The sequence below is a fragment of the Podarcis muralis genome, chromosome 10 (assembly GCF_964188315.1).
Source record: "Podarcis muralis chromosome 10, rPodMur119.hap1.1, whole genome shotgun sequence".
NCBI lineage: Eukaryota > Metazoa > Chordata > Lepidosauria > Squamata > Lacertidae > Podarcis > Podarcis muralis.
In genome coordinates this window covers 26,256,261-26,328,349 of record NC_135664.1, presented here as the reverse complement: position 1 = coordinate 26,328,349, position 72,089 = coordinate 26,256,261, and positions in this window count along the sequence as shown.

Sequence of the window (72,089 nt, the reverse complement as noted above, 5' to 3'; positions counted from 1 at the left end):
AGAGATCTTGGGTTCATATTCTCACACACCATCAATGAAATAAGAATCGAACATAAGAATCTAACATTTCTTACTTTCTAAATCATTTGCATAATTACATTAAGCCAATAAATTTCATACATAACATAGATAGCTTTTTAGAAGAAAAGGAACTCAGTAAAAACAGCTTCAAAAGCAACCTCTTCAATTTACACCCCCCTTTCCCAGCCAGCTGCTTTTCCCATTAGCTCTTGCCCTTTAACCTTAGGAAAATATGGCTCGAGTCTGATGGGAGGCACATGGTATTATTTTCTGTTAAACAATAAATCTTACTATTTACCAACTCTTAATTAGTGTTTTTGCAGCTTGATTGTATTCTGTAATATGTTGGATCAATATAACCTTTGCTCCCAGCCTGTAATTCCCTTTTACAACTTTGAGGTACTGCTATAAATCGGGGGGGGGGGGGGGCTTTCCAGGAGAGCAGGAAGATAAACAACTGCCAAAGTACTTAGCCAGCTGCTTTATGCCTGGCATGAAACATACAAACATTTGCAAATATATCTTTAAGCTCATTTTAAAATACAGGCCTTGATCAGATGCCTCACTATGAGTTGAGTGACCATGAAAAGGAGCTTTTAACGCATATATCTCTTCTATATGTTTGTCCCTCCTCTCATGTAGAAGCTCTGTGCTGTACATCAGTACATTCTTAGGATTCCTTCACACAATTGTTGAATGTGCAGGTGTGTGTGGACTTTTCTTAAACGGGCCCTCTCCTTAGAAAGCATTATGGCAGTCTAGTATAGATGTACAGTGGTACATTGGTTTACAGACACTTCAGGTTACAGAATTTTCAGGTTACAGACTCTGCTAACCCAGAAATATTACCTCGGGTTAAGAACTTTGCTTCAGGATGAGAACAGAAATCGTGTTCCGGTGGCACAGCGGCAGCAGGAGCCCCCGTTAGCTAAAGGTTAAGGTTAAGAACAGTTTCAGGTTAAGAACGGACCTCCAGAACGAATTAAGTTCTTAACCCGAGGTACCACTGTAGCTAGTGTGTGTTACGAAAGACAGATCTGATTTCTCCGCATAGGTTGATTTACTAGCTGCAGGCCTAAAAGACACTCCTGGCCACCAATTCATACCCAACAAAGGAGGCTGAACCTAGGGGAAGCAGCTGGCATGAGCAGCACTCTGATGTTGTAGGAGAGTTAAGGCATCAGGATTTCATGACTGTGGAAGGAGCAATAAGTGTAGGAGAGATCAGAAGCTGTTGGAAGGAAGGTCAGTGAAGTCACAGTGGTAGGAGCTAAGGAAGCAGCTGGCAGAAAAGTGGGAATGTCATCAGGGGTGGCCAGTCCCATTTTGTTGGCGGAGGCCAAATGGGAAGGTGCTGTCCCTACTTACCAGGGGTGAGTGGTGGTGGCTTTCAGCAAGATCTTCCAAAAGTTCCATGAGATCTCACTGGAAACTGCTGTGCAACCCTGGCAGTAGTGGCAGGGGCAGGCAGGGTGTTGCCCTGTGGGTTTCTACCACCCAAGGTGGCTGCTTCAGTCCACCTCATAGGTAGGATAGCCCTGGATAGCCAGTGTGGTGTAGTGGTTAAGAGCGGTAGTCTCATAATCTGGGGAACCGGGTTCGTGTCTCCGCTCCTCCAAATGCAGCTGCTGGGTGACCTTGGCTAGTCACACTTCTCTGATGTCTCTCAGCCTCACTCACCTCACAGATGTTTGTTGTGGGGGAGGAAGGGAAAGGAGAATGTTAGCCGCTTTGAGACTCCCTAGGGTAGTGATAAAGTAGGATATCAAATCCAAACTCTTCTTAATTGAGACTATAGTTCCTCTGTGCCATAAGATAATATTTTACAATAAACTTTGAACATGTTTCCAACTTTTCCTTGCCTTTCAGATTTATTTTTTTGTAGCTTAAATATAGATAGGATGAAAGATAGGCGCCCCTCTTTGGCATTAAATAGTACTGAAAGTGAAATGGTTTTTCTGTTACTCACCAAAATCTGTACAGTAAATAATTAGAAGCCTGTCACAAATCACCATCACTTTCTCAACAACCTCTAAGAAAAAATAATTAACGGATTAACTTTAATTGGGTGCTTTCAAAGATTTCTTCACAACAGCGCCCGAGAAGGCATTTTCCACTTTTGCAAGAGGGAAAATTCCCTACTTTATCTAAAGATTTATTTGATATGGAGAGCTTTCTTGTCAATTGCCTAGAAACTAGAATCCATTGCTTAAGTTTAGAGCTCTATTGAACTGTGAGGCACACATCTTTAAAATGGGGCACGAGAGACCAGAGACAGATTCAGCTGTCTTTCACCCTCTATCCATTAACAGTATAAAGGGCTAAAGTTGCTCATACTTCACTCTACCTGTCTTCTTACATCTTGTGAGGGATGGAGAAGAAATGTGCTTGGTCTAAAGTGACCTAGTTTAATGGCCCTGGACTTAAATGCAGATGGCAATGCAACTATCAGTCAGATTACACGTCTTCAAATTGTGATGCAGTCTCAGTTCAAAAATGCACATGAACATGAACCTACTATGGGGAAAACTACAGAGACAAATATGTATGGAATGGAAATAAACTGAGTAATCCACAATAAAAGACAGAAGAACCCTTTCTGGGTGTACACTACTTCTCTGAGTGGAAGGGAACCTTTGGATCCAACTATGTAACAAGGAAAGCTGGGAGTGAAAAGAAGGGTATGCAACCAAGAAGAGAACTTGTATTCCCACTTGTATACATCTATCTGTTTCCCTTTCTTTAACCCTTTCAAGAAGAGGAAGCATGATGGTTTGGCAAGTGAGTCAGACACCATTGCCAGGGGACCCGAGTCAACCTAGGTGATGAAGGACTATTGCTAGCCATCATATTGTTGACCCTCAAGAACTTCATGGTGGACTTTCAACCTACTGGAAATAGTTGTTTGGTGGACAGAACAGTGCATCCTGTTCTGGTCAACGTATATGCCTGAATGTAAATTTGTCCAAGCCTGGAATACCTTTGCAAAATAAACCATGTGTGTTGTAACTGTGGGCAGAGGGTGATAATCAGACCCAGTGCCAGATTTGATGGGGTGCTTGGACAATGTGCCCTCTAGTACAGCATCTCCCTGGTGTGCCCCCATCGCTTACAAGGGATGGGCCATGATGGTAAACAATATGGGTGATGGTGGCACAGAAAATCTAGCCACCCGGTGATTCTTCAGCCTAACAAAAGAAATAGATGTGTACATTTAGGTGTGTTTGTAAAAATAGCATGGCTATGGAAAGTGTGCCACTATGAGAAGTGTGTGTATGCGCGCGCACCCCACATCAGTCCTGGTGGTGTTACAGTAATGTGTGCAACAGTTTCCACATTACTTTGATGGTCTAAGACAAGTTCCTGCATTTCTCTGACAGCTACAGAACAGCCTGAGATAATAACTTCAAAAGAATGATTATATCAAATATACCTGTGATGTTTGTACTTTGGTGCAGAATTCAGGTACACTGCTGTGTTTAAAAGCTGCCTAAGTTTCAAAGACCTCAAGAAGAAGTTTATCTTCATTTCAGCACCTGGAACCTCCAGGGCTTCACTGCTGAAAAGAATTGCCACCGGTTTATTAGAAACACAACAATATTGCATCTTGAAAAATAAATCAATGCGTAGAAACACTCTTTACTCGTAACTACAGAATATGCAAAAGTCCAGCTCCTGAAATCTTAATTGTTGCCCTTATACTAATGTCTCCCCATCGACATTATTGTTAGAAACTTGCAGATGGTTTGCAAATTCTAAACTCTGGAAAATCATTGCAATGTGAATCTTCCTGTATTCCATAGTTCAAGACTACCTTAAAGCCCCTCTTTTTTGGCCTTTCCATTTATCCTTGTTCAGGTCCTGCACCCCTCTTTTAGGGGTCATTTTGAAACCTATTTTAAATTAAGAACCACGACAATGCAACCTGCTGAAGAAAACCTTGCAGAGTTCAATGTGACTTATTCCCAGTATGGCCTCTGTATGTATATGATTGTAGCCTAAGATTCCTTTAACTTCATCTGCCCATGGGATCTGCTCCCTAAGAATAATAAAAAATATAAAACTCCCTTCATCTTATTTCCTCACTCTTCCCCATATTTCTTACCCTATTGTATATTCAAGTATACAGATATTAATTCTCCAAAGCTTCATTCTTATTCCCACACTCTTGGGAATAATCCCACAGAACTCATTGAGGCTTGCTTCTGAGTAAACATGCACAGGGTTGTGTCAGAAAGCCATGTATGGCAGTCTATAACAGGCAGAGATATTGTATTTATTTGGATGTTATTTGAAGAATGCTATGGAAGTTCTCCGCCATCCTTAGAATAGATAAATCAATATCTTCGTGGCTTAAGGGCATGTTGTACAAAGTCTGGATTTACTGACATTCTTGTTTTCAATAGTTTATTCTAAAAATGGGCAACGTCTCCTTGGCTCAAACTGGAGGAGGGTTGGCAATTATAAGATGCATCTGTGAACATTAAAGGAGGGGGAGAGAGATTTATATTGGCTCATAATTATTGCAAACATGCAAATCCTTTCCTGGAAGCATGCATGCTCACAGAATGTCTCCTGAGAATTGAGCCGTGTATGTTGAAAACTACTGCTCCTTGGCAGCCCCCCCCCTTTTTAATGTATTTTCTGTGTGATGGATTTGTTTGGTCCGTTTAATTCACGACCGAGTTGGCTGCCTTTAGTGTAATGAACTGATTGTATTGATTATTGACATTTGTCTGTTAACCAGGATTTGTTTTGGAAAAGCTTGCTTTCTGGTAGTTGTTGTTGTTATTATCTTCTGACTTGTTGCCTGGAATTTAGTGGGCCCATGAAGTTGTTGCACAAGTCATGGCACACACACTTTAATCAAATTATTATTATTATTATTATTATTATTATTATTATTATTATTTAATTAATTAAATTTGTATACCACCCTTCATCATAGATATCAGGATGGCTCACAATATAAAACACAAATACATAATAGAAAACAAAAATGTATCTATTTATTTATTTTAAAAAGAAATTGCCTCTGCTGCAATTGTTTTGAAGATTTATTCATACTCTTTATATACTGCTATATTGTACCTATATTTGTGGTGAACTCACTCTGAGCACAGAGTAACTGCAGAAAAGGGATTTATTCCTTTATTACAGCATAAAGTTGTCAGCGGATCAGAACAGGAGAAGGAGATCCACCGTAAGCTCAAAAAAAGGAAAAACAACTGCCAGGCTGTTCATGAGACAAGTACCGATATTTCTTTCCTAGGTGGTTTACTTCTGATGCCTGCAAATTTCCTAAGCTTCTGTCAAAAGGAAAGGAAGTTATGCTTTTCATTTTCCTTTAATGAATGGTGAGAAATAAATCTGAGATGAATGGAGCCTGAGATTAATCAAGCAGTTTATGAAAGACCTTGGGCCAAGGTGGGTTACTTCTGAAGCACCAAATCAGGGTCCACACTGAATCTTGTGATTGTTGCACACCCTTCTCTATTGCCCTTCTCAATAGCATGCTAATTTTTGTGTGTGGATGAATTTCGTGTATGGGAAAACATTCCAGCATGCTATTCTCTTACTTGTTATATGAAGTGATGCAGTCCAAGAGCTGTGTCCCACACAACTTGCCCATTCAGTCTTCACTATGCCCCATTCTGTATCATTTAGTTGTACTTCAGGAAGTGTTGGCTTCAGCCAGTGTGTTGTGCTGTGACCCCCTTCTTGGGTGGCAATGTGATGTCCTGACTTATGATGATGGTGTCCCACTTGAACTACCAAATGGCTTGGATGATCTTGGTGTCCCACTTGAAATGCCAAATGGCTTGGAGTCCTGTAAAAGCTACTGTTGGGGAGCTCATTTTAAAAAAACCCCTCATTTGGTCATTTTAAGAGATTGCTTGTGCCTGATGCACATTTTTTAAAGCATTTATACTAAGCATTTAAAAGCATGCTGCTCCAAATTATCATTCTGGAATGAGGCATACCTTGCAGTTCAATCTCCTAGAAATACTGTAGGTAGGCCAAACAATGCCTAATGCTGTTACTTCCAAATACTTGAAATGCTTCTGTCTCTCACTCTTTCTGTTCTGGAAAACCCCGAAAAGAATAAAGGCAAAAAACAAAAGTCACCTTACTGCACTACAGAACTATCTTTCAAGATTATTTTGCAGCACTCTATAAATATGTATAGAGTAATAATTGTGTAGAGGACTCATTCCTCTTTGAATCAGAATAAGCTACTTCCCAGAAGCATGTAATGAAAATGGATGTAACTTTCATGTACTCTCTGTGGAGCAACAGGTTACATCCCTCTAAGGTCCTTCCCCTAGTTTCTGACTATAGATTTTTCTTGTCCTCCCTATCAGGTGACCTGGTAGGAAACAGCAAACACCCCCTCACTTTTTTGGGGGGGGGGGTTACTTGATAACCAAAGCATGGTATGTTCATGGTTCAATTTACCACCATATTGCAAGGTTGTATGAGCATGTAAGCGAGAGGGAAGTGTGGACTTCAGGGTTGTGACAAAGCATGGAGTGGAAACAACCAATCTTATAGAGTGGATGAAAGAGAGCCATCCCACACTGTCTATGACTGGAATGCATAATTGAGCCTACTGTGCTTTTATTTTATTTTGCAAACCCCTGTGGAAATCCATGTGGTGTTGCTCATTAAGCCCACATTCTCATTCAGTGCCTCAGAATGTATAATTTCAAACTGTTTGTGGCAAGGGAGTCCCATGGGGGGGGGATATACACTCATTTCAGTTGTGTATCTGAATATTGTTACGAGGTTGTGGGTGCCAGACTCCCATAAGTTCCTGGGTCCAGTAGGTCTTAAGTGTTAAGCTGGGTGCCAGACATTGAACCCCTGGATTCAGCAAGTGTTAAAATGTAAGCCAGGCTAGTTTCCTGATGAGGTGATGAGCCATTAAGAAAATAAAGGCCCATTAAAAGAGCTAAGGAGAAGGGCCTCTGTGCCAGACGGCAAATGGATGGGCCCCTCCATCAGCTCTTACATAGTTAAGAAGACAAAACCAGAGTGGACAGTTGGTTGTGATGTGACCTAGAGGGGGGAAAAGGTTGCAGGCTGGAGAGACAACCCGAGCATGGTAGTTGATTTCTGTTTAAATCCAAGGCTGCGACTGTAGGAGAAACTAGGCCTTCTTGGGGTGTTAATGCTGTGAACACCTCTGTCATATGCTCAGGTTGTTATATGTGTGTAAATAAACCATATATCATAAAGACACCACAGTCTCTGCTCTGCCTCATTCCCAAAAGGGAACATGTACTCTGGATAAGTGCCTGGAACCCCTAGAATCTTGCACAAACTCGGAGATTGGGGTGGCATGCAACAATATATTTCAGCCAAGATTCATCAGGGACTCAAGAGTGTGAATCAGGAAATTTGCATTCTGAAGCTATTGTTGACCAGGATTGCTTAGAGCTCAGAAATGTGTCTCCGAATTCCAGAGGAGTGTGCAAAGCAGCCTTTGAGATCTCTGTGCAGTATGAAGCAACAGTATTGGCTAAGCATTATTTTAAATTCTAGGTATCTGGTCTTCTGCCTTTGTGCAATCAACAGAATTGTCAGGCTCCAATTGGCACACTTTCCCACTCAAGCCACCAGCCTCAAAGTTAGGAGAACACATGCTCCAGATCCAGATTTCAGGAAAGCTGTATGTGAGTTTGATCTCCCCTTGAAAAAGTTTCCTGTTCAGTAACTTTTATATACTGATGCCAAAGAAAGAAAACTGCATCCAACCATATGTTGGGCAATTTAAAATCAACTAGACTGCAAATCTTGAGTAATATCGTGCATTACTGATTAACTCTTTGTTTATTGCAAAATTTATACACCTATTTCACCTATATTAGGGAAGAAGCTGACACCTCGTCATTTTACTTCTATAATGAATTAAAACAAGATATGTGGAAATGCTATTAGCATCCTGTAAAAAATGTGGCCAGAATTTTGAAACTGATCTTGCTTCCATAGTAACTAGAAATGTTCTGGTGCCTGCCTGCTTAGGAGTAGACTCTTGCAGAACAAATGCAGCCTGATTTTTCAACCCTATACCTATCTGTCTATCTGTCCACCCACCAACCCATCAATCTTTTTGACTTGACTATAGGACTGATTGGGGTCAAATGCACTCCTCTGCATAATTTTTGACTATTGATAATAATGCATAATATATAAAGCAATATAGCCCTCATTTGCTAACAAGAACTCCCTTTATATAATGTTACTATTCCTGACAATGTTGTGTGTAGAATGATAAACTACTGCCTGCGATAGTGACATCCTGTAAATGGAGCAATACTACATGGCACACAAACATACACTGTTAATACTACACAATATACTACACAGTTCTGTTTTGTTTTTGTAAAAAAAGATATCCCACATTTCAACACATTGTCTTAAACTAATCATCTTTCTGTTTATAAGGAATTCAGTATCAGTATTAAAACTAGACAGGGAATTTGGTGATGTGAGCTATTGCCCTGAGGCCTATTTTCACTCTCAGCAGTATACCAACTTAGAAGCACAGTAATATTTTCTTCTTCCACTTCTGTGGCGCCTGAAGTAATTTCCTCTTAATTGATGCTATGGCTGTTCCATTTCTTCCCAGGAAAAGGGTACATACGTTTTAGGATCACCGATATATATTTTCTCCAGTTCCTGTTTTGTATCTGACACGAGGTTTATAGAATTGAAAGCCTGGCATTCCCTGCTCGTATTCCCTCAGTAGCAACACTACTCCTGATTTTATTGGAGATGCTGGTCGTAAGATGTTTGTGCTGGAAGGGATGCGGAGGCTTTTTGCCCCTCTGCCAGCTTCAGATTCAGTGGGATCTTAATCACCAGCATCAGACTCAGAGGCAGAACCTGGTCCATCTTCTCAAATTGAGGGTTCTAGTTTGGGATCTTACTTAGGCTTCTAGCTTGGGCTGGATATACACTGACCTGTTTAATGTTATTTCCCCCATTAGAATGATATTAGATATGTTGTTCTAAAGGTCACAGGGCATACTTGTTCATTAAAACTTTTTTACCCTTTTCCCTGTCAAATGAAATACCTGGCCACACCATTTCCCAGCACTCTGTTTCTGTACCTGCTGCTGGTCACTGGTTGCTCTGCCCTACCCCCTGGTGTCTCATTTTAATTCTTCCTTCCTCTGTCCCTTGGTTCCTCCGTGTCTTTTGTTATTTGCGCTTATAGCAGCTATAGCAGAGAGCCAGTGTGGTGTAGTGGTTAAGAGCGATAGACTCGTAATCTGGTGAACCGGGTTCACGTCTCCGCTCCTCCACATGCAGCTGCTGGGTGACCTTGGGCCAGTCACACTTCTCTGAAGTCTCTCAGCCCCACTCACCTCACAGAGTGTTTGTTGTGGGGGAGGAAGGGAAAGGAGAATGTGAGCCACTTTGAGACTCCTTAGGGATAAAGCGGGATATCAAATCCAAACTCTTCTTCTTCTATATCACCAATATAGCAGCATATAGCAGTTAAAAATGAAGCAATAAAAAGGCAAGGTAATTGAAGTGTAGGTGGGTTCCTATGAGGCAAGGCACAGTCACAACAGCAAGAACCTTTATTGAACTAACAGAACTGGACAACAGGTGCAAAGCAACTGCTTATATACATTTCTGAAGGCCTGGGCCACTCCTACTCCCAACGTGATTGGCTGCCTAAACTTCCAAGCTGCGAATCATGACTCAGAGTTTAAGGGCCAATGGCAGAGGCCCAAATCCTGAAATATTCTGTGATTGGATATCAAGTATCTAATCAGAACCCGGGGGCTCAGAATCCTTAGTCCAGACTCAAGCTCCGGCAAACACAGACCACTGAATACATAACAGTAATAACACATTATGAAAGTCAAAAATAGAATGTCATGCATCCATCTATCTCAACAAAGCCATTCCTTAACCCTTCCATAGCGTTAATAACCATGAGTGTGTAGAACCGCCCTTGGTTGAAACCCACCCTGGGACCTGCTGGTAATAAGTATAACCAACCTTACCCTTTCCACTGACAGATCTAAACAAATGACCTATTTGTGCATTAATCATATGAATGCATTGCATCAGGCCCTGCCCTTCTGACCCTAATCTGAAGGGGAAGCTGGCTGTGCTTTCCCAGGTTCCTTCAGTGCATAGGGAGCCTTGTTTGAATGGATCACCTGGAAGAGCTTCCATGTCTACAACTGATTCCCCCATCAGACCTTTTCCCAAGCGTTCAGAGGATGGAGAGACAGCCCTGGGCAGACGTGCCTCACTCCCCTTTCTTCGTGCGTTAGCCAACCATTTGGCTAGCACGCAGTCTGGTGTATCTAAAACGCTTGTTTTGTGCCATATAATTTAGATTTAATTTTACAAATGAACAAACATTATTAAAGATTGAAGAGGCTTCCTAAGCCTTTCTCGTGATAGAGGTCTTTATCTTGTATCTTCTCCTTTGTAGACAGCAATAGAATCCATTGTCCATTCCCCAGGGTAAATAGAAGCTATTGGAGCCTGCTGAATATTTATGATTTTCAATGTGCTAATTTTTGTATTGCTCTTGGAAGCCTTTCTTCTTCTTCTTCTTCCTTGAACACTCTTGTGTCAGTTGACATTTCATCTGATTTTCCATTTCCATTCCCCCCCCCCCTTCCCTTTGCAGTTTCTGAGGTGGCTAGTTCCTTCCTTTTGATGTAAGGAATAATAATAGGTTGTAAGTAGAATTTTATTTTGGGTTTATTAATATGGATGATGCTTTTAGTTACCTTCGTTCTTTCTCCTCTGTCCCTTGAAATTTACTTTTGTAGTTATCTTTAGGCAGGCAAAAGACAGGCATTGTGATTATCAGTTCTTTAAAGTGGATACAAAGAGTAAGTGAAAAGACTTAAGCTTCAAATCCGAAGGTAAGAATATATAAAGGAACAATGTAAAAATGATAAAGAAGTTTATTTAGCATTGTGGTTAGGGAAATTGGAATCCAAAGTTAAATCTGTAAATAAAAATGAGGTTAAAATATATGTGTTAGCAATGGGAGATTTCCAATGCTGGAGATGCTAAGTTGTCAAATATAGAATAAGGAGAAATAAGGAAAGATACCAGTGGGATGGTTTTATCTTCTGTCACGGTAAGGAATTATTCATTATTTATTTCCAGTATTCATTTGATGCATTCCCCTGTATGTTTCAGATGATGTAACAGCTAAGTATAACAATCAAATGAAACAACATTTATTTAAAACATTAAAATGTGTTTAAAATTGCCTAAATTCACTAAGAAAATAACAAAAAGGTGAATAATAAGCTTGCAATAAAATCAGCAAAAGTGCAGAACTGAAAAGTCTTTGTAAACAAAGGATAGAATATCAGTGCCTTGCAAGTTTCCTTATGGAGGCTCTTCAATAGGTCAGGGGTCTCAACAGCAAACAGGAGTAACTGAGAAGTCCTAGGCATGTATACGCAGGAGCAAGTAGCATCCACTTCAGTGAGACTTACTCCCTAGTAAGTGGGTTTAGGATAGCAGACCGAAGCTGCAATTCCACCTATCTGGGAGTCAAGCCCACTGAACGCATTTGCTTCTGAATAAGATATATAGGTCCTGAGGATCTCAGTCTTCATGAGAGCTATGTACTCTGCTTTGGATCTCAAAGATCCATATGTCCAGGAGGAAGAGAAGCAAGCACCAAATTTTATTTAGACATCTCTGGGGTCACCTTATCCTGTAATTTTCCATACATGTGCCAGTACTAATAGTAGCTACTAAAAAGTCTAGGAGAACAAGTAAAATTAGATATCACACATATCTGTATATGAAATGCAAGCCTATCATAGTTAGGCATATTTATGGCCCATGGATGTCAAATGAGAGCTTTAAGCATATGGTTAACAGTATCTTGCTGACATGAATGAGAGATAAAAGGGTTTAACTATGGCTATATCATACGTATGTCTTAGATATCACAAAAAGCGATAGTGGTTTCTTGAAAAAATAGTGATTTAAAAAACAACAACCCTAACTTTCAAACATATTGATGTATTACTTTTTTGATATTCAACAGTTTTGCAATTTAATTCATTTAATTTAATTCACATGTTAGAACCTTAACTTTAATATAAAATGCTATAATGTATAAGAAAAGGCTGCATAAATATTGTATAATCTTGTAATATTAGCTTATAATGCAATATAATACAACAGCAGTGAAAAAGCCTCCGGATTGTATTCTCATTTCATATACTTAATAAAAGGGGATCAAAGGTTCTCAAATTGTTCATTACTTTGTCTCCTTTATCTTAACCTTATCATGCCAGTAAATTTTGTCATTGTGGCAACAGACCATCTTTTATTAAGCCATTCTCCTTCAGATAAAACTATCTCTGTGTGCCATTTGACTACCATCAACATTTTTTGCTGCAGCTAATAAGATTCCAACTAAATTATGATGTTCTGCTCTTTAAGATGTCCTAAAAGAATGCGATACCAAATCATTTCCTCCATATGTATGATAATATCCCCAAACATTCTTGATCTTCTTGCACGTCCACCATAGGTGCGTATAAGCATATTTCCCCTCCTTTCTAGCACTTTTTACATTTAGGTGTATATATATATTTTTGCCAGCTGCTGTGGGGATGAATATCAGCTGTATAACATTTACTTTCTCATTAAGAACTAGTAACATGCATAAATGCTGCTTTCAGAAATATTTGCAATCTAGTGGGAAAGTCAAATGCCCAGTATGTTGAAGGCTATTAATAGGACTAAATATCTTAAAGTATATATGCCTTTTGTGCTTAACCCCCCACCTCTTTTTAAAAATGTTCACTTGTTCAATGTTCTTCCTGCATGTACTGTAGATATTTCATCTTCTTCTTTCTTTGGCAATCACTTGTAGCTGAGCAAGATTGTCTTCCATGAAAACAGTCTTAACATTGAGTCTGTAAGTGATTGTGGAGGCCAATTCTGGATCCACACGTCCTTCCACAGTGAAGACATACCGTAGGTTTCCGGGTGGGAGCGGGTCATGGTGAGGGTTTGCCAAACATGACTTCCTCTTAGCACGTTTCTCCTTTTCGCTCTGAGTTTCATAGAATCATAGAATCATAGAGTTGGAATACACCACAAGGGCCATCGAGTCCAACCCCCTGCCAAGCAGGAAACACCATCAGAGCACTCCTGACATATGGTTGTCAAGCCTCTGCTTAAAGACCTCCAAAGACGGAGACTCCACCACACTCCTTGGCAGCAAATTCCACTGTCAAACAGCTCTTACTGTCAGGAAGTTCTTCCTAATGTTTAGGTGGAATCTTTCTTCTTCAAAGTCCACAACACCTTTGGTGTGCTCCAATTGGAGTGCTCGCAAGCCAGTGTTTCCCAATTATCAGTGCTTATATTGCATTTTTAAAGGTTTGCCTTGAGAGCATCTTTTGTCGTCCACCGGTATTTCGCTTTCCATTCTTAAGTTAGGAATAGAGTAGTTGCTTTGGAAGGCAATAATTAGGCATCCAAATAACATGACCAGATGTTTCATAGGTAAAGGTAAAGGTACCCCTGACTGTTAGGTCCATAACTGTTAAAGTGGTATAAGAGTGCTTTAAATGTATTTAAATGTATTAAATATATTTAAATGTATTTTAAATGTATGGCATGGATGTGACTCAGTACCTCATTTCACTATTGCCTTGTATTGTTACTGAGTGCTTGTGTATAATGTGGTTATACAATTGTCACCGGTACCTATTGGATACTGCCGGCGGCATTGCTGGTGATGGGTGATGCAAAAATTTATTGTTGCATCCAGTGGTGTCTGTCACCGTGACGAAATGCCCTTTGATCCAATGGAGGCTTCCATCAAAACACCTCAGAGAACCTCTTCCTTTTCCTGTGATTTTTTTTCTCTAATAAAAAAATCTTGTTTTTCTTTGAATGAAGCATTTATTCTATTATTGGAAATCTCCCATTTCACTTTTGCTTTGTTTGTTTGTTTGCTGACTCACAACAGCTTTCTCTTGACATCAAGGTGATTTCCCACCCTACACCAACACATCTTTCCTCACCCCTACAATATGTTTAAAAAGTTGTTACATTGGAACTGGTGTACTGGCAAAACTGCGAATGATGGCGCTGCCATCTGATTTTCATAAACACACACACACACACACACACACACACACACACACTGTGCAAGCTTTACAGTCTCACTTAATTTCCTCCATCAGAGATATGATAAAAGTTTGCACTTAATGCTACCACGTTGAAGTGTCAGATCTAAACTTAACTTACATTAATATAAATGAGGAGACTTCTGTCCTTGCCTGAAGTGACAATGTCATCGCCTGCAGCTTACATCTATCATTACTATCAGTTAATTAGACCACAGGAAAGCTTAAAATGCCCTCACTCTAATCTGTCATTGTGGACCTCTTCCAACATCAACACAACTGTCAATCACTTCAACCCCACTAGCAATGTTTACTAAAAGAAAAAAATCCCCCACATCCCTACGATAAGTATATCCTCCATGGGGTCAATAGGGAGGGATAGCAAGCCATTCTTGTGTGTCAACATTTTAGACGCTGTTTCATAAACTGATCTCTCAAGTTCCTTTCTAATCCCTTCTTCAATGCTGAGATGATATAATCTTCCCGATAGAGAGGTCAAAAACACCATGGTAGCTTTGTGTTTTATGAAATCTGAGGAATTTCTGTAAAACAATAGAGAAAGTATATAATGTTTCCTCGGCTAGGATATGGAAGCGATTTATTGTTGCTGTGATATATTTGTATGTCAACAAAGCATTTTTATTATGGAACATGGCAGACCAAATCATAGTCAGTGACTTTTTGCAGGAGGAAATGGCAGCATTTTATTTATTTTAGGAATGTGTTTAAAACAAAGACTTCTATCAATCAGTTAATATTTAGGGTCAGGGGAAAACAGAGCACATTTTTTAAAAAAGCATAGGATAGCCAAACTGTCTGCCCCTATTTCTCTTTCACCCTGCATAGATGAAGCCAGAGGAAGGTGAATCACAGGATCCTAGCACTTCTCAATAAAGTTGCTTGTCCCCTTGCCGTCCCAAGTGATGGGGCTTCTGGGCTTCTATGGTTATCTGAAAAATAAACACTTTCCAGATATTAATCACAACAGAATCATAAAGTGGAAAGTAATGAAAGGCTTCAGTACCAGGTATGCTAGAAGGTTGCAATACTAGGCATGCTGAGAGTTCTCTCCATCAAAATCAATGGAATGTGAAATATAGGGAACTTCTGGGCCATGGGCCTAATTAGGGCTAGCATGGCCCTGTTTGACCCATGAGAACATTCTCCACAAACTCAGCTCATCCATCCGCATCTGACATTATATGTGATATCAGGTGTGGGGCATGTGTGGACCGTGCTACGAAGGAACAACCAGGAGCGAGCTCTCAGTGGTTTCTTTGCAAATCATGCTTGTGTCAACCCTAGTGGGCTGATCTGTGAAGACAGGGAGCCCCACTGGGTTTGGGAACTCCCACCAAGAGGGCTTGCTTTCTTCATTCAAACCTCTTATTCCAAAAGAAGCATTTCCTCCTCTGCAGATCTATGCAGAGCAAAACATGTTCCGTTTGTAGAACTGTTATGTATTAAGATTAGCTGCAGTTCTCACTCACGGCCACTAGTATGCAAATGAAGGACTGAGAACTGTCACTTTTTGATTGGTTAGCTAGTTGGGAGTTGTTACTGTTACAAGTTACTTAGTAAGCAGCCAGCTAGGCTGCACTGAGTCTGACTCCAGGAGCAGTTCTAACTGCTGTAATAAAGAGCTGTAAATCTAACAGAGCTGTGTCCTTCATCCATCTTCCCCACTATTTAACAAGAACAAAGCCCAACCTCCACTTTCCGCCTTCTGCCTCTCCCACCTGCTGTAAATACTGTTTTTTCATTGCTTCTGTTACTACATTAAGGACTTAAAAGGAACAGAATTGCTTCTCCGAGGAAATGCGGTCGAGGTATATCTGTCTATGGGTTGGCTGGCATTAGCGTATCAGGATGCAACCATATTAGGAGAGCCGTCAGCAGGAACAGAGTTGCACATGGGAAAAGGGAATCTTCATTTCCATGAATATTACCACCAAGGTGGGGTGGGGGACTTCAGTCAGTCATGGTCACAAAATGGCTGCCAGTTCCCAGCATGCTTTGTTTTGCATTAGCCCTTTTGTACATGGTTGGGGGACACCTGCCAACTGCAGGTGTGTCCTGCTCTCTTGGGGATTGCGATCCATGTAGCAATAAATAAACCTCTGTTTTCAAATGCTTACATTAGATACCCACTTATTAAAACAGAATTAAATAACTTTGAAAAATAAAATTAGTATAATAGGCATTACATTTGAAATGTCATCAGGAGACGCAAGAAACATGTCCTCTGGTTTTCATTGTGTAAATCCACTAATCCCTGCCCTGCCTTTTGTGTCTTCATTACCAAACATAAATTTCCACACACTGAATAAGCAGTAGATTAGTCAAATTCTGATCATCATAAATGTATTCATGCAGCCTTCTCTAAATATTTTACTAGGGCATAAAGGAGATAGAAGCACTTCTCATCCATAAATTGCAGATTTATTGCATAGAAAAGCTTCACAGTTTTATAACCTGGCTAATAGTACCTTAAATCTTAGCTGGGGTACAACATACAATAAATTTAGTTTTACCCATTAGATCATGTCAGTTGCAACACAGTTTTAAGGACCATTATGAAATGATCTTAGTTAGTTTCATTACACTCTTTAGTGAAAACTCTGTGTGTTGGACTTTTCTTACATGCAGGAAAATGCATTATAGTTTTCATATTAGAAATATAGTTTTGAAGAAATTGTTTATATTTGTTTCTTAAGGCTGCACATTCATTACTGACTATAGATTTGTGTACTGTATAGGGAAGATTTTAATGTTTACTATTTTTAATGCTTCATGCTGTATTGTGTTTTTAATATTTGATTGGGAGCTGCCCAGAGTGGCTGGGGAAACCCAGCCAGATGGGCGGGGTATAAATAATAAAAAAATATTATTATTATACTAGTGGTTTTGCTTCCATATTAATCCACTATTCACCTGTGGCGCATACATAGGCCTGACTTGTGAACCCTGATCCTGTGTAGCCCCTACTCAAAGCAGCAGCTTGTATATTGGACTTTTCTCAAAGTTTTACTACATATTATTGCTGTACTTTTATATGATAGCCATACTGATTTTTCCATGGTGTGTGTGTGTGTGTTTTATTTAATGTTTATGCACTTCATCTATTTTACACGAAATACTAAGAGCTCCTACCATATTCAGTGGTATATAGATTGTAGATATAGATAAGTTGGTTTGAGCACCCAGAAGCTGCTTTTTTATGATGAAAACAAACCAAAAAACCTGTTCTGAAACCTACCACTCATCCAGGACACTTTCCCACAAATGTGGACATGCTATATTCACACAGGAATGTGTACATTTTGTATATTTGCCGCTCCAAGAGGATTTGTGTTGAAGAGGGCTCATGGAATACTTAGGCTTTGGGAGCATATTTTTTTACCCCTTCAGCTTTTTAACTACATTGGTACCTCAGGTTACATACGCTTCAGGTTTCAGACTCCGCTAACCCAGAAATAGTACCTCAGGTTAAGAACTTTGCTTCAGGATGAGAACAGAAATTGCGCGGCGGTAGCAGGAGGCTCCGTTAGCTAAAGTGGTACCTCAGGTTAAGAACAGTTTCAGGTTAAGAACGGACCTCCGGAACGAATTAAATTCTTAACCTGAGGTACCACTGTATAGATTTGCTAGAACTACCTACATGGGCTAAGAAGGTAGATCACATTTCCCATTTATTTCATAGGTAGGTCAGCTACTAAATGCTCCTTTTAGCCTTTGCCCATGAAGCTGATACTTCCCACACGTTGTTGTTTAGTCGTTTAGTCGTGTCCGACTCTTCGTGACCCCATGGACCAGAGCACGCCAGGCACCTCTGTCCTCCACTACTTCCCGCAGTTTGGTCAGACTCATGCTGGTAACCTCAAAAACGCTATCCAACCATCTCGTCCTCTGTCGCCCCCTTCTCCTTGTGCCCTCCATCTTTCCCAGCATCAGTGTCTTCTCCAGGGAGTCTTCTCTTCTCATGAGGTGGCCAAAGTACTTGAGCCTCAGCTTCACGATCTGTCCTTCCAGTGAGCACTCAGGTCTGATTTCCTTAAGAATGGATGCATTTGATCTTCTTGCCGTCCATGGGACTCTCAAGAGTCTTCTCCAGCACCATAATTCAAAAGCATCAATTCTTCGGCGATCAGCCTTCTTTATGGTCCAGCTCTCACTTCCATACATCACTACTGGGAAGACCATGGCTTTAACTATACGGACCTTTGTTGGCAAGGTGACGTCTCTACTTCTCAAGATGCTGTCTAGGCCTGTCATTGCCCTTCTCCCAAGAAGGAGGCGTCTTTTAATTTCGTGGCTGCTGTCACCATCTGCAGTGATCATGGAGCCCAAGAAAGTAAAATCTCTCACTGCCTCCATTTCTTCCCCTTCTATTTGCCAGGAGGTGATGGGACCAGTGGCCATGATCTTCGTTTTTTTGATGTTGAGCTTCAGACCATATTTTGCGCTCTCCTCTTTCACCCTCAATAAAAGGTTCTTTAATTCCTCCTCACTTTCTGCCATCAAGGTTGTGTCATCTGCATATCTGAGGTTGTTGATATTTCTTCCGGCAATCTTAATTCCAGCTTGGGATTCATCCAGCCCAGCCTTTCGCATGATGTATTCTGCATATAAATTAAATAAGCAGGGAGACAAAATACAGCCTTGTCGTACTCCTTTCCCAATTTTGAACCAATCAGTTGTTCCATATCCAGTTCTAACTGTAGCTTCTTGTCCCACATAGAGATTTCTCAGGAGACAGATGAGGTGATCAGGCACTCCCATTTCTTTAAGAACTTGCCATAGTTTGCTGTGGTCGACACAGTCAAAGGCTTTTGCATAGTCAATGAAGCAGAAGTAGATGTCTTTCTGGAACTCTCTAGCTTTCTCCATAATCCAGCGCATGTTTGCAATTTGGTCTCTGGTTCCTCTGCCTCTTCGAAATCCAGCTTGCACTTCTGGGAGTTCTCGATCCACATACTGCTTGAGCCTTCCTTGTAGAATTTTAAGCATAACCTTGCTAGCGTGTGAGATGAGTGCAATTGTGCGGTAGTTGGAGCATTCTTTGGCACTACCCTTCTTTGGGACTGGGATGTAGACTGATCTTCTCCAATCTTCTGGCCACTGCTGAGTTTTCCAAATTTGCTGGCATATTGAGTGTAGCACCTTAACAGCATCATCTTTTAAAATTTTAAATAGTTCAGCTGGAATACCATCACTTCCACTGGCCTTGTTATTTGCAGTGCTTTCTAAGGCCCATTTGACTTCACTCTCCAGGATGTCTGGCTCAAGGTCAGCAACCATACTACCTGGGGTGTACGAGACATCCATATCTTTCTGGTATAATTCTTCTGTGTATTCTTGCCACCTCTTCTTGATGTCTTCTGCTTCTGTTAGGTCCTTACCACTTTTGTCCTTTATTATGGTAATCTTTGTACGAAATGTTCCTTTCATATCTCCAATTTTCTTGAACAGATCTCTGGTTCTTCCCATTCTGTTGTTTTCCTCTATTGGTTTGCATTGCTCGTTTAAGAAGGCCTTCTTGTCTCTCCTTGCTATTCTTTGGAAATCTGCATTCAATCTCCTGTATCTTTCACTATCTCCCTCGCATTTTGCTTGCCTTCTCTCCTCCGCTATTTGTAAGGCCTCGTTGGACAGCCACTTTGCTTTCTTGCATTTCCTTTTCATTGGGATGGTTTTCGTTGCTGCCTCCTGTACAATGTTACGAGCCTCCATCCATAGTTCTTCAGGCACTCTGTCCACCAAATCTAAATCCTTAAACCTGTTCCTCACTTCCACTGTGTATTCATAAGGGATTTGACTTAGATTGTATCTTACCGGCCCAGTGGTTTTTCCTACTTTCTTCAGTTTAAGCTTGAATTTTGCTATAAGAAGCTGATGATCTGAGCCACAGTCAGCTCCAGGTCTTGTTTTTGCTGACTGTATAGAGCTTCTCCATCTTTGGCTGCAGAGAATATAATCAATCTGATTTCGATGCTGCCCATCTGGTGATGTCCATGTGTAGAGTCGTCTCTTGTGTTGTTGGAAAAGCGTGTTTGTGATGACCAGCTTGTTCTCTTGACAGAACTCTATTAGCCTTTGCCCTGCTTCGTTTTGATCTCCAAGGCCAAACTTGCCAGTTGTTCCTTTTATCTCTTGCCTCCCTACTTTAGCATTCCAATCCCCTATAATGAGAAGAACATCCTTCTTTGGTGTCACTTCTATAAGGTGTTGTAAGTCTTCATAGAATTGGTCAATTTCAGTTTCTTCAGCACCAGTAGTTGGTGCATAAACTTGGATTACTGTGATGTTAAAAGGTCTGCCTTGGATTCGTATCGAGATCATTCTATCATTTTTGAGATTGCATCCCAGTACAGCTTTCGCCACTCTTTTGTTGACTATGAGGGCCACTCCATTTCTTTTACGGGTTTCTTGCCCACAGTAGTAGATGTGATGGTCATCCGAACTGAATTCGCCCATTCCCGTCCATTTTAGTTCACTGATGCCCAGGATGTCAATATTTATTCTTGCCATCTCATTTTTGACCACCTCCAACTTACCCAGGTTCATGGTTCTTACATTCCAGGTTCCTATGCAATATTTTTCTTTACAGCATTGGACTTTCCTTTCGCTTCCAGGCATATCCGCAACTGAGCGTCCTTTCGGCTTTGGCCCAGCCGCTTCATCAACTTCCCACACATCTCTAAGCAATTTTGTTCAGCAGTTAACAACGGCATATGCTGAGCAACATGGTGACGCATTCTATGCACCTGGACCACAGATTCTGGAAAGCAATTTAAGCAGCCATAGCAAAGCACCTTCCCTGGGACTAGTTAAAGACCTGTGTGCCTGAGGGAAGCCAGGAAGATCATGCTGTTTGCTCCGGATGAGACAACCACTAGCCTGAGGCAAGTCTGATATTTTATTATTTTGTGTTTCTAACCTGTGCTTGTTTTCATATTAAGCAGTAAACCACCTTGAATACCTTCGAGGACAAATAGTATGTAGATGAAGCAAGTGAATGACTCAAGTCAGCCAGCCATCCTGTTTGACAAATTCAAAGGCAATGGTAAAGCATCTAACTTCTCCATGCATTCAGATCAGAGGTGCCCCAAAGAATTCACCCTCCTTGTGTCCATGCAGAGGCAGCAGTTGCTTCCACTCACACAGACTGCCAATCTTTCTTCAAATGTGCCAAGCAAAACAAGTCCATCTCCAAAGGAAAATTCCGAAGCCACTGTCTGTGTGTCACAAGCTCACGTCCCTTCCCAAGAACCAACAACCTTGGATGAAGGGATGTGGATAACACCTAGGAATGGAATCGGCCTGTTTCCATCCCCCAGGCATTGAATCACGGGTCCATTCCATCCTGTTGTGTGCATCACATAAATGTCTTGTGCACGCTTTTGGGTGTCACTTTTAGCACAAAATACACACTTTTCCATGCACTCATCAGTCAAAATACATATTTTGTGTGCCTCTTAATCTGTATCTTTCTGTGCAGTGTTTGAGCACCAGAAATGCATTGCAGAATCTAAAGCAGTGTGTAATCTGACACACAGTTGCATTCTGATCTGCAAGCAATTCTGGGATTGTCAAATCTGGGATTGCCTTCTGTAGACCAAACAGATTCATTTCCCATGATTAGGAACACTCCAGGACTTCTTCAGCATTGGCCAAGCAGCTGACACAGCATTCTGTCAATGAAATCTACAGGAAACACTGAAACATTCCATATTTTGTTCCAGAGAAATAGCCCTTGCTTCTGTCACAGTTCTGCTCACTTTACCTTTCTCTGTTGAAGCGACTCCCACTGAGTTCTGTGCGGATTACACCTAGGCACGCAGGCATACGATTGGAGCCTTCGTCACCTAGGACTGTATGACAGACTATTGCACAAGCCTAGAAAGTAGAAAGGAGGATTTGGTATTCAGCAGCGAAGCCTCTTCTCTTTTCTATCGAAAATGGATAATCTGTATCTCCCTGTGTGAGCCCTTCTTGAAGTTCAGTTTTTCCTCTAGTTTCTGCACAGTTTGTATCGTGGTTTCCTGTAGTTTTGCAGAGATTTTTCAGTCATTCTTGTGTCTTAATTATTTGTTGAATTAGTATTCTGCCCTTCCTTGCAAAGGAGCCCAGGATGGCAAACACTGAAATGTTTAAGCACTACAATTTAAAGTAAAATAACAGCATACTTAAAACATTCAAAAACAATTCCAAACAAACTAACAACACTTGTAATCCCATGCCCTCAAAGTTATTTATTTCCTGGTTGCCATGGTCAGTATCTCTCAGCCCTCAAGTGCCAGAGTAAGCTGGAATGTTTTTAAATTTCTCCTGAAAATCATTGCAAATGGGAAACCACTACTGAAAAGGCCATGTCATGGATTAATGTCAGCTAGGCCTTGTGTGCCATTTTTACTATTTATGTCACTCTCCTAATCAAAAACTTCAGTCTGATCTTCTGCTGTTTCCTGAGCATACAGGATTCAGGAAAGCAATGGCAGCTTCTCTTGGCTTTCAAGTTCTGAAGGAATAAGATAAGACACACCAGTGAAGTCCAAGCCTTTCCTTTTATTATGATTTTTATATATGGAAAGACAGCCAAGAGAAACAGGGCAGGTTACTATCTACAAAGCACACAATTGCTAGATAAAACAAAAAGACTCATGGTCTTCACTTGATTAAAACCAAGTGCCTTCATATATTACATTTCAAATCAATGCAGAATTTTACAGTAGTGCTCTCTACCAATATTATATCATGGGGGGAAATGATATAGGTTTTGAGCATCAGGTCTGCTGGATTTTGTACAAAAGGGAGCCTAAATAGTCTGGGAGAGCTGCCAGCAACAAATTGCAAAAAAAATTCAACCTTGTTGTTATAAAGGCATGAATCAAAAAGCTCTGCATCTTGCTGACACTGCACTAGTCTTAACCTTGTTATACTCCTGAGATGGTCTTATGTATTCTTATCAATACGGTTGATATGGCTTTCTAAGGAAAGCCAGGGGTCAAAAATGACTGGAATTTATCACGAGGAACATTGCTTTTTTGGATGTCCAGCAGCAGCACTGCAAATGCCTATTAAATCCTTACAGAAATGAAAACTATATGCCTTGCTGCCTGTGGAAGTAGAGTCAATTGAGGGGGGTGGCAATAAATGATATGAAATCTGTTCGGCTGAAATGAAAGCCTGATATCTTAATTTTCAGCTACAGTTGTATCTCAGGATTGCCCTCTAGACCTCTAGAGATTGAGTGGGCATACTAGTGTGTGTTCATGCTTTGCAAGATTAAAGACTTCAAGGGTAGCTATATATTTTTCCTTTAGAAATACATTTTCTGTCTATCGCTTTTTTTTTAAAAAAAAGGAATATGTCGGTGATGTGTTTCAATGGAAGCGTCTATTGCTGGAAACTACTTCCATTCAATGGGAGAATTTCCCAAGGAAGTTAGGACATTTATAAATGGTTCCATGGAAGTAGCTCCTGGGAAGGTAATTTCCTTGGGGGTAATTTCTCTGAAGATCCTGGGGGTGATTTCTCTGAAATCTGACCGAGGACGTGTGTACAACCATTATGGGTCCTGCTTGGAGTGCTTACCACATGACAGCAGTTTAGAGTGGCAACCCATTTAACCAGGCTGAGAGCAATAGTGGATGGAATTGTGGTGATGGAGGATGATTGATACAATGACGTTCCCTATATATTTTCCAGGATTATTTTGGGAACGGTTCTGCTGGGGGAGCACAATGCCCTTGCACACTGACCCCATATGCTAGGCTGAATTATTGTAATGTCTCCAGTGTGGGGCTGTTCTTATAATTGGTCCAGAAGCTGTAGTTGCTGCAAATGAGGGAAGTAGGTTGCTATGTGATGCAACCTGCCACAAACATATATTACTTGTGCTGGAAGGATAGTCCTGGTTGCCAATTTGATACTGAACCCGGTTCAAGGTGCTTACATTAAAGCTGTATGCAACTTTATACAACTATACAACTTTATACAACTATACTGTATATAACTTTATACAACTGTATACAACTAGAGCCAGTGTGGTGTAGTGGTTAAGAGCGGTAGTCACGTAATCTGGGGAACCAGGTTCGCATCTCCGCTCCTCCACATGCAGCTGCTGGGTGACCTTGGGCCAGTCACACTTCTTTGAAGTCTCTCAGCCCCACTCACCTCACAGAGTGTTTGTTGTGGGGGAGGAAGGGAAAGGAGAATGTTAGGTGCTTTGAGACTCCTGAAGGGGAGTGAAAGGTGGGATATCAAATCCAATCTCTTCTTCTCTTCTTCTTGAGAACTGTGTTCTTGAAGAAGCACCTTCTCTCATCCAGATCTGCTCATGCATTGAGATCTGGGAAAGGTCGACCTGGGGTGAGGGCTCTAGGTGGTACTATAGTTGAGTTCATTATGTGGCCGCTCAAATGAGGGCTACCTTTGTGCTGGTGCCCCACTTACAGAATACCGTGCCCTCTGAAGTCCAACTGCTGCTGACCCTCATGCATTTTAGGCGCCAACTGAAAACATACCTTTTCATGTATGTGTATGCTAGTCATTACCATGCCATATATTGTTTTAGTATTGTAGAAGTTTTCCTAGTAGTTTTAATGGCTTGCTATGCATTTTTAAGATGTGCTGTATTGTATCATCTTCATTTTCAGTTCCACACCATGCTCTGCGGATTGCATGTGACAATGAATAGCGAGTATAGTATAGTATAGTATAGTATAGTATAGTATAGTATGGTATAAGGTAAAGGGACCCTTGACCATTAGGTCCAGTTGTGACCGACTCTGGGGTTGTGGCGCTCATCTTGCTTTATTGGCTGAGGGAGCTTCCAGGTCATGTGGCCAGCATGACTAAGCTACTTCTGGCGAACCAGAGCAGTGCATGGAAACACCGTTTACCTTCCCTCTGGAGCGGTACCTATTTATCTACCGTACTTGCACTTCGTGTTTTCGAACTGCTAGGTTGGCAGGAGCAGGGACCGAGAGACGGGAGCTCACCTTGTCGCGGGGATTTGAACTGCCGACCTTCTGATCGGCAAGTCCTAGGCTCTGTGGTTTAACCCACAGTGCCACCCGCATCCCTATGGTATAGTATAGTGGTATAGTATAGTATGGTATAGTATAGTATAGTATCAAATAATGTCCACACAAGAGTAAATCAGGACAGGGAACACTTTTCCAGACACATTTCTTCCTGGGTGGGCAGGGGCAAAGGCAAAAAGCTGGAAGGACAGAAGCCAAAGTGGACTGAGCAATGGATATGACCCTTCCCTTTGTATAATAGACTATATGCCAGTCCCTGCTTCTTTCAATTCTCCATTCAAGCAAACAAGAGACATTTTCACAATTCAGGGGCACATTCCAGCCTGGCAAAAATGCTCAAGGAAGGAGGAAACGGGGTCAATGAGTGGTGTGGCTTGAGAGGAGAAGGTGTGGCCTGTGCAGGTGGGCACGTCCTGGGGAGAATCCCAAGGATTAGGTAGAGAGGCTTGGAGAACTTCATTGAGCCCTTGGGTGTGGGGTTCCCTAGCCCCTGCAGTTCTTGGGTGGAATTCAACATTGCATTAAGGTGATAATTCTGTCTGGCAAGCAATACTTGCACCGATGGAACAATCTCACTTCTCCTCCTCCCACCCACTGTGCCCCGTTCTGGTGGTTAACCAGACCCTCCTGAGCAGATATGGGGAAGATGTGGTGGTCCTGTGCAGGGAGAAGAGGAGGGGAAAATCCCCATTGCCCTAACAGGACTCATTGCACTGGCTTCCACTAGTGCAGCAACTTAGTTGAATCTGGCTCTTTAGATCCATATTAGGATTAATGCCTCCTATGATCTAGGTTTATCTATGCAATTAAGGAACAAGGGGGGGGGGAACCCTCTCAGTACAAAATAATTATATGCATATCTCTGGAGTATTCTGGGATAGCCTGAATTAGTATCATAAAGGCAAAATGCGAGCCCCGCACTGGGTCCTCACTGACTATTAGGATTGTATTTTGAATAATGACTGAAAATGCAGCATTTGCCCTGCTGTGTAAACCAAAACACTAAAGGAGCCAAGGGGTTTTGAGCACAGTGGCTCCTTTAAACATAGGCAGCTTTTAAGAAAAATTACAACTGGGTGCTGTTGGAAGCTGGAACAAAGCTGCAAGCCTTTTTTTTTTTTTTTACAATAAAGAATGTATCTTGAAACAGGGATTATGTATCACACGAACATGTGGAACTGAATGAGCTTTCATCTGTAAGAGAGCGATTTCTGGAAATGAGGTCAATGGCTGGGCAGTGGAAGAAATGTTCGTACTGAAGCTATTTACTCTTAACCCGGTCTGTAGATAAACGGGGGCTTGGAATTCCACTAGAAATAGTTTTATCCTCTCCTCCTCCATAAGTGCAAACTCTCAGAGTTTCAAGCAATAGGTAATATTCAGCAGTTGTCTTTTGGATATCAGTAAAATAGAAAGGTAGGTAAAGGATGCCTGGACAGTTAAGTCCAGTCAAAGGCGACTATGGGGTGCGGCTCTCATCTCGCTTCAGGCCAAACAAATGCACAATGCACACACTTATTTGTATGGTGTCAGAACTTTTCATGGAAGCAAAATGCAATCTTGCAATATTGTGTGTGTGTATATCTTGAGAATTCATTCCAGGGAAAAAAACTAAAAATAGGCAGATAATTCTATTGTATTGCTGGAGCTAATTCCCCAAGCATTGCCTAAATGGGAGCTCCAGGATGCAAGCACAAGTGGTAAAGAGAAAAAGGGAAACTTTTATTAACAGACCACCCAGAATCGGTTCAGTATTGCACTGCATTCTATTTCTGAGCTTTCAATTCTGGTGATTTTTCTCTGTCATTGCCCCAGGTTAAGGTGGTCTGTCATTGCAAGCAGGAAGTTTCAACTGGCCTCCACATGGTGGCTGTGAAAATTAGCTCTCTATGTCTTCTTCCTTCAGAGTATGGAGGGTTGTGTGTGTGTGTTGCAATATTTCCCAATAGGAGTATGCAAATATTCATATATTATACAAATCTTTCTTTTCCTAAGGAATAAAAGACATTAGTAGTGGGTACAGAACTGCTAATTAAGTCTCCAAGGTCTCGGCAGATATCCACAGAATTGTATCTCAAAAGCTAGGCTTTGAGTTTCTCTCCCAGCCGTCTTCCTCAGTACTTGAAAACGCAGAACAAGAGTGGTACTTCAAATCTCTGCTAGATTTCCTTTTGCTGCCCTGATGGGCTTAATCAGTCAACTTCTTTACTAAACTTTTAATTAAGCGGGCATGCACAATTTGAATATTTGCACAACAGTTTCCTCTCTCTTAAAACAGACTCCTTTTTTCTGTATTGGCTTCCTATTGGAAAGAAATTTTGTGCTGAGCTTTCCGAGGATCAAGGAGCACGATTGGCTCCGCAGTTTACCTGAGAGTGAGGGGGGAAATGGCTCATATTGCGGGGTTGACTAGAAAATTCACAGCAACTAGAACTGCTCACAGGGAAGAGCTCATTAGTCAGACTGCTCAGAGTCAGGGATGGCTGTGTAATACTTTTCCACTCTTATAACCTCCTTGGGGTATCATTCAACAGAGATTTTCTGAGTTATTTGGGGTCTGCTCCCACTAGATCGAGAAGGAGGAATTCCAGGAGCCTTGGATGTGCGCTGTAAACATGTTTGCTATAAGCTTTGCAGGTAAAACTTCTCTGAATCGTACATGGATCATATTTCAAGTCATAAATTATATTAAGCACATCCTCTTCCTCCCTATCTATGTGTTAAAATAGATTGAGGTTTCACTTCTATGCTGACTTACCTGGGAAGATTGAACTCAATGGGATCTACTTCTGATTGCAGTTATTATATCTTTCTCTTTTTTTGCATATATTCATAACTATTAGGATTAAGGTCTTAACAACACAGAACATACCGTATTTTTCTCTCTATTACACACAGATTTTTTCTCCTAAAAAGGAAGGGGAAATGTCTGTGCGTGTTATGGAGCGAATGTGGGGGGGTCCCTGGAGCCGATTAGGGGAGCGCAGGAACAAAAATAAGCAAAAATCAAATCGTGCGTTGTGTCGGAGAGCGAAACCTGAAAAGAGGAAGTGGCTGCTTTCCTGCATTCTGCCTCAGGGTCTTACTGCCCACCCTCCTCTGTTTCGTTGCTGTGTTTGCTCAAACAGAACAAAGAGCAGGCAAATCCCCTCCCCTCCAGGCTAGCAGAGGGGAAAGCAGAGGTCTTTCCTTCTAATTCCTCTCCGTGCTCCTCGCAGGCAGCCAGAAAACATGCAGGAGGAGAGAGAGAGCTGGCTTCGGTTTGGGGAAACTTTTGCCTTTCTTTCCTCCCTCCCGTTAAATCCCTCTCCTGCTTTCTTAGCCAGCTGCTTCTCTGCACACCGCTCTCTTGTCCCTTCTGTGTTTTTCCTTCACTCCCCACTTAAAATGTAGTTACAAAGCATGGATCCACATGGATCCTCAGGATCTTTGCATTGGGCCACCCCAAATTCACCATCAGATCACATAGCAGCCTGCCCCCCAAAAATCACACACCCACTGTTGCCTGGGGCTGCAATGGTGCAAAAATGTGGTTAAAAAGCATGGATCCACATGGATCCTCAGGATCTTTGCATTGAGCTACCCCAAATTCACCATCAGATCACATGTCTGTGGCCACAGCATGAAGCACAAAAATGATACATCCACTGTTTCATTCAGAATTTTTTCCCTTGTTTTCCTCCTCTAAAAACGATGTGCGTGTTATGGTCAGGTGCGTGTTATAGAGCGAAAAATACGGTAATCTCATTTCAGTATGTAGAGCTTCCACATCAAATGTTTCTGTTTTCCATTCAAACAAATTCTGTCCAAAATCTGAAATATAATGCAAAGACCTCTGAAAACTATAGGTACATTAATTGGTCATGTTACTGTGATGCTCTTGATGAAGGCTGCACTTTGGTTCACTAATGTGCTTTCATAAACCAAACAATTGCATTGGGGGCAATTTCCCCTCTCTCTTTCTGACTTTCTTACCTATTTACCAGAAACTCATCAAAAGGGTGGATTGCAATGACGATGCTAAGGAAGGAAATTGGCAATGCAAAAGTTAATGGGTAAGAATCCCAGATTGGGAGATTTTTGTCTCAAGCTCCGAAGCTGCTCAGGCTTAACAAAAACAGACACCACTTAAGTGCCAATTAAGCAAGAGGTTTTGATTAACAGAACAAAAGTTCTTTACTCCAAGTTCCCATTAAACAGGATTCCATGTGACTGCAAGCAGGTTGGCCTTTCTAATATCTGTTCTGTGTAGGAATTTGATGTTTCCACTTTGACTCTCCTCCTTCTATGCACAGCCAAGAGGCTAGAATGTTAGGAAAAAAAGAATAGGGTTTTGCCTGTTTAGTCAATCATTATTACCATCATGCTCCATCATCATCATTATTAAAAGCAGTGTCCACCGGGCAGAAAGGCTCTGATGAAATGAATTCTCATTGATAAGTTTCCTCCCCTGGCTGCTATCCTAAACCTCAAAGCAACTTCTCTGAAGCGTAGAAGTTTCAAGGAGAAACTCAAGCTTGGAAATTCTTAAAATCATAGAATCTTAGAGCTGGAAGGGACCCCAAGGAGTCATCTAGTCCAACCCCTTGCAATGCAGGAACCTCAGCTAAAGCATCCATGACAGATGGCCATCCAACCTCTGCTTTAAAACCTCCAAGGAAGGACAGTCCACAGCCTTCCAAGGGAGTCTGTTCAACTTTTGGAACAGCTCTTACTGTCCGAAAGTTTTTCTGCATGTTTAGTTGGAATCCCCTTTCTTGTAACTTGAAGCCAATGGTTCGAGTCCTACCTTCTAGAGCAGGAGAAAACAAGCATGCTCCCTCCTCCATGTGGCAGCCCTTAAGATACTGGTATTTGAAGATGGCTCTCCTATCTCCTCTCAGTCTCTTCTTTTTCCAGGTTAAGCATACCCAACTCCTTCAACCATTCTTCATAAGGCTTGGCTTCTAGACCCTTCTTCATACTAGTTGCCCTCCTCTGCACACGTTCCAGCTTGTCAACATTAAATTGAGGCATCCTGATCTTATTCTCTGGTGTCGGCTGCACTCGGTGGTGTTGCTTCCACTCACATACATAAACAGTCATATATAACATCATTAAACATGGGAAGGTGCTTTCAAGGCACAGGAAAGATTAAAACCTTAACATCTTTCCCCCTGTTTTCTAGGCATGGCAAAACTCTGCTGCTTTATTTTCCTCTTTTCGATTAGCATGACTTACTTTTACAGAATCAGGAGTGTAAATGCGTTAGTTGTAGGAGCTGAACCACATATCTCTTATATCGTCAACTTGTGCCAGTTAATGCACATTTAGTTCTGTTCATTCTTATTTCATGAATATTTATTTCATACAATTTATATACACACTGTAGAAGAAACCTCAAAGCAGTACTTCTCCTATTCACAAGGCAATATGCAGCTAGATGAACCAATGGTTTCCATTGTTTTCCATTGATATTTTGTGGCCACTTCTTTGAGCTGCTGTGCTGTTGTTTTCAGGTTTTTCCTTCCCCCCTTAAAGGATGTTTGTACTGCTGCAGATATTGGGGTTCCCCCAAGAATGATGATGCTTCCCCTTATTTTTCTGTGGTTCCATTTTGGCACAATCTTGTTAGCACTCGCCACTGGGGTTTGCTATTAGGAGAATTGATAGAGGCTGCTAAATTCTTGGGGGTTTTGTTTTGTTTTTGTTAAATCAAATTGACGGAGGAAAGATTGAGATCCATTGGCCCATTTCACCTGTCTCAATTTCTGCAATCCCCAGTGCCTAGCTCCAGAGTAAGGTTTTCCTACAAAGATAGAGCTGGGATTGCTTCAAACGTTCATTCGTCTCCAGTTAGCAATTGTCATCCTGGGTCTACGCTGCAATCCAAAACTCCAAACAGCAAGGAGGCAGTGCTGCTTTTTGCTTCCTATGGCTCCCAAGAGTGTGAGAACATTTAGTTTAAGTATGCTGTGATATTTTCTTTTATGGGCTCTTTGCTGTTGCATATTCTAAATAAATAGTTCTTAGGAATTAAGCTCTGATCTCTTCTGTGGCAAGTATTTAAGTTAATAACTCATCTTCTTAGCTGATCCTTTTAGAAAAGAGATGACAAAGGAAGAGGACTGAATTACAGAAAGTCGCAATAGGTCTCCTGGGTTCAATTTTGGCGCCCTAGCCACTGGATTACTCATGGCCGAATTGTTTCATTCAAAAAATACATAACTGATCTTTTTAAACCGTTGCCAGAAAGGGTACTGTGATAATACACACACACACACACACACACACACACCAAAAAATTAACAGTTTTATATGAATTTGGCAGGCATTTTGAGTTAACATGGGTGGAAAAACCTCTTTACTGAAACCCTGGAGAGATGGAGGAATAAGGAGCTAGAGAGGCTATAGATTATCTGATTATTGTAATAATAAGACATTATTATTATATCAGTAATTTCGATGGAAGAGGATTGGCTTAAATCAGTTCCTCCAAGAAGGTGGATTAGACTTTACTACAAGAATTGAATCATAGTTGCTTTCTGCCAGATTAGGCGCTCTTTCTCATTTTACACTTTGTAACATTAAACACCATTTGCATGGACAGGCGGAGTCCCCCCAACCCCAGGTGACCCCCGAGCGGGATTAAAATTGGCCATAACTTTATTAAGTTTCAGGTGTAGGGAGACCTTGGCTCAGGCATTGGGCATTTATCCTTCCCAGTTCCCAGCCGGGGATCTGGGAGACATCAGTGTTATCCAGAATGTGTGGGGATTGGGCTGGCTCTGGAGAACATATGTTCAAGTAGAGAGCCTGTCCCTCGTTTCGCTGCCGTCGCAGGGGAGAGCAATGACAGCCTCTCAGCATATGGCCAATGCCTCCTCTCAAGACCCCTTTAACGGGAAACTCTGGGATCACCACCGCAAGGGGGGCGTGGGTCACCACTTCACGCGCCCGCCCCCCCATTTAGGAAGATAGACTAAAGGATTCCACCCAAGGCCTGAAAACGCCACCCAAGGCCGCAAAATCACGGTCTCGCCACCAAGACTACATACACCTGAAAAGGCCCTTCGCCATCCGACATCCATTCCAAAAGGCCATGCCTAATGTCACTCAGCCAATAATCATTACCCATGGCTGAGAGGTGCACTCCGTCGGGCCTGAAAAGTTCCTTCCTGTACCTTCTGTTGTGTGGGCAGGGCAGTCCCTCCCCCTTACCTGGCTGATCCCCTGGCAATGCCTCCCCTGGCGGGATTGGGCGATTGGCTGAGGTAGGCGGAGACCTCCAGGTATCCAGCCTGGGGAGAGTGAAGCCAGCCCAAACTACCGGGAGCCGCACTGGGATCCGGGGGGGGGGGGGGGGGGGCTACACGCGACCACTCAGAAGGCACCCCCCATCACCAGTTTATCTGCCTCACCGTTCTACCTTTTAATGCTTTATTAGAGCTCTTCTCAAAGCTGTGATTTATATTCTACCCTGCTATTTTATTGGACTAACAACCTCCGTTGTGAGGCTGCAGGAAGCTGAGCTCCCTTCCAGCCCCCCCCCCCCCCGAATGAGAGGCATTATTAAACTCTATAAGTTTCTATAGCCTCACAAGGCTCACAATGTCATCTTGAGTGAGGCTCGACAACCTGCCTCCATTAATAAATATTGCAAAGAGTCTTATTAGCAAACGAGACTAAAACACTCTCTATGCGAAGATGCTAAGTCCTGTGTCGCAACTAGAAACTAGAACCGGCTGATTGCCTGAAGAACTGAAAGCAAGTTTGGCTCAATAATTTCTATTTGGCACCCCCCATTTGATGTGGGGAGCGGTCATTGTGCCAAGCTCTTAATTATTAGTGGTGACATACTAATGCATCCTCTACCTCCCTCAGTGTTCCTGATCTTAATACAGTGGTACCTCGGGTTAAGTACTTAATTCATTCCGGAGATCCGTTCTTAATCTGAAACTGTTCTTAACCTGAAGCACCTCTTTAGCTAATGGGGCCTCCTGCTGCCGCTGCGCCGCTGCTGCACAATTTCTGTTCTTATCCTGAAGCAAAGTTCTTAACCCGAGGTAATATTCCTGGGTTAGTGGAGTCTGTAACCTGAAGCGTATGTAACCCGAGGTACAACTGTAGTGGCAAAGACAACTCCTAGGAATTTGGTGGCTCACTTCTCATACCAGTTGTAAAAATCTCAGAGCCAAAGCCCTGTACGCTTTGGGATCCATCTGATCAAGAAACCATTAGTTATTCCCTGTGGCTCAGTCTGAATGCTCAGCTATTTTCTTTAAGATGGTATTGAGAAGGGTCCAGCGGGTTTCTCTGTTCGCCATGGAAACTTGGTAACCGAACGCTTCTGTTAGAGAAGAGGAGGCAGCATTCAAAAATGTGAATCGAAAGCCTTGTTGAATGATTGCATATGGAAATGTTTACGTGTGACACTGGGATCCTTTCAGGGATGAATTGTTGCTGTGATTGCTGAACTGCAGTGCTGTATCCTTGGAAGACCACAGGGAAGGAGTCGGTCTTTTCAGTCAGCAGTCCTGCAGTGATATATTACATAACACAAGATGCATCTGGAGCCGGTCTATGAGCATTGTGGGCGAAGGCGCCCCAAAGTCAGAAATACCTTTTTATCTAGGCCACAGTATGCCCTGTTGCCGACATCTAATTTAGCTAAACGGTGTTATTTTTGCAGCCAATGGCTCTCCATAAAAGTAAAAGAAACATCTGTAGTAGAAAAGCCAACGCAGCTAGGTCTATTGTAAAACTGAGCTGTCAAAAATCAAGCTTGCATTTGCTACCCATCTCAAGCTGAGATAGAGAATGAAGGGGAAATAATGAAGTGTGATAGCTATGGAAAGGAAACTAGCTCTGTACTCTATATTGCCAGAAATCAGCTTGAAAGAAGACATATGAGGAAAAAATTGATTGTTGTCTTCTTCAGCCACCAGTGATCTCAGCTCCCTTTTTCTTGTAGGGGGGGTCACACATGGCTTCCTAGTGAAATTCAGGACACCAAGAGTCTCTTGTACACCAAGGAATAGACTGGAATGACAAAATGGCAGACCTATAGAACATTCCACCTGATCAGAGAGGGCAAATGAGTTCAGACAAGGCATTTCAGACCCTCACAGACTGATAGAGGGAATGAGACTAGGAAATGAGCTTCTCCGGTGATAGCTTATGCCTTTTGCACAATGTTTGGTCATTTGATGTTATTTATTTTCACTGTTCATAATCTGGTGCCGTTCTGTGAAGCATCAAAAATGGTACAGCAGTTTCTCATTCCTATACTATAAAACCATAAACACCACCAACATCTAGAATACTGCATACAACAACTGCAAAAAGATTTTCCAGTTGTTAGAAAATAATACATCTGCATTCAGCGCGTGGCATGCTAATTATTAGGCTTTTTTGCACATTGGACTGAACACACGTACAAGCTGTCTCTACATATATACACGTCCTTGTGTGAGAATGTACATTTGTTGATTTGGGCAACTCAGTGATTGTGTACATAGGTATGCAAATCAATATAAAATAATTCAAGAGAAATGTAGAAAAAACTAGCATCCCAACACCATCTCCAAGTTTGGTGCAAAGTGCCCTCATTGAGCCCACCTCCTTTTTCTTGCTGTAGTTGTGGCTGCTGCTGGTTTACTTGCCTTCTCCCATTATCCCTGAGCATTGGTCATGGCAACTGGCAATGATGGGAGTTGGAGTCCAACTACACTTGGAGGACCAATGGGTTCTCCACTTTTCACCTGGAGGGAGAGGAGAAAGGTGAGCAGAGGCTGATGCTTATTCTCCTTACTCCCATCACTTGGAACTTGAGTAGAAGTGGGAAAATGAACAAGAAGTGACAGCAAGGAGGAGGATGAGCAGAGCTAGAGGGCTTCAGGGGCTGACCACGGGTCCCATGCTGGGACCAAGACCTGTTATCAAGGCTAGTTTTCCATTTCCTTCAGGTGATTTCTAGCACCGCTGTGAAATCTTTTGCCTAAGGCAAGGAGATCTGGATTTTTGTTAATCCCTAATGAAAGTTGGCCTGCACTACCCCACAAGAAGGAATGCCACCATTCCCAAGCTCCACTCATTGTGCAGAACGTATTAACAAAAAGGGAATACAATTGCTCAAGTGCACTCTTGCTAAAAATACATTCCCCATAGGTAAAGGGACCCCTGACCATTAGGTCCAGTCATGGCCAACTCTGGGGTTGCGGCGCTCATCTCGCTCTATAGGCCGAGGGAGCCGGCGTACAGCTTCCAGGTCATGTGGCCAGCATGACTAAGCCGCTTCTGGCGAACCAGAGCAGTGCACGGAAACGCCGTTTACCTTCCCGCCGGAGTGGTACCCATTTATCTACTGGCACTTTGACGTGCTTTCGAACTGCTAGGTTGGCAGGAGCAGGGACCGAGCAACGGGAGCTCACCCCATCACGGGGATTCGAACCGTCAACCTTCTGATCGGCAAGTCCTAGGCTCTGTGGTTTAACCCACAGCGCCACCCGCATCCGCATTCCCCATAGATGCTGCCAAATCACCCCGATGATTATCTGGTTTCCAAAAAAGAAGACAGCATTTTTCAAGATAGGGCTGTTTTGTTTTGTTTTATTTTAATGAACAGCAAACCTTACTGCCACATGCGGATGTTTCAGCAAAGAATAAAACTTAGCAAAGGTGCTTTCTAGCACTACTTATTTTGAAGTATTAAAAATACAGACACACAGGAAGCAAAACAAAACATACTAATGATCTGATCCCCCTTCCTCATCCAGCAATTCATATGATGCACACGCTTACTTGACAGTACCCAGGTATTTTTTAGTTGACAGTGATGGTAAGGCTATAAAGAGATGTCATGTATAGAGTCAGAAATAAGTCCCTTTTGTCCCATTACTTCATACATTGACTGATGGTAGATCCCCCTGGGTTTTTGGCAGAAGCCTTTCCAGTGCTGTTTTCAATCTGCCGTGAGCTTACTAGGTGGCTTACAGCAATGAAGTATCTTCAAGTCAGTTGAGATAGATAAGAATATTCCAGTGTGGATAATATCTGGAAAGTCTTTAATGGAGATAGCAAAATTATCTTCACTTTATTTTAAAAAAGGACAACCTGTTTGGACTTGATCTAGCCAAAGTTAATCATGTTTATGTTTCCATTCCTTCATTGTTATTAAATTTATTGACCACTTTTTCTTGCCAAAGGCAACTCCAAACGACTTACAAATCAGTTTTCGGTCCCCCCCCCCGTATGTGTCCCCCTAAATATGTTCTAGGAGTTCCATAACCCTTTGGAGTAGATTGTGGGGTGAAGGCGCAGAAAGACAGGAGAGGGAGAGTAATCAAGGAGCTGCATAGTTGTCTTACTGCCAAAGCAGCAATACCAAATGGTGAACATTTCTGTTCAGAATAGAAAACCCTCTTCACATAATGCAAATGGAGTTCAGAGATTACCTAACCTGGGGAGAAAACAGCAAAGACCTGATGAAGAGAGCACAGCAGAGGTTATATTTTCTGAGAATCCTCCGGAAAAACAATCTCTCAAAGGACCTGTTGATGGCATTTTACTATTGTACTGTTGAGAGTGTATTAATTTATGGTCTCTGTGTGTGGTTTGGGAGCTGCATGGTCAGGGGAAAAACAATGCTGTCCAAGGTTGTAAAGACTGCGGAGAGAATAATTGGGAGCACTCTTCCCACCTTGGATCAAATCTATGCTTCCAGGTGCCATAAGAAAGCGGCAGAGATAGTACAGGATAATGTGCACCCCGGAAATGATCTCTTTCAGCTTCTGCCTTCTGGAATAAGGTACAGGGTTATAAAGACTATGACTAGCCGCCTGAGAACAAAGATTATCGTATCGTATCATAAATTATAGCCTGGATAAGTCAGTTGGCCAGAGCATGGTGCTGATAATGCCAGGGTTGCAGGTTCAATCCCTGTATGGGGCAGCTGCATATTCCTGCATTGCAGTGAGTTGGACTAGATGATCCTCAGGGTCCCTTCCAACTCTGCAATTCTATGATTCCATGAAAGTAGAATCATAGGAAGGTAGCAGAGATGTGTGAGCAACTTCTGCCCCCTCCATTGCCAGGTTATTTTTGTTGTTTTTTTTAACAGTAGGTAGCCTTTCTTATTTATGAAGACTCCCTTGATTTTCCATGAGTTCAAAGACGATGAAAATTTGGTGGGAAGGATTGGTGGATTTTGCATTCTGATTCCTGATGCCTTCCCTCAGGTGCTTCTGCAACTTCTAAGAAGCCTTAAGTAAAATTTTATTCTTAAATGTTTGATTCACCTTTAAGTAATTAATGTGTCAGGAGAATGCAGAGAATGTGGCTGTCTGACGTGCTGTTTCCTCAGTGGTCCTAAGCATTGCAGGGCCTACGGGAGAGGAAATGAATCTGCAGAGCGACACTGAGGCATTTGAAGCCTCAAGACACATCTACAGTCAAATGAAGGAGGTGACTGGGGAAGTTTTGTTGCTAGTTCCCTGGGGTATAAGGAGGAGATAAGGATGAGAAAGACAGTAGAGGAAAGAAATGGAGAAGACTCAGGATAGAGGAAACTTGCCTTAGAGAAAATGGAAGCTGAGAGACACACAGAAAGAGAAGCTAAGTTTAATAAGGGATCTGGGGCTTTGTAATCCCAGTAGCAAGTCAGAAAGGAGAGGGAAGAAAGGAGCAACCAAGGAAAAGTGAGGGGTGAGGGGGGAAATTGCACACTTCTATAGAGGGAATTCTATGATGGCACAGGTATCCAAGCTAGTAAATAAATAATCTCCTGCTGTGCCCAGGGAGTAGAGTACATAATTAAATTTATCCAATGTTTAAATGTTTATCTGCTCTATATGAAACCATGGAATTGACTAGAGCATAGGGTTGCCCTGAGACATTTTGTTGCCAGAGGAAAAGAACAAGTTGATGTCCACCCCACTGTGACACATATGGAAGCCAACCAGACTGCCAGCTGAATCTAACTTCAACACAGGTGATGGGACAGTGTCTCTCACCGCATAGCTTAAGCAGGAAGATCTATCCTCCATCGTCCATCTTCCAGAACGTGGCAGGGGATAGCTACATTTTGGCACTGCCATTTTTATAACTGCAGTTTTAATAACTGAATATTGGATATGGGGGAGCGGTTTGGATCTAAATTTAATAAAATGAAATAAAAAAGTATTATCATCAATGCACTGTGCCCCCCCCCAGCATCTGCCACCTGAGGCAGATGCCTCAGTCTGTCTAATGCTAGGACTGCTTCATTGAAACAAGCTAGAGCGCCACTGATTATAATGTTTTTAAACATTCTAATAAGTTAAAAAACAAACAAACAAAAAACAGCGCTCTTCATTATGCAAGTGAAGCCACAAGCATTTTCACCAAGTTAAAAAGGAGATTTGGAAAATATGGCAATGGGAAAAAGCAATATATTATTCGTAGGCACTGGCAAGCGTTTTTTTATTAGTCTCTAAGATTCAAAGCAAATCCCAGAATCCATTGACTAGGATTTAGATGGAAAGTGAGGGTACCTGAAGAATGCAAAAATTAACCTGGAGGTAATTGAAAGAAAGCACTTAATCCGTAGACTGACTTTGTTTTATAATAGTCATTTTGAACCACTGTTCTCTTTGCTCCTACAAGAATTCATCTAGCATAACACTGTGAAAAGCGATTATAATCAATGCCTTTGTTTCACCTTGTCTCATTATGCTACATTGCCTTTGGCCCCGTTAAGAACTGTTATGTCCATTGTGTCTTCCAATGAATTACAAAAATTAGCATATCTTAGCAACAGGTGGTATAAGATATCTTTTAAATGGAAAAGGAAGGTGCCCAATTTCACTCCTTTGAATGAAAATATTTGACTCCAGATAAGAATTTGCTTTGCTTCTTTCTTTTTATGATACATAGCTAGAAATTGTATTTTCTGAAGCATGAAATGTTAAGGAAATGAATCTTCCCAACCAATTAAATTAATCTTGTCATATCACAAATATATCCATCTCTATAGTCAAGTAACTAGTAGGAATGGGGGTGATTTAGGGCCAACTGTCTAAAGTCATGGACTATTTTTTAAAAAACCACCAGTTTAGTATCTGTCATAGAGTGGTTGAGTTGCGTATGTCCCCAAGGAGTTTGGATATAAGGCAGTGTAAAAATGATTACAAGTGAAACTGGAGAATATTGTCCTCTTATCACCCAACATTTGTTCTAACACTCTCCTTTTGTCTTTTATGGAAGCATATGTCTATACCTTTTTGCACACTATTATAAAATGGGTGTCAGAATATTTCCATTTACTCTCTTTGGCTCAAAAGCCCTTTGAGTGGTTATTTTAGTGCTTTCAACTCCTTGAATTTATAGCCTCAAGTGTGGTTAGGCCAAGAGTTTGAATTTGTGGAGAGAGTGCTTTGTAAAGTGACTGTGCTAGAAAGATGTAATTTGCAGAGTGAACTGTGATAACATAAAATAAGTGTTGAAGTAAGAGAGCTTGAAAACTTTTGCTTCAGAAATAAGGTAGTTTTCTGGAAATGATAGGCTTTGTCATCTCCCACTTCTCAAGACTGCAGTGGTGCTATAGGGCATCGCTAAGTTGGTTTCCACTTTTAAGAAGAACACCTCCAAAGGAATGGGGTGAGACCAGTTTAATGTGTATAAGGGCACATTTCGCAACTTGGTGCCCTAAAGCTCTTATCAGCCCAGCCAGCACTGCCAATGGTCAGGGATGCTGTTAATGTTGTTGTTGTTGTTTAGTCGTTTAGTCGTGTCCGACTCTTCGTGACCCCATGGACCAGAGCACACCAGGCACTCCGGTCTTCCACTGCCTCCCACAGTTTGGTCAAACTCATGCTGGTAGCCTCAAGAACACTGTCCAACCATCTAATCCCCTGTCTCCTTGTGCCCTCCATCTTTCCCAACATCAGGGTCTTTTCCAGGGAGTCTTCTCTTCTCATGAGGTGGCCAAAGTATTGGAGTCTCAGCTTCAGGATCTGTCCTTCCAGTGAGCACTCAGGGCTGATTTCCTTAAGAATGGATGCGTTTGATCTTCTTGCAGTCCATGGGACTCTCAAGAGTCTCCCCCAGCACCATAATTCAAAAGCATCAATTCTTCGGTGATCAGCCTTCTTTATGGATCACTTCCTTGCCATGGCGAAGGGCCTTGAATAACTCAGAGAAGCTATGTTCTATGCTGTGCAGGGCCACCCAAGATGGACAGCTCATAGTGGAGAGTTTTGACCAAACGTGATCCACCTGGAGGAGGAACCGGCAAGCCACTCCAGTATCCCTGCCAAGAAAACTCCATGGACATAGACAACAGGCATATGCTGTTAATGGTAGACCAAAACATCTGGGGGAAGCCAAGTCTATGGAGACGTTCAAAATTAATGTGTGAGGGGTTGGGACTGCTAGTAGGATCTTGCCCTTCTCCCTTCCTTGAGCATTTAATGAATGTCTGAAAGGGTCAACCTGATTGCTTGATATGGCAACTCCCAAAGGAAATCAACCCAAGAGAGATCAACCCCCCCCCAAAGTAGATTAGGTCTGGCACTGCTTACATTTTTAAGTTAAAGATCCCACAGAACCAATAGTGGGAAATGGTCTCTTAAATTCTTTCAAATGTTAATATTCCACAGAGATATTTACACCCTACCCATATGGGCACCATTTTGAATGCTGACATTTATCAAATTATTTCATTCTCTGTAGTGGCGACACAGTGAGCCGCCCAGAGTGGCTGGGGAAATTATTTTTTAAAATTATTTTATTTTATATTCTCTTGTCCAGTGTTTCTTAAGCAGAAACTTCTCTTATCTTCTATAATTTTCTTCAAGATAATGCATTTGTATTATTTTAACCAAGGTAGACATTTTAATGCACACTTTAATACACACCTTTTTGTACACACTGAAGAACTGCATCAAAATGTAGATAACCATGGATTTCCAAGGATAGTTGCATTTTGGTGCCTATATTGCTCTGGAAAGTGAAAATTAGGAAAATTTGCATTAAAATACAAGCAGATCTTTCTTTCCTCTTTACCTCCAGAAGTAACATACCACAAAACTTGGCTTGGCGTGAACCAGCACTCATTGTTTGTTTCCTCTCCAAATAAGTGACAAGCAGAAGTCAAGGTTTGTTCTTACTGGTCATGGTTTGTCTGGGAAAAGCAAACCATGAGTTCAAGCCAAGCCAAGCAGGGCAGGGCAGAGTAGGAACAACTGAGCATTGTGTACCAATGGTTTATTTCTGATCATGACGTACCATTACAGTGGTACCTCTGGTTACGTACTTAATTCATTCCGGAGGTCCGTTCTTAACCTGAAGCTGTTCTTAACCTGAAGCACCACTTTAGCTAATGGGGCCTCCTGCTGCTGCTGCGCCGCCACTGCGGCACGATTTCTGTTCTCATCCTGAAGCAAAGTTCTTAACCCAAGGTATTATTTCTGGGTTAGCGGAGTCTGTAACCTGAAGCGTATGTAACCTGATGCGTATGTAACCCGAGGTACCACTGTATGTGCAAATATGGCCCATGTTTCAATCCTTCAGCATGTTAGTTCACAACAATATTCTGGAAACTGGAAACCATTCAGTCAGAGGCCTCTGGGTTCCTGTCAGAATGTGATTCCTTTATTTTACCTAGTTGCTCGCCCCTTTTTTGTCCTCTTTAGTAATTACTACTAGAAGTGGTACCGATTGATCTATTCTCCAATTCATATTACCCTGCAGATATCATTAGGACAAAGTCTTAAGATTTGAGCCAACTCTCATTTGTACTCATACTTAAAATATGTCAGTGAGGAAGCTTACACAAGAGGAACCTGATCTCATTTACTGGCCATATTGTTTCAGCACAAGACAGTAATTGAAAATTGATTCTGCCGTGCCTGTGCCATAACTTCCCATAGCTGTGGGCACTGAAGGAAAACCCAGAGCGAGAGATCCGTGGGAGCCAGGAGGGAAGTTAGTGGCAGAAATGGAAAAAGAAACTCAAGGCACTGATTTTCATAGGATCTGTTATTTCCCCACTCTTAATAGGGGAAAACAACCATTGTGTTTCTGGGTTTTTCGAAAACTTTACAACCCAACTTTATTTTTTTTTTAGTTGCATTTCTATTCCACTTTCCTCTGAGGAGCTCAAGGTTGCATACCTGGTTCTCCCCCTCCTCATTTAATCCCCACAACAACCCTGGCTGGATCTACACTGGCTTGTTTAATGTTATTTCCCCCTATTAGAATGATGTTAAATATGTCATTCAAAAAAATCACAGAACACACTTGTTAATTAAAACGGTTTTTACCTTGGGGTTGTTGTTGTTGTTGTTTGGTCAAATGTAAGTACAGTAATTAAAAGGGAAGTGGGTGGCACTGTGGGTAAACCACAGAGTGTAGGGCTTGCCGATCAGAAGGTCAGAGGTTCGAATCCCCGCGATGGGGTGAGCTCCCTGCTCCTGCCAACCTAGCAGTTCGAAAGCATCTCAAAGTGCGAGTAGATAAATAGGTACCGCTCCGGCAGGAAGGTAAATGGCGTTTCCGTGCGCTGCTCTGGTTTGCCAGAAGCACCTTAGTCATGCTGGCCACATGACCCGGAAGCTGTACACCGGCTCCTTTCGCCAATAAAGCAAGATGAGAGCCGCAACCCCGGAGTCGGTCACGACTGGACCTAATGGTCAGGGGTCCCTTTACCTTTTAAGTACAGTAATACCCAGCCATATCATTTTCCAAAATGCTGTTTCTTTCCCTGCTGCTGGTCGCTGGTCGCTCTGCTCCACGCTCTTGTGTCACATTTTTATTCTTCCTTGTTTCCATTGGAGGGTGGGGTCAGAATTTGAACGCAATAATAGAAAAGAACAAGTAAAACGCTACAAAGGGACATAGAAACAGTGTTTCACTGATATAGCAGCATAAAATGGTTAAAAATTAAGCGATAATAAGACAAGGTAATAACACATTATAAACATAAAAAGCAGGGCATCCTGTGCCCATCTACAATATCAAACCATTCCTTAACCCTTCCTTAATGCAAAAGCTACTAGTGTAGATCTGCCCCCTGTGAGATAGGTTAGGCTGACAGGCAATGACTGGCTTTCCAAGGTCACCCAGAGAGTTTCATGGCAGTGTAGGGATTTGATCCCTGATCTGCCAGGTCCTAGTCCAACACTCTAACCACCACACCACACTGGCTCTCTTCCATTCAGCCCTTCCTTTCTCTTCCCCTCCCCTCCCCTCTCCTGATACAAACAAAGCATAGGCAAGACCTATTTGTATTCATAGTCTATTTGGCACCTCTTCACTTTGAATTAAAAAGAAAGAGACAGAGAAGAGCCTGTCTTTGGCTGCAGCTGATTGATAAGAGACCATGATGGGCAGTGTATTATGTAGCTTGAAGAATATCGCCTTGCGATGACAGATGGCTTTGAGACATTGTTCATCAGAGAGGAAGTGAAACGGAACATTACTCAGGAAAGAGCACAAATAAGGCTATGATGGGAACTGTGAAGCAGAAGAATAGGAAAAACAACAACCAAGGCACATAGAATAGAAAAGATAAATGGGGATGAGAAAGCTTTCCATAATGATAGAAAAGAACTATCCCTTTCCCTCAGCAGACCCCCCCTCCCCTCCATCCTCTTGAAGAGTAGCATTTGGCAAACATTTGGGAAATGTCAAGTAGGAACACATCACGAGAATGAAGAAGTTATATAGTATAAGTCAAGGAGAGGTTTTCCTCACATCTAAGAAGGAACTGGAGGCTAGGCTTATCACGGGTCAACAGTACCAGGTGGGCTGATGCTGGCTGGAATCAGTTGTGTTACCTCAGAGTATCTTGTGCTCTAAAATGTTCCACTTTAAGGGTAATAATAGTAATAAGATTGCACCCCTCTACACAGGTCCTGCAAAATGCGCGAGAATTTATGACAATTTGGGCAGTAGTTCCAAAGGGCCAACAGAATGTTACAGAAAAAGCAACAGGCGTGTGTTACAAGCACATGGCAACATAGGTTCATAAGCAATTTTCTTTTCTTCTTCTCCTCTACTTTTCATTAGAAATCTTCCTGACCAGAATATGCCTCTAAAATAAAAGACATGCTTTTAAAGGAAAGTAAGGAGAGACACTTCTCTCCTCCCCGTGGAGCTTTATAGATCAAGCTTTCAGCAGAATCACATCATTGGTCTTTGACTTTGTTGTCCTGAAGAATTGTTTGAAATCTCCTGATGCCTCTGATATTTGAGAGAGAGAGAAAGAAAGAAATGTAAATGCTATTCTCAAAGTTCCCTCAACACATTCAAGAGCAAGTGCTTCTGAGATGCGATTTACAGACTTATACACACTAAAACAGCGTATCACTCAGGGGAATGTCATGATCTACTTTTTTAAAAAAATCACACACTGTATTGTGCTTGTATCTTCATTTGGCTGGATGGCCATTTTGGTCAAGCTGCACCAACCTGTTCTACACAAAATATCACACATATCAGGTGTTTAGAGCAGGCAAAGACATGGATGGATTAAATGGGGGGGGGAATCAGCTGATTGGTGGCACCTGCAAAGCCCCAGGCAAATGTTTCAATTGTTTTGAAGCCACGGCAATCATCTGATTACTGGGGCTTTGGGATCAAATACAGGTCAACTGACGTCACTGTGATGTTGAGTGATTGGTTGTTGGGTGACTGCCTGCCTTTCAAACTTGGCCCACAGCAGATGGTAGAGATAAGGATTCAGCCAGGAATCAAAACTAGTCAAGTACTCGCCACAATACTTGTTTCAAGAACTGAATGAATTATGCTTCTCATTAAACACTGTATGGAAGTGAGAGCTGGACCATAAAGAAGGCTGATCACCAAAGAATTGATGCTTTTGAATTATGGTGCTGGAGGAGACTCTTGAGAGTCCCATGGACTGCAAGAAGATCAAACGCATCCATTCTTAAGGAAATCAGCCCTGAGTGCTCACTGGAAGGACAGATCGTGAAGTTGAGGCTCCAATACTTTGGCCACCTCATGAGAAGAGAAGACTCCCTGGAAAAGACCCTGATGTTGGGAAAGATGGAGGGCACAAGGAGAAGGGGACGACAGAGGATGAGATGGTTGGATAGTGTTCTTGAAGCTACAAACATGAGCCTGACCAAACTGCGGGAGGCGGTGGAAGACAGGAGTGCCTGGCGTGCTGTGGTCCATGGGGTCACGAACAGTCGGACACGACTAAACGACTAAACAACAAAACAAAAAAACCTGCACACTGTGTTATTTTCCCCTAATGAGTGGATAGCAGGCATTTTCTCAGATGGGAAAAAGTAAAATAGTCTCGAGGTGGGGTGGGAAGTTACATGTTTACATGTCTGCATGCCCCTGATGAGCCCAGGGTCTCATGATGCTTGTGAGAATATGGTCCCTATGCATAATACACATAACCGTAGCCCTTTGCAGGACGATACCTCAGTACCTTTCCTTAGTGTCACAGTAATGTGGTCATAGTATTATGTGAGAGACATGGAACTTTGGAGACTGGCTTTCCCCCCATATATAGTGGTACCTCGGGTTACAGACGCTTCAGGTTACAGACTCCACTAACCCAGATATAGTACCTCGGGTTAAGAACTTTGCTTCAGGATGAGAACAGAAATCGTGCGGAGGTGGCAGCAGCAGACCCCATTAGCTAAAGTTGTACCTCAAGTTAAGAACAGTTTCAGGTTAAGAACGGACCTCGGGAACGAATTAAGTTCTTTCTTTTTTTTTTAACAGATATTTATTAGAATTTTACAAAATGAAAAAAGAAAAAAGAAAAATACAAAGTAAAAATAGATAAAAAACAATTCCATCTTTCCATCACTTTCTTTCATTTGCTTCATACCTAGCCCATGACATTTCACAAGCAATTATCTAGCCAGTACAGTGGTACCTTGGGTTAAGAACTTAATTCGTTCTTAACCCGAGGTACCACTGTACTGGCTAGATAATTGCTTGTGAAATGTCATGAGCTAGGTACTGAAGCATTTGTGGGGAGGAAGTTGGAACATGGGTCCCCTTCATCAAGTATTCCCCTTGCCCTACCTCATCTTCGCTCCCCTCTTACTTCAGCTGCTTGTCTTTCACTTGGTTGCCTGTAGTTCCTAACCATAACCCACACCATTACAGTTTCTTCCTTCTCCTTGCCTTCCTCAACATTCTTGAGCATGGCTTCCCTCCAATCTTAGCAGCTCTTCCTTTGTGCATTCAGGATCCTTTTGTACAAATCCCAAAACTAGATTTGAGGAAACACGGAGAGGGGCAAGGCACCTCCCTCCTCATGAAGATAGTTACCAATCTGCTATTGTTTATTTCCTCCTATGATGCTCTTGTTGTCTTCATTTTCCATTTGAGGAACTTGCAATCTAGTTGAAGAACTGCTTATGGACATTTGTTCAGGAGATTTCCAGCTGGTGATTGCTGCGGTTGCTGGTGAATTGACTGGAACACTGTCCCATTGTGGAAGCAGTTTGTCCACAACACTTTCTGCAGGTACTTCCAGAAAGGAGAGTTTAGACAACTCTGGTGTATCTGTGGAGCTCACAGCTAGGTCTTTTGGAGGGTCTTCAATGGACGTTTTCTTCCATTTCTTAAACCTTAATGGTATTTTCCAATTTTTGCCAAATAATTTCAACTCCAAAATAGATGACTAGAATTTCTTGGCCTCTGAACAGAATCTGTGATCATCAGCAAAGTGTGAGTGGTGCATAGAGCTGCTGCTTCTTGCTTCCTGTTTATGAGGAAGTCTTTCACCTCATTGCTGGATCCATGTTAAAAATGTATTTTTCATGACATGCTGTTTTCCTTTGCTCTGTGTGAGCCTTCCAGCATTTTGTGAACTTATTTTCTTCTTTCTCTCTCTCTCTCTCTGTGTGTGCATGTTTTCTGGAACTAGACATTCTTGGAAAGACTGAATAGCTGTGTTGGTGGAAAACCTTATGTCTATCATCAGGAGAACATTGGTCCATATGCCAATGTTAAACTATGATTTTTTTTAATGCAAAAATGAAAAGAGGAAATAGAAGAACAGTCCATTCTATTGCCCACTCTGACTATGTGGGATATATAAAGTCATGTTTCGAAATGTAGGTTGTGAAGTAAATTTTAAATTGTTTATGCTCCCCAGTTTGTTTATTGGGGACTACAGCTCTCTGCATGGGAGAAATGTATGAGCAGTGAATTGAGAAAGGCTGAAATGGGGCAATATATAAGTCCCAGAACCAGCAAACTGAGACCATCTCTATAGGACCATACTGTTTATATGGAGTACATACTTTTCCCATATAGCCATATAGAGTCCTCTCCTTGCTTTCCTGATTATGGTTTATATAATTAATGTTATGTATTTCCAGGAGAAGTTAGAGCTGATGGGGGGAAATAACTAGTACACTGGACAACCCAGTCAGTTGGGTGGCATATAAACAATTTGTTGTTATTATTATTATTATTATTATTAGTAGTAGTAGTAGTAGTAGTATAGATCTGCAAGTAGAGAATCTTCTCACTGGTTGCCACATGTATTGTTGTGGTTACTCCAAGGAGGTCTACCTAAATACAAATATGCAAGAAGCATTTAGGATGAAGCCTAAGATAGCTTTATTTATGAGTTAATTTATTTTTATGAGCTTGTTACAGTATTTAGTGAGGACCGTTTATCCTAATTTTTAGAATAATTTTACTATGATAATTAGCTTGTATGGTTTATTTACATTGTGTTGTACAGTGTTCCCTGCATTGATTTGTTGAAATATGTTATGAGAATTTACAGTGTCTTGTTGATATCGACTCAATAACTAAACTGAAGACTTCACAGGGAATACCTCAGGAGAAGCAAGAACAAAGAAGCAGCCAAACAATGTATTTGGACACACCAAAGCAATGCCTTTTTACTAATCTCTCTGACTCTCTCTTTCATACATTGCATTTGTCCTATTTGAATATCACTTTATCATTATTAACACAGCAACATGATCGAGTAGAGAAGCTATCATGTGATGTAACATAAAGTCAAGACAGAATTGGGTAGGAGCCAAAAAAACATGTGCAGCATGAGTCAACTCACCAGTGCGTTCCGTGATCCGTTGTGGATGTACTAATGGAGAACTTTGCACAAGGTATCTGGAGCTGTGGGTTGTATTCAACTAACTTTTACTCAGAGTAGACCAATTGGAACGCATGGCCAAGGCTAACTTAGGTCCATTACTTTCAAAGGGTTTACTTTGAGTAAAAGTTTGTTGCATGCAACCCCATGTGGGCTCACATGATCGTATGTGTCTACATGGAACACATGGTTTTCTCCATTGCAAAGCACTGGCACTGTGGTCTAAACTACTGAGCCTCTTGGGCTTGCTGATTGGAAGGTGGGCAGTTCAAATCTCTGTGAGGGGATGAGCTCCCATTGCTCTGTCCCAGCTCCTGCCAACCTAGCAGTTCGAAAGCACGCCTGTGCAAGTAGATAAATAGGTACCACTGTGGCAGGAAGATAAACGGCATTTCTGTACACTCTGGTTTCCATCACAGTGCTCTGTTGCACCGGAAGTGGTTTACTCATGCTGGCCACATGACCCGGAAAGCTGTCTGTAGACAAATGCTGGCTCCCTTGGCCTGAAAGCAAGATGAGCGTCACAACCCCATGTTTGCCTTTGACTGGACTTAACTGTCCAGGGGTCCTTTACCTTTACCTTTTACCTTTACCTATTGTGCAAGCTCTTTGAAATGGGCAACTTCATGTACCCCAGACACTGCAACATTCTTTGCACATGGGCAAGGAATTTAAGCTGCAAACCATTAAATACTTTAAACTGAGGGAGCAGGACAGGTAGTGAACCATCATGTGCAAGCATTTGCACAAAAGAAAGAGCATTTCTTGATTGGTTCACTTTACTTAATGCAATGAATTGGAAACAGCCCTTTTGTGAGTGAGGAGGTTTGCCACTTGCGGAAGAGCACATTTAAACCCTAGTCACTGATTCCACTGCATATCTAGAGGACTGTCTCCAATTTGGGTGTTAAGGTCTGCAAAGGGGTTTTTCTTGGTAGTTCTGCTGCTCTCAGAAGTGCAGGGAATGGTAGTTTCAGAGAGGGCTTTTTCTCTATTAACCCTAAATTGTGGCATTCTCTCTCCAAAGAGATGTGTCCAGCACCTTCACTGTATCGCTTTTGATGTATGGTGAAGATGCAGCTCTGTACCCTGGTCTTTGATAATCAAGGTATTTTTGGGGAGGGCTAAATGTTGTTGTTTTTTGAAATGATATTGTTCTGTTTTATTTGAAATATGTTTACTTGTTTTATAATTTTAATCTTTTTATCTGTTTCATAATTGATTTTTTGTAACCTGCCGTAGAACCTTATGGTGAAGTGTGAGTAAGAAATCTTTAAAATCAAATCAAATCATGAATTTAGACATTCCTGTCATTTTATGCGTCTGGATAATTTATTTTTGTTCTGCCATTATGGGGTGTTAGCAGATGTTCTTGATAATCATTTGCTTTTATATGAATATGGAAAATCCCAGAGGAGTTTGTCTCTTAATGTGGGCCTTTGAAATGAGAAAGTCCAGCAACTCGCACTTTTAAAATATGTATTTGCTTTAGTTATGTCTCTGGTTTGGCAGGTCTAAAATATTTTAGGCACAATAAGTATTTCCAATGCTTAAATATGACCTTTGAACATTGCATAACAAGAATAGGCCACTTCCTTTCTTTTTCATTTCCTTTCTTTTGACTGAAATAGCTATTGGGAAATATCAATTTAGTATTCTTTAAGATTTCTTTCTTTTATAGTCCAATACTGGAAAGAAATGGTTGGCAGAACTGAATGGTGTGAGTGTGTGTGTGAGAGATTATGTGTGCCTAATAAGGCTTCCTTCTATGATGACTTCATAATATTAAAAAATGGGTATAGACCAAAGAGTGTGATTAAAGATAATTTATAGTTTTCATTAAAGGAGCTACATTTTTCTCAAAACTAAGTGCTGTATTATTAATGGAAACCTATGATTGTTATTAATTACACACTTTAGCAATGCCTTTCATTTAAGTCTGTCATCAATTTTCCAGAGCAAAATGATCTGTTCCATTCTGAACTTTACTTTCCTCTTAAATTATTTTAGGATTTCCTTTAAGCTGCACAGATCTGTCAAGCAAGGCTTCCATTTCGCAGCAGGAATGCTTTCAGCCTCCGATCACGCAAGCGTCTGCTTTGTCTTCCCCATGTGCCATATCTTCCCTTTGGGTAAGGTAAGCGGGATCACAGATCTATTGGCTTGTGATCTTAAATATTGAATCCTTGTGCTGCTATCGGTGGCAGCAAAAGCTCCTCTCTAGAAGAAACACTACTATGTGCATTGGAATTGTATTCCTCTTGATGTGTACAAAATTCACAGAGGAAAAGGCTACCAATGGCAATTAGCCTTCTGCTGAATACATTTCTGGGAATTACTAGCCGGGAAAGCGCTGTTGTACTCAATATTCTGATTGTGGGCTTCCCATGGACATCTGGTTGACCATTGTGGGAGCAGGATGATGGACGTTGTGGGCCTTGGCTTGATTCAGCAGGGCTCTTTTATATTCTCCGGACATAGACTGTACTTCTAGAACTGGCTATTATTTAATGCGGTACTATAAAGGGTGTGGGAAGATGTAAGGATTGGACCAAATAACCATTGAGCTGTTAAACAAGCAACATTCTGAGATGCACATTCCACATGATGGACTTCATGAGCAGAATGTGACTAAGGCAGATGATCCAGGCTGGGTCAAATATCCCTGCTTTTGAGGGGCTATTCTTTCCCCACAAATGGGATTTAGAAAAGGGGAAGATTTGGGCAACTTTAAGGGGGATAGGCAAAATTTACAGACTTTTAAAACCATGCAAGTTACTTAATCTCCCTCTCTCATACTCTCTCTGTCTCTCCCACTACCTCTCGTGGGAGAATATTCCATAATTCTGAAATCATATTTTTCTTTGTGGAGACGTCCTTTCTTTTGTGTGTCCTGAATCTTCTAACATTCAGCTTCATTGAATTTTCCCAACTTCTAGCAGTATGATTATTCATATTTATTCATGCATGCACGCATGCATTATAATAATAACTGACTTTGACTCTGGATTATAATTACTACCTGTTTGGCAGTTTAAGGTGAGAGATTAAAGGCCCTAGGCAGCCACCCACCTGAAGGGGATTTAGCTGATATGGGTTCCTTCAAAAATATATATAACACTTTCACAAGTTAATAGCAGAATTACATGGATCCAGACTATTTTTGAGCATGCTGTCAAAATGGTTTAGCAGATTCTAAGTCTCAAATATCTGTTCTCAGCAGATAATGGAAATGTGAATCCAAAACTACAAGGATAAAGTTATGGTTATGTTTTATTATTTATCTGCATCATGCTAAATATTGCTTGTTTTTTCCTAACATACAGATGACAGGCAATTGATGATGGTTTATTGGGTTCAAATATAATGTGCAAGACAGAAGCCAATAGAAGATAAGGAATAAAAGAGGAAGCCTGGAATTAGTGTTTCAGAAGGATGTTTCCTCTGAAAGCCATATTGCCCATGCTACACCCAAGGCAAGACTTTAAAATAATTATCTAAGTTCATAGAGAAAGAAATATTGCATTGAAAAGAGTGACTCATAGTCAGATGGTGGCTTTCAAACATACAACATATATTAAGAAGAAAGATTGTGCCTCTGTATGAAGCTAAGTAATACAGTAACAACATAATTACTAGGACTACAACCCAAACAAAGGGTAGGAGGAGTTTTAACCCACAGCATACAGTTTACAAAAATGATCTCAGCTAAGTCTTTTTTGCTTACAGTTGCAACCCCCCTTGACTTGATTTGTTGTTGGGACTGGCTTGCAAAACTATTTTACTAGAAATTGGGGAAATACTTGTTTGTTTTCAAGCCCAATCACAAATCCTGCTGGACACAATTGCACTTCCAGTGACGACATCTGCCTCTGATTCTGGACTTTTGCCACCAACTCTTCCAGCTCACTAAGCCCTGTTACCTCTTCATATTATGACACCTCCTCTTCCCAGTCTTTTCCTTCTTCTCCCTCTTCCCACTCATCTTTGCCCCACCACCACTCCCTGAGCTCAGAGCCTTCTTCCCTTAGTGGTTCTCCAGCCGGTTCCTCACACCATTCCTCTGTGCCTAACCAGTCCATGACATAGGAAACACAAAGCAACAGTCCTTTCTGTTTCCTGATCTCTAAGACCTTCTTGTACTGGCTTTGTGCCAGAAAGAGAATAGCCATTTCCCAAACACAACTGGAGGTATTTCCTCTCTACTGCAGCATTGGGTCTGGAGGAGAGGAACCCCTAGGTTCTCTGCTGATTGGCAGAAGAACATTGTAGTGGGAGGGCTAACCGAAAGTGCATGTGGTATGTGCGCTCAGGAGAGAGGGTGTGTGCTGACCACTTTGGCCACACCCATCACTGGCATGCACCCCTTGTAGAGTTGGCCAATCTGCAATGTGGCCCGCAAGCTGAAAAAGAGTACAGGGTACCCATTTGTAGGTGTATTGTATCATGAAGTGGTATAAACCACCTTAAGTTTCATTCCCATTGGCTCAAAGTCTGACTCTCTAAGTGTCTAAATACTGAGGCTCTGGCATAACATTATCTGACTCTTTGAGGACCTGATTCCACAACTAAGTACTTTTATTTCTACTTTTGCAAAAATGCTGCCTTGCAAGTGTAAGAGTTACATTATACTCTAGAGTGGATCAGAATTTGCACCCCGTATGAGGTCTGACATCTGCGTCATGTATTTCTGGGAAGGCAGGATTTCTGCCTGTCAGAGCAGTCAGGGAGTAGGTTAAGAGTCAGTGTAGTGTACTGACGAGAGTGTGGGATACTTAGATTAATTAGGTCTGGGTTCAAATCTCCTAGAGATGGAACACACAGGGTAACCTTGGGTCACTCTCAGACTAACTTGCATCATGGGTTAATGTCACATTAACCTTCTGGCAGTTCCCACACTGCGAGAAGCAAGGCTACAGGGAACCAGGCAGAGGGTCTTCTTGGCAGTGGTGCCCGCCCTGTGGAACCCCCTCCCATCAGATGTCAAGGAAATAAACAACTGTCTGACTTTTAGAAGACATCTGAAGGCAGCCCTGTTTAGGGAAGTTTTTAATGTTTGATGTTTTATTGTATTTTTAATATTTTGTTGGAAGCCACCCAGAGTGGCTGGGGAAACTCAGTCAGATGGGAAGGGTATAAATGTTAAATTATTATTATTATAACTAATTATGCATATTCCTAAAGACTAGTTTGTGGTTTGTTTGTGGTTTGTTTGTCATTTATTATTACACCACTCAGTGTTATATGGGAATTCTAGATTCAGGCAGAAACCTAAAGTTTTATGAGACACACTTCGTTTTTAAAAAAGTTTCAGCCAGCTTTGAAATATATGAGAATTTTGTTTCCTCCCCAGCTCATCTTCCAACATTTGCTGAGACTCCTGCAGTGTCTAGATGTTGAACAACTTGCTGCCCATTATTGTTTTCCTCTCATTGACATCAAATTAAGCCAAAAAGGATTCTATACTTTGCTGAGTTTGTATGTGAGCCAAACTTTGGAACCTTTTGAGGTTCCCCCATTAGTGTCCACCCGAACTCAGAAAATATTGCCTCTCTGCTGTGCGAATTGCTTTTTCTGAAACAATAAGCAGGAATTTTTATTTTCACTGCACAGCAGAGTATCAACAAATTGTCTTTTCATTTTATACAGAATGTGGTACATCTGAGTCCCTGGACTATGTTCGGCCATGCTGAGCTCTAGAGTAGGAAATAGACACAAATCGAGCCACTTGTATTCAGGGCAGGACAGCAAAACTTTCATTTTTTCTTGATGAAATGTGTCCTAACATAATCAGTTCACCACAGAGGTACAGTGATAAAGATCCATTCCTAGCACTGACTTCCCAGGGGGAATGCACCCACACACATACAATAGTAATAGGCTCATAAGAATTATTTTAGAAAACAGTGAAAGCAAATGATTTACATTTGTTGTGTTCCTTACATTGTAGCTGAAAACACCAAATGAGAACTCTGGGGGCTTCCAGTAGGGCAGTGCCCCAAAGCAACTTGTGTTCAAATCTTTTATTTATGGCGAAACACCTGGCAGGTTTGCATGCTGCGTGGTCCCTCTGAAACATTTCCTGCTAAGTGTGAATTACAGCCCTGCCACAAAGCCACGACTGTATCTGTTGCTACAGAACTCAGCTATATCCATATATTTTATAGAGATACTCTTTGGTGAGGAAGGCAGAATATGACTTGGGATGGGTGGTTCCTGAACAACATAGGTAGGGCTTCTGCAAGCCTCTCAGAAAATTCTAACAGAAACTGAAATAGGAATGGGAATTGCTGGTGTTCACTTATCCCACAGGTATACAGTGGTACCTCGGGTTAAGAACTTAATTCGTTCCGGAGGTCCGTTCTTAACCTGAAACTGTTCTTAACCTGAAGCACCACTTTAGCTAATGGGGCCTCCTGCTGCCGCTGCACCGCCAGAGCATGATTTCTGTTCTCATCCTGAAGCAAAGTTCTTAACCCAAGGTATTATTTCTGGGTTAGCAGAGCCTGTAACCTGAAGCGTATGTAACCTGAAGTGTATGTAACCCGAGGTACCACTGTACTCAGAGTATATGTATTGAAATTAATGGACAATGTAGGCTGAATATACACTATACATTCAAAGTACATTTAAAACACATTCTTACCCTCAGAAAATTCTGGGCAATGTGATTTGTTAAGAGTTGCTTGTGATTGTAACTTACGCGCAGCATAAATTAATAACACAAAGTCTTCTTCAGTAAAAGAATTTACTGAGTTAAAATAAACTTGTTTGCAAATTAACAGCACAGTGAACAACAGATTAAACTAGCTTCAGAGCATACACAGAGTTGCTGAGTCACACAGAGTCTCCATTGAGCACAGGCTCTACCTTCACACACACACACACACACACACAGACACACACACTAACACTCACTGAGTCTGCCTACAAGCAGATACAATACTTATACAGAGAATGAGTTATCCTCAAGATGAGTCACAGTGATTCAACACGCTAAATTATTCTGCAGCTTTTCAGCATTTCACAACATTTCTAGACTCCTTTACTGCTTCTGCTCTCAAATACCTTTGTCACATGGCAGTTACTTGGGAGGGGTAAATTACAGTGTGAGGTGAGGTGGGGTGGGAGGGATGAGTCTGGTTCTCTGTTTGCTGGTCCATAGTAATAATAATGACCTCCTTCTTCTCCTTCTCCTTCTCCTTCTCCTTCTCCTTCCAATCTGACAGGGTTGCCCCAGCCACTCTGGGCGGCTTCCAATAAATTAAAACACAGTAAGACAACAAACTTTAAAAACTTCCCTGCCTTCAGATGTCTTCTAAAAGTCAGGTAGTTGCCCACCCCCCTTGACATCTGATGAGAAGGTGTTCCACAGAGTGGCTGCAACTACTGAGAAGGCCTTCTGCCTGGTTCCCTGTATCCTCACTTCTCACAGTGAGGGAACCACCAGAAGACCCTCGTAGGCTTAGGTATTTTGAGTTTTAATCAATGGAAGCTGATGAACTGCCATTATCATCACCATCATCAACAGCAACCATTGTTTATCACGGTCCAAAGACCCACAAATTGAAATTCAGTGCATATAACATTTAAAAGCACACAGGCTACTAGGACAAATAATACGATTATACCTATTTCTGACTTTTGTCTAATACAAATTGATCTCATATGCTGACCACGTCAGACAGAAACTTGGCAATGGCCCAAGTCAAATTGGGAATCTTATCATCTAGTAGGAACTTGGCATAGAATTGAAAAGCCCTTATCATTTCCTTACCTTCACTGCTGTAGCCCTGCTCACTGGATTAAGTTTCTGCTGAACTGTACAGTTCCTTTGCTCTACCATGTTGAAAAAAAGACAAAATGTGTAGAACGGATGAGGCACAATAGTGGTGTGGCTGCTTCAAGGCCCTTCATGGGCTCTCTGAAAGGGACCATGACTGGGTAGAAGGAGAATGGGAAAACTGAACTCTGCTACCTGGTCATTATAGGAACAATTGTTTAGAAATGGGTGCCTGAGATTTATTTTTTATTTTCCTCTTCCCTCCTTGTCTCCTTTTCCTTGTGTGTCTCGTTTCTTTGAGACTGTAAAGCCTGTAGGCAGGGACTATCTTGTGTGAATTGACTGCATCTAAGCTAATCCAGGAGCCTTTGCGGCTGAAGAGTGGGTTAAAAATGCTCTAATTTTTATTTTATTTAAAAAAAGGAGTCAGAGCAAGAAAGAGCACTTTTGGGTGGATCCCCTGTAGATTCCACAGGGGAATGTGGGAGAGACAGCAACCTCTCACCATATGACTCCAAGCACCCAAAAGGCCTCTGATATGGTTGATGATCCCGTACTGCTCTGGGGTCAGGTCAGTGGCTGGCCTCTGCAAATGCCCAAGAAATCAACCATCCTGGTCACTCCCAGGAACAGAGCAGTGTCTTGGCCCAGAAATGGAAGCAAGAAGAAATACCGACGAAAGAAGAATAGCAGACAAAATTAATGGACTACGCAGAATTGGATAAAATGACAGGAAGGATTTGAAACCTGCGGGACCAAAGATTTACAGAAGATTGGAATAAATATATGAACTATTTGAAGAGCAACTGTAATCAACAATTTACGCTAGTAGGACTTCAAGAAGCTTTGTAAGGAGAAATATGTGAAATATTGCAAAGAAGAGAAACATTAGTTATGATATTTAAATGTAATAGTGAAAGTAAGAAATGTAAATTAAGTGAAAAGATTAGAAAATTTTCAGATGTGATTGATGGAAGTTAAAAAAATGTATAAGATATAAAAGTATGTTTAATAATTGTTGAAAATGATATGTTAAAAAACTAAAAAAGAAAGAAAGAAAAGAAACAGAACAGTGTCCTAGTGTGGAAGATGCCAGAAGTTTGGAAACAGGAAGGTGCTTTCTCTTTTAATGAAACTGGGGTTCTTATTAGGGGATGTAGGTCAGTGGTAGGGCAAATGCTGTGCACACAACATATCATGAGTTGAATTGCTGGCATCTTTATGTTAGCTTTGGAAAGACTCAGTGTATGGAAACCCTGCCAGTTGTTGTAGAGTAGACTATAGTGAGCTAGATGGGACACATTTGTTGTTTAGTGGTTTAGTCGTGTCCGACTCTTCGTGACCCCATGGACCAGAGCACGCCAGGCACTCCCGTCTTCCACTGCCTCCCGCAGTTTGGTCAAACTCATGCTGCTAGCTTTGAGAACACCGTCCAACCATCTTGTCCTCTGTCGTCCCCTTCTCCTTGTGCCCTCAATCTTTCCCAGCATCATGGTCTTTTCCAGGGACTCTTCTCTTCTCATGAGGTGGCCAAAGTATTGGAACCTCAGCTTCACGATCTGGATGAGACACATACCCTCCAAGAATTCTCTGATGAAAATAGTAACCTCATATTCAACAACAACAACAACAATTTTATTATTTATACCTCGCCCATCTAACTGGTTTGCCCAAGCCATTCTGGGTGGCTTCCAACATATATAAAAACATAATGAAACTTTAAACATTAAAAAACTTCCTCATACAGGTTTGCCTTCAGACGTCTTCTAAAGGTTGTATAGTTATCTCCTTGGCTCGTGGGTTGCATAACTCCATACCTTCTAACAGTTTCCTGGTGAAAATAGGAATGTCCTACCAGACCCTTTGACATTTCTATGATGAAAATGGAGATGTCCTAAGGAAAAGTGGGACATTCTGGGATCAAATCAGGAACCGGGACGGCTTCCGTAAATCCAGGACTGTCCCTGAAAAATAGGAACACTTGGAGGGCCTGGGACCAATGGTCAGATAAGGCAGCTTCCTATGTTTTGTCTCATTTCCGCTCTCTCCTTAAAGATACTGAGATTATTTGCTGGTTTATGGGGAGAAAAGGCACACATCTGGCCCAGACTTTAAGGCGGATCACCTCTTAAGGCCCATCCTCACTCTTGTTGGGTAAAAACAAAACAAAACAAAAGCCCACTTAATTAAAATGCTTCTTAAGAAACCCAACATCCAGTCATTAGTGTGAATTGACCCAGCTTGACTGGTAAACAAAATTGCTTCCAGTGCACATTAAGAGAAAAGTAATCTGCGTTGGGGAATCCCAGGAATGCTAGGACAGTGCTTTCAATGCTACCCTAAGCAAACCCAAGGTCCTAGTCCTGTTAACACCATTTACTGCAGAGCAGAGTCACTGGTATGATTAAGGATTAATCAACTGAGCAAAGGTTTGAAGGCTTCAGGCCCTGAATGAGTAATTTGTTTCTTCTATTGCTTGTAAAACATGCCACAGCTTTCCAAACTACAACCATAGTAATGAATAAAACAGGTTGCTACCACTACGTGGCTGGTCATGAATTAATCGTTGTTTGATATTTGTAAATTAGAGCTGGCAGGCTAGGCAGGGATTTTAAAAGGAGCACAATGGATCTCCTGGGAGCAATTCCCCACTTTCCTAATTTATTCAGAGTTGTTGGTGTTGATCGAATTTGAAGTCAACAGATAGAAGGCCAGGAGGACAGATGCGGGAAATGAGAAAGTGACTCCAGTTTATGGAAAAAAGAGAGGTCTGAAATATGACCAGGAAACTTCAGCCTGTAAAACAGGACACTTAGGCTGTCAAGTTTAGTCTGCTAATGATTATGGAAGCAGATCCAGTCCCGTATAGTCATAAAACTCATAAATAACCCCAATAAATGCAGCGGCATATCTCTGGGCCTGCATGAAAATGATGAGTTCGAGCAATTTTCAAATTTTATATTTATTGATGTTTCTTAATATTCTATTTACAGTGGAATGAATTACACAGTGATACTAAATGTCATCTCAATTGCACTCAGTACATGACACCTATTTGTAGGGTTGACTTTTGTTTTATAAATGAAGTGCGTGGCCAGGAGTTCAGAGGAAAAAAGGCTTAGGCATAGACAAGGCCATCCTTTCCCCAGTTACTTAACACACACACACACACACACACACACACACACACACACACACACAGTGTCCATATGCAACCCCTGCATCTTGAATTGTTTTTCCTGTCCAGTGAGTCACTGGAGGGAGCTCTAAGCGCATGAAAAAAATTCAATCTTTATTTTCAGTTGTTATGAAGCAGCAGAACAATCAAAATACAGCCAACCTCAAAACCATCATGCACATCCAAGTGTATGTCTCTAGCGAACAGCATTTTATTTTGTTGCAAGTAGCTGGCAAGTTGTATAGGAGGATTTGATTGTGCTGCAGTATTGATACACTGGCAAGTGCAAGGTTGATTTAAAGGCACAAAAACCTGGGTGAGTTTTAATCTGGAAAAGTGCATATTAGGAGTATGAATGTAGCTCACATAATAATTAGCTATAAGAATCAGAAATTGCAAGGAAGTTGGCTTTCCCTCATTTTCTAAGAAATGATTTGATTGAAGGCTCTGGTCCACATATGTGACAACCAGATTTAAGCTCCTTTAGGGTGTGAGCATGTTTTGATCACCATGAAATATCCATTGGAACAAAACAGGAAGAGGGTTGGATTAGCCACTTACCTAAAATACAGATTCCATGCAACACATCTCCAAATTTTTATCTGCTCCTAAAGAGCTAGGAGTCACAGAGAATATCTAGGATGGAACAAATGGCAATGAACTGAAAATTATCCTTGAAGATCCTCCTAACTTCAAGAAATCATAGGTAAAAGGCCCATTTTCATTAAAAGTTTGGAGGAAGATCTGGAGAATTTGGGAAAGAACAATGCATGGTTGACACAAAACATGGGGCATTATAAGTGAGGTAAGACACACCCAGGCAGACCACTAAGATACTACAACGGCGATGAACATAAATCCTCAAATATAGTAACTTCAATAACCACCCAAAAACAAGCTACTTCCATCTGTGTTTCAGTCAGAAAACTGGGTACAGTAAGTCATTCTATCTCTCTCTTGCTGTGTCCGCATTCCACAACTTTCTGTAAATAGTAAGAATCCAATTCACAAAATATGGGCAGCATGGGCCTATGTTAGTCACGCCATTGGATTTGTTGTATAGGTGCTATTTGCACCAGAAAATTAGCTCTATCTTTTGCAAAGGAGCCAAGGGGAAGGAGCCAGTTTTGGATTAACAATGAAATAGCATTAGTATTTGATGCAATGGTCTGGCAGTGGTTTCTTGGGGACTTAGCACAATGTGGCTTAAAACCACCAGGTAACCTGCACAGGTTCCTTTGTCTTAGACATTTTATTGGAAATTAATTTCTCCGCTTTTACACTGTCACTGTAATTTTTATTAACTTCGTACTGTAGATCTAGCAGATTCTTTTATTGTGTATTGATTTAAATTATGAGAAATAATACGAATTATGACTGGAACTTAATGAAATCTTATAAAACACATAGTAGGCTATTACTACATTTGTTTCATGTACACTTTGTTAAATGTATTACATTCAATAAAGTTTGAAATGCAATATTTTATATTAAAATGCTGTAATATCCTCACTGAATAGACAGTATTAAAAGTCATGTTTGAGAGAGATACCATCCAATTTATAATAATGTTTGGAAAGATCTTGTCTCTTGCAGACAGATATGCTCTTCCATCTTCAATATGCTTTTTGCTGAATATTTACAGTACTAGTGATCCTGGAGAACACTAGCAAAAGCAATTTGTGTTGTCAGCAGTAGAAAGCCAAAGGGCATCATTAACTCAATTTAGCCTGTGAAGATATTTTCCTTAGCCCACAATGCCACAATTGACAAGCTCCAACAGATATCTGTGAAATTCACTTCCATGAGCTTAGGATCATGGTCAAGATCATATTCAGAATGCTGCAGATAAAATAGATTTATTAGTTTGCCATGTTGACTAAGACACTGGATTCTTTACGATTACAGCTCAGTTCTCTAGGTGTTAAGGAAAGTTATCCCCAAGGCTTTCATACTATTAAAATGCTCAATAAATTAAGACCATATGCACAGGGGTTGAACCAGTGTGCAAAACATGTGCTCTACCACTGAGAAAAGTAACCATGTTCCTTTGCTGCCGCAAAAAAAATAAACAAAGAGTCATGCGGCAGCTTAAAGAAGAATAAATTTATTATAACTTAAGCTTTTGTAGGCCACAATCCACTTCTTCAGCTGCATGAGGTGTAGTCTTGACTTGTCAAGTGTATATATACATGGCAGTAGTGGATGGAATGTAGAGGAGTTCAGAAAAGAACAGAGAGTGATGATTACAGTGACCAATTATCAAAGCAGTGTTGGAGGTAACTCAAGCATCTTGTCATTGATGAGCTAATTAACACATGCAGTGTGTCTTTTTAAAAAAGCACCATGTGATCTCAATTCAAGCGGCAGGTGACAAAACTAAATTGCCTGCAATTCAGCAGTTTCCCACTGGAGTTTTCCTATAAAATTCCTTTATTCAAGTATGGCCACCTTAAGGTCAGTCACAGGGTGTCCTTGTAGATCAGGCTTCCTCAACCTCGGCCCGACAGATGTCTTGAGACTACAGTTCCCATAATCCCTGACCACTGGTCCTGCTAGCTAGGGATCATAGGAGTTGTAGGCCAAAAATATCTGGAGGGCCAAGGTTGAGGAAGCCTGTTGTAGACTGAAATGTTCTCTTATTGGATTCTGGATATCACCATTTCTGATGTTGTGTCCATTTATTTTTTTGTGTAGAGATTGACATACAGTGGTACCTCGGGTTAAGTACTTAATTCGTTCCGGAGGTTCGTTCTTAACCTGAAACTGTTCTTAACCTGAAGCACCACTTTAGCTAATGGGTCCTCCTGCTGCCGCCGTGCCACCGGAGCCCGATTTCTGTTCTTATCCTGAAGCAAAGTTCTTAACCTGAAGCACTATTTCTGGGTTAGCAGAGTGTGTAACCTGAAGCATATGTAACCTGAAGCATATGTAACCCGAGGTACCACTGTATACCCAAGATCAGTGCTATTTTTCTAGAAAAAGAGGTGCCGGAACTCACTGTTAACGCCTCCCTCATTCTCTTAGAATGTCAGTGGCGCCCACTGAGTTCCGGCAAGTTCCAGCTGAAAGAAAAGATTACACAGTTATTCTTCTCTGTAAAGAGTGAGCTGCTTGTCCAAGCCAGGTCATGCATCATTACGGTAAGTGGATTGTCAGTGCTTCCAGACTATCACTATTTTTGGCTAGGAATCAATCGCATGCCAGCAAATTCAGGCTGAAGTATTAGATGTGCTTGTTTTTAAATATATCTACATACAGAGGAAAATTATAAATGAAGTTACAAAATACCCAAGCGTGCATATTCTCAAATGATCCAAAAGAATCAAACAGGAAAATAACAACAGAAAAATATTTTGGAGTTCGTTCCAATTGCTTTGTTGTTTTTCTCAGAGTTACTCTAAAGTGGCTTGTGATTCCAAGGTATTGGGGACCTGTATTACCTATGGAACATTCCATATAGATGCATATCTCACTGTACTTGCTGGAGTCTTGGATTCTTCACTAATTAATTTAATGAAATCAAGTCAAATAAAATGTTTCATTTCTGACAGATTTTTATACAGGCAAACTCTTTGGGTTAGTACTCTGTGGTTGTATTTTCCAAATACCTCCAAAATATTGTTATAGTTAATGTGCACATCAAAACTAATTGCACAGTGACAGCTGATTTGTAGCTTTTGTTCACTTCCCCAAAAAGACTGGACTTTTTGTGTTAATAAAAGTCATGGGGAAATGCAGTGGAAGGTTTGCAGTAACACTTGCTCATCTGACCTCCCTGCAAACAAATCTGAATGAATGCTCAACAAACGGGCAACATCATCTAACCATCCTGCAAATGAATCAGGACGAATCCTCAATAAACAGGTCATCTGGAAGTATCCTTCATGTCCATGAAAGCTGTAAATTTGTTCATCTTCGAGGTTCCACAAAGCTCTTTGGTGTCTCTGATCCAAGATACATCGCTCCAATTTGTAGACCTCCAGTGTCAAGCGAGCTTCCTGACCACCACCACAGCACCACAAGTTAGAAGATATTTCTGGCAAAGTAAATGGTGCTTTTCAAAAGCTGTCCTAAAGTGTGTGTGTTTTTAAAGACTAGTTTCACAGCAGGAGCTACTGAGGACTGAAAACTCTGTGGAATTGGTGCCTCTCCTAGTGAAGATGTGACGGCTGCATGAGTAAAGGGAATGAAAAGAGAAGAAATGGGAAAAGAAATCGTTGTGCTTTAAGGATGTTAGAATATAATTCCAGCCTTCAACCCAGATAATGGGCTGCTGTTTCCTTTTTTTCTTAGATTTGTTCAAGGTACATGAAGTCTCTAAACTGCTCTTCTGGAAAGAAGCCTGCTTACAAAATTGTTTCTTTTAGGAATATAGACACGGTTTTACCAACTCGGATGTGCTCTGGTCAATTCTAACTTTAAACATAAATAGAATTTGCTTTCTGTTGCAGTGAGTTCACCTTTGGAACTGGAAATGCAGAAGGTCATTGCTGGTGTAGCCTCACTCCAGAAGCTTATTTAAATGAATAAGCTTTTTATATAAGTGAGGGGTATGGGAATCACCAAAGAGGAACATGTGCGTGGAAGGGATTAAATGGGATCTGTGTAAAGTTTAGCAATTTAGCCTGCATTTTGCCAAGTGCATTTCATTCTGTGTGTCTTCAGAGTTTATACTTAATGTTCTTTTTCATTTATTTTAAATGAAGGATGGAACCATGGTTTATTGGGAGCCATACTGTGGTGGTTTTCTTGTGATCAAAGAGCAAGTAGATCAGTCCATTTGAATCCTGAGAAATAGAGGCAACGGCTGAAAAATGATGTGTGTCTTGATAGTGTGACATTTTCAGTTTGGATCCTGCGTGGTGACAGCATTCAGTACCTATGCCGTGAGGGGATAATTACAGTCTGCAACCAGCTCTCCTAAGATAAGATAAAAGAGCTCATGCCAGTCAGAGAGAGGTTATATAATTATATGAAAACCTGGGGAAAGCTTTTCCCCTGTATAATTTAAATCAGTGAGGCATGACAGGTATATAGAGACTTGCAGATAACTCTGTTTTCTAATAGAAATGTGGATATGAAGATAAGCAGTGATTAATCTTAATCACCAGTAATAGTATAATGGGTTGTTGATATTACATGACTGTTTAAAAAACTGAGAGTTTCTGATCAGTACATCTAGTTCAGTAACCTGTGACCAGTCAGACGTAAGAAACTTTCAGGTAAAAAGTTTACTGCATAACGTCCTCTCATTCTACGTCTCATTTCTTACAGTAAGTGGGTAGGGGCTGATCCCAAAGCTATTAGGACAAAGATTCTCATTGATTTCATGAAAAAACAAAGGTTGCTAGTCCTAAAACATGCAAAACCATACCATTGGTGGATGAACACATTCCAAAGCTTGATTCTACTCCACACGTTCTCTGTGGTGAATATTTCTTCTGAATCACACCTATTTGATATGAGCTTCTTTCCAGCCAATGAGAGGTCTCTCAGTGGTATCCCAAATCCATATTGTTACATGCCATCCCAGTCTCTGCTGAGCAGTAGTGAGTTTCCAGGGTTCCAGACCCTCACGTAGGGTCATGTTTCCATTGGGAATTCAGACATGACAGAGGCTGTAGTGTTTAAAGATGTTTACGCTGGACCATAAAGAAGACTGATCGCCGAATAATTGATGTTTTTGAATTATGGTCTGGAGGAGACTCTTGAGAGTCCCATGGACTGCAAGAAGATCAAACGTATCCATTCTTAAGGAAATCAGTCCTGAGTGCTCACTGGAAGGACAGATCCTGAAGCTGAGACTCCAATACTTTGGCCACCTCATGAGAAGAGAAGACTCCCTGGAAAAGACCCTGATGTTGGGAAAGATGGAGGGCACAAGGAGAAGGGGATGACAGAGGACGAGATGGTTGGACAGTGTTCTCGAAGCTACCAGCGTGAGTTTGACCAAACTGCGGGAGGCAGTGGAAGACAGGAGTGCCTGGCCTGCTCTGCTCCATGGGGTCACGAAGAGTCGGATATGACTAAATGACTAAACAACAACAACAACAACACTTTACACATATATACAGCCTTTAGCCTTCAATGGAAGGGCACACAGTAGCAGCACCCCCCAAAATGTGCCAGCTTATCCTTATAGCAGCACCACCAGCATTCTTTTTGATCTGCAGCCTATCTTGGTCTTCAGGGCACATACTAGCACAGTTCCTTCTCCACTTCTTGGTAACATCTTTCCTAACTCTGTTGTTCCTAAAAACTCAGCCCCGTTTATTCATTTGCATTCCAATACCCAGTTCTTTTGATGCTTTGAAGTACTAATGGTTAATCCCCCTGGTGTCACCTAACAAAGAACGTCACCTGACTTCATCAACGCTTGTTGATTCTCTAGGATTGAAGGCTGGTACACTTAGGACAGTTACCTAGGTTAAGTAACTGTTCACATGCTAATTGTTTCCCAAGCTTCGGTTTCCAGATGTTTTTGGACTACAACTCCCATCATCTCTAGCTATCAGGATCAGTGGCCAGGGATGATGAGCACTGTAGTCCAAAAACAGCTGGAGACCCAGGCTTGGGAAACACTAAGCTAGATTATAAATCAGGAATGAAGAATCTGTAGCCCTCAGGATGTTCTTAAACTATAACTCCCATCATCCTTGACCATTAGCCACAGTGGCTGGGTGTGGTAGGAACTGAGCCCATGAGTAAATCATTGCTGTTTTGTGTGAGCGTGGCTTGCAATTCTTCATGAGGATGAACAGCAAAAGATTCAACCACTTAAACGCTTTCCAGAGAAATACCTCCAGTTACACTATGTGTGCAATCCTACTTAATATTGTTTTGTGTTATTTATTTGGGGATCAATAAGTAAGGCACAAAGCCCAGGATAAGAGAACCATTGCCCTAGGCAGTGCACAATCAAGGATTCAATTCTTTTTATTAAGCTGACATAACACTTACACACATGCCTAATGAAAGCATTGTGACTTTATCCAAGTATTTTTTCAGAGGGAGAGAGCAGAGTATGGCATTCCAGTTCTGGCAGTGAAGTATCAGATTCTGTCCCCAGCTTACAGTCCCATAGATGCTCGAATGCACCGTCTCCTGTCAGGAGCATGGTTTTCTATTTACATCAATGGAAAATCTTCACTTCAGCCTCTCATGTGCATTCTTTTGCATACCCAGTTTGATATTTCCTTAATTGAAGTAAATTAGGGAAGCTTTCGGATGGGTGGGGGATATATTCATTAGAGCACCTGAAATGGATTGCTGGATTGGGGTGCACACAAGTTTAGCTTTAATTGGATTGTTCTAGTGGCCCATGAATCATTGCTCAAATCTAAAATACATTGGCTCAAAACTGAACATGTTTTTGTCCTACTTCAGCTTGTTGAAAGGATTTCAAATTTTCTGTGCTAATGAATTACTCCATCCATTTTTCTCTTGCTTGCAGCGATAGCTGAACTTTACTGCTCAACCTGGCTACAACCATGAACTTGGGCGGGGGGGGGGGGGGGAGGGAGAGAATCAATTCATCTTTGAACAGTACGGGTGGGGGGAATTTGATTTTCCCTTCTCTAATTCTTCCCAATAGCTTAGTTTAATTTTCACCCAAGGTCAAACCATTTTTGTTTCATTTAATGTGTCTCTCAAAATGAATGGCTACCATAGCAATATGCTTTAACACAGCAGATCATTTTTCTATTTTAATCCAAGCCAATTCTTGGTAATTCGTGGTTCAATTAGGAACACATTTTGATATGTCCTATCTGAAAGTTCTATCTATTCATTTTGTCCCCCTATATTTGTATTATTATTATTATTATTATTATTATTATTATTATTATTATTATTAATTGATTTCCTTTTAATACAATTGGTTGACGTAATAGACACAGTAGCAGGGATAAGTGCAGGGATTTTCGTGCTGGACATCTTTAAAATGTATTTATTTTATAAAAAGGAAATATTCATAACTTTAAAATAAGAGTTAGATTAAATTTGCAGGCAGGTTAGCTCCTTTTGTGGGGCTGAATCCTGCCAAATATCAGAAGGATATACCAACAGTGGTTTTCTTGTAGGTAGCCTTTGTATTTAAGGTGGTTAAAAAGAATTCACTGATTTAAGGTGTATAAAAAGGGTTCACATAATCTCTGCTGTTGCTTGTGAGTAATTTGTATGAAAACAGCACATGAGAGAGGTTTCCTTAGATGAGAAAACTGCCAAATAACAGAAAAATGTATCCAGGGTTTCCCTCCCCATCCCCCGGCCCACAAAAGGCACCTTTAAAGTTGATTTTTCAGGGAGAACTAAAATAGATTCTCTTCCCACTCTGTGATTTTGTTTGTGGGGAATGTTTTTTGTTAAGTTGTGGGTGAACATATCAGACGACACAGCGATTCTTCAAACAGCTAATGTTTATTCAGAGGCCAGAACAGAACTGAGCTGAAGGGTTCAGTCAGCTTGCTTATATAGAGCTCCAGTACAACGTAACTGTAACAATTTTCTAAAACTATCCAATCACTGAACGTCACTTTCAATCCCTTATTTGCATAACTATCTACAGTATCCCCCTGCTGGCCCAGGGTGAGAACTTCAGTACATAACAGTTTTATTGTGAAACTAGCACTGAGGTAGAAGTATGGGTTTGTGAGAGACAAATTTCCAATGCCCACATCAGCCTGCTCCTAAAAAGAAATGTTCTGCTTGCTACTCTTGTGTGCTGTGCTAGGCAAACCAGAGCAGTGAGATTCATTTCTGGGTACACGTGAATGGGACTGGGCTGATGTCTGAGAAGAAGAGCAATGATGGGTCCTTAGACTACATTTGATTATTGGGAAGATAGCCAGAACTGCTTTGGATCCCTGAGCAGGGCTTACTGAACTGCAACAGCTTTTGTGATAGTCTCACTTTTTCTTTTATGTGGCTCAAGCATCTACATCCTTTAATTAGTGACTATGAAACTATAAAGAAGTAACGTTTCCCCTTGAAGTTAAATTAACAGCTAAGAGTTGCTATCACTCCAAGAGGTTGGGGAAAGGCCACTGCTGACTTGCATGTGCTTGTCTTAATTAATTTTCTAATTGTGCTTTGTCTAACTTTGAGCCTGAGCTAGGGAATAAAAAAGGGGTGTGTGAAGAACCAGTCCGGTTTAAAATAACCCAATTAGTTATACAATCTAGTTGTTCACTGAGGATGAGGTCTTGGGTTTCTGCCATCTGAGATTACGTGGGTGTGTTGCCGTTTGAAGAATTGCTACCGAATTTCTAAGGAGCTTCTGGTGCACATATAGCAAATTACTATTTGCAACATTATGAGTTGGAGCCAAATAAGTTTTGCTCAGTCTAGATCCACTGAAATTCATAAACTTGGTGAATGATTTCCATTTATTTCCATGGGTCTTCTCTGAGAATAATTAATGTTGAAGACCATACTATGCATTTTCAATCAAGTAGGTTAGCCATGAGTGTATCCAGTTGGGGACACTTTCTTCTAACAACAATAGCCAACATTTTCAGGAAGCTTGCCTAAAAGCAAGCATCTAGGCCAGGCATGGCCAAACTTGGTCCTCCAGCTGTTTGGGGACTACAATTCCCATAATCTCTGACCACTGGTCCTGTTAGCTAGGGATGATGGGAGTTGTAGTCCCAAAACAGCTGGAGGGCCAAATTTGGCCACACCTGAGTTAGACTATAGTTAGGCTGTTAAATGAAAAGTTCTGAAAAATCATTTAGTGTTCATGAATATTGTGCTGCTTTTCTGACATGATAGCTGCTAGATTCTGTTGAATTGTTTCTCTTTGCTCTTCTCCTTTTGTACTTTGGGGTTTAGAAGTTCAATGTTGAAGCCAAAGTTTAAATTATATGAGCCAAAACTAGGGTAAAATTAATATTGTCACTTAAAAAAAATGTGTCCGAAACTTCCAGTGTTCACAACTTTTCAGCATTATTTAGAAAAATGATAGCCTATCCATTTTTATTGCCTTCTTTGGCTCTTTCCAGACTTATTACCTCTCAGTGACACAGCTCTCCACATCCATGTCAGTAAAAATACAATTCAGTTCAGAAACTAACAGTTTGCTGTCCTTTCAAGGTAACCAAAATGTCTCACTTTGTCTAATAGCAGGGCCAGCCTTGGTGGAGACAGATAGCTTAAACACTCCCAACAGATAGTCAAGCTAATGTTCTATGCCAAATCTTCAGAGGGTGGTAATCTTGATGCTGTTAGCTCACAGAGGCCACCCACAAGAAATCTTTACAAAATCCTTCCAGTAGCACCTTAGAGACCAACTAAGTTTGTTATTGGTATGTTATTGGTATTGTTATTGGTTTGTTATTTGTTATTGGTATTGGTAAGTTTGTTATTTGTTATTTGTTATTATAGACCAACTAAGTTTGCTATTGGTATGAGCTTTTGTGTGCATGTACACTGCGGCAGACCAACTGCGGCAGACCAACACGGCTACCTACCTGTATTTACAAAATCCATATTGGAATCAATAGTCCAAATGATATAAAAATACTTAATAACAGTTTTTCAACTAGTTAAAAGTGTTAAGTTGAAATTTAATACAATTTACAACCCACTTTTTAAGGAAAAGGTCTACCCATTAGACAACCCAACTGAGATGCTTAGAAAGTTGAGGCAATTGTTTGTGACCATTGATTGTTTAATCTATGGCCTTTTAAATCGGATGTGGGTGGCACTGTGGTCTAAACCACTGAGCCTCTTGGGCTTGCCAATCAGAACGTCAGTGGTTCGAATCCCAGCGACAGGGTGAGCTCCCGTTGCTCGGTCCCAGCTCCTGCCAACCTAGTTCGAAAGCACGCCAAAAAGTGCAAGTAGGTACAAATAGGTACCGCTCCTGCGGGAAGGTAAACAGCGTTTCCGTGCGCTGCTCCGGTTTCGGTGTTCTGTTGTGCCAGAAGTGGCTTACTCATGCTGGCCACATGACCCGGAAAAACTGTCTGCTGACAAACACCGGCTCCCTGTAAAGCGAGATGAGTGCAGCAACCCCAGAGTCGTCTGCGACTGGACTTAACTGTCAGGGGACCTTTACTTTTACCTTTATGGCCTTTTAAACTGTGAGGAATATTGTCTTTGTTTGTTACTATGTTATGTATTTTTGTTTTTTTATATGGTAAACCACCTTCTGATCCTCAGATGAAGGGTTGTATAGAGATTTCATGAATAATAGTAATATGTTTTAAAATATTGTTGTAATTATTTCTTGGTTTTCTTGATTTATCTTTTTGTAAACTGCTTGGAGGGGTGTGGTTTTTTTTATAACCCCCCACACACACACACAATCAAACAGAGTATAAACGTTATAAAATAAATAAGTAAAACAAATGCCAAATATCTAATACTAATACAATTGCAAAGAATGAAAAACATTAAGACACCATCATTCATAATAATAATAAATATGACCATAAATGAAACATGCTAGCAATAATTCCCCAAGCCATTTCTGCAGCCCAAACTGCACCAGCCCTTAAAAGTTGCAAAGGGAATAATAAGTCTTCATAGCCCACTTGAAGCAAGGTCTGGTGCTTTGATTGCCAGTGGAAGGAGCTCCATAAGTGTGGAACCACTACCAAAAAGGCGATGAGGAGGCTTCTACCACATCCTTGAGTTTCAACTTTAACTTACGAGGGCATTTATGAACTGCCAACTATGTATATATTGCTGGTGTACACTAAAGAATACGATAAAAATAATTAATTTATAACATACAGAATCAAATGACCAACAATGAATATACGGTAATATGTAAAGAAGCTGGTCAGCAAAAAAAGGATTGGGTCGGTTTCTTGGTCAAGACCAAGAATGTTATTTGTAAATGATCATTCCTTTCTCCTTTTTTTCTTGCAAGTTCACGTCTGTAATTTTTAAAGAGCTGACTTGTGTATTCCATACAAGGATTTCGCCTGGTGCTAGAAACATGAAAACAGTGCATTTTATAAAAGTTGAGTAAGCTTTCTCTGAACCCCCAAGAGCCTTTGTCAGCATGCCACCCCCCACCCCCACCCTGTCCTCTTGCTCTGCTTTCATAAGACAGGAGCCTTGGTGGAACTCTTTTCCACACTTATAATGCACTTCTCGAAATTCTTAAGCTCAAGTACTTATGCTTGCACTCAAGGTCGATGGTGCTAAGCCAGTTCTATGCTTGTACTCTGCTATAAATGGTTTGTGGGTTGCATGTTGATGACTGATCAGTAATGTGGCTGAATTTTTCTACGGAGTACTTAGACTTTTACTCCTGCTACTGGTACACCCCGTCTATGGAAGGTTAATAGATTTATAACACTCATTTCAATCAGACTGGTATTTGGTCAAAAAGTACAGCTCCTGATAGACATTTTGGGAGATTTGGGAGATATCAATAAACTCTTGAATCAATTGTAGGATCTGAGAAATGATGATCTAGTGCCAGGATTCCATTGAAAGCAGAATATTTGTGGGTTCTCGTTGCCTGTCTCATAGCTTTTGACAAGCCCGAGCAAATACATACACAGCATATGATTGGTGTGTAAGTATTCAAGCAGAGAGTGGTATTTTTGGAGGCTCATGCTGATGCGTTAATCAGATTTCTGGTGAAATTGGCAGGCGTATATATATTTTTAAAAGAAGCCATGACTTCTGAGCATTTCAAAAGGTCTTGCTCTGTATCATTCAGTAGCTACATAAACCAGTTGATTTGCACCAAATCAGGTTAACGGCATTGGCTTGGATGACATGTAGTACTCATCTGAACTTCTGTTTTGTGTCATCGGTCTTGAATGGACTCGGGGTT